This window comes from Corapipo altera, unplaced genomic scaffold, assembly GCF_003945725.1.
Source record: "Corapipo altera isolate COAL_440 unplaced genomic scaffold, ASM394572v1 45, whole genome shotgun sequence".
Taxonomy (NCBI): Eukaryota; Metazoa; Chordata; class Aves; order Passeriformes; family Pipridae; genus Corapipo; species Corapipo altera.
In genome coordinates this window covers 12,201,249-12,272,565 of record NW_020884877.1, presented here as the reverse complement: position 1 = coordinate 12,272,565, position 71,317 = coordinate 12,201,249, and the positions used below count along the sequence as shown (strand labels likewise).

The window sequence follows — 71,317 nt, the reverse complement described above, 5'->3', positions numbered from 1 at the left end:
ACATCTGCCCTTTGTCTTGTAAAAGGTCTGACGCGGACGGAGAGACACGGTGAGGGGCTGAGGACGAGATGTGCATTTATTAACAAAGTCCTAAGGAAGAAAGTCCAAAACAAAGCAGTTTCCGCTGAGAGTTATCACTTCTGTTGCAGGTCCGTGCCCACGGATTATCCAAAGGAACCTGAAGATCCTACTCACACAGTTAAAGTCAAAAATCAAGAAAAAACATAATTGTGGTGAGTTCTCTAAATTTCCTTTTCCATCCATCTCTCGCTTCCCCTATCGCGACAAGCCCGTCGCAGGGAGCACAGCCCGGCCCCGGCCCGCCGAGCCGGGCCCTCGCCCGGCGGCTCCCGGTCTAACCCTCGCCGGCGGCACCCGGGGAGCGCCGCCGCCCCCCACGTCAGATAATGAACAGCCCGTAGAAAGCGGCCCCTGCTCCGCGGGAGCCGAGCCCGGCTGGGGAGCAGCCAAGCCCTGGACTCAGCCGCGGGGAGCGGGTGGCTCCCTGGGGGGGCTCCGTAGCTGATCTAAAGAGGCCCCACGGCGGCCACCGCTCCGTATCTCGTGGGGCTCCTTCGCGCTCCCCAGAGCTCTCAGCGCCCTCAAAGACGAGACATCCCTCGTCTGAGGTTCAAGCGCAGCCCCAGCAGTGGGTGCCCAGCCCGCGGCCGGGTCCGGCGGCGGCTCCAGCGCTTTCCTTATATACAGGGTTGCCCCGGGCCGGCGGCCGGGAAACGTGCCGAGCGGGGGATTCTTTTGCCGGGCTCCCTCCTACGCGCCGGCTGCTTTGCACTTCTGAAAGTGCCGGGGCTTGGGAAGTGTTTTCCTTTTCATTCCTGGCCGGAGCGTTTACTGCCACGGCGCTAGCAGTCATAAATTTTGTTACAAACCGCAATGACAGGTGCATTGATATGCACCCTGAGAGCTCCGGCTGCTTTAATAACCGCTTCGCTGGCCACTCTCACCGCCTCTTATTTATTCGGTATCATATTAGATATTGATCCGAAGCAGAATTAAGTGTAGTGGAAGTTTTAGTAGAGAACTGCTTAATATGAAAGTGTCGGGAGGAAAGCGCCTGGCAGCGCCGGGCCGGTGTCAGTGTGGGCCAGCCGCATTCCACGCACACGCGCGGGTGGAGGCGTGAGCTCCCGGCTGCTCCCCGGGCAGAGCCGTTAGAGGGTCGGTATCCCCCAAAAGCGCTGGAACCAGTGGCAGGACAAAAAGTCTCATCGTCATGTGCAACGCCTAACAGTTCAGATGAGGTTAAATCTTTCTGGAGAGGAGGAAGGGAAATCTGAAACACAGACATGGATACTTTGCGGTTTCCTACCCTCAGTGCCTCCGAGCCCACCTCCCACAGCTCGGCCTCACCATTTGGATGTCACTTTTTTTTTTTTTTTTTCCCCCTTGAGGCTGTTTCTGGCCAAACCACCAAGTGTTGAGCCCCTGCTTTGGTGTTACCTATAAAAACATCACCCCGGGCCTTGCACTCGTAGAAAAATCAAACCCTGGAAAGGTCTCACTCTTTCTCTCCCTCTCTCTCTTTTTAAGATCTAAAGATGAGCCACCAAACAGTTGAGCATTGTCCATGTGATTTATGGCCCATAGCCTCCTTTTTAGGTTCAAGCAGAGTTCACAAGCAGTTGGTATTTCAGAAAAGAAATAAGGCTTTTAACAGCTTAACAGCAATATTCTTTCTTAAGATTCTGCGTATTCTTTTGGGAACTATATTTCACAAGGCACATAAAAGCCTACGTTTAGGCCAGTGTTGTGCTAACAAAACTCCTCAGTCCAGACCGCTCTTGAAAATGTAGATGATAGAAGTGGGAAACGAGTGATAGAGTTATTTGGACAAAAATACTTTCAAGACTCGTCAAGATTATCACAGTGTATTAAAACTCATCTGTATCGCCACCGTTCATTCCTGTAGACTTTTTAAACTGAAATTTTCCAGGAGAGAAATACAGTTCTTTTCCCGTTTCCATCAGCTTCAAGGATCATCCCAAGCTTTTGTTCAGGGAAGAAAAGGACCCCGGCGGTTTGTGACATGGGATAAACCTGCAAGAGGGGCCGCGGATCGCAGCTCGCTGAGGGTATTTTTATTTACAGAGATGTGTTTCCCGGTGAACTTTAGAGAACATATAAGCGGTACTTGGCAGGACCAATTGCTGGGGGAGAAAAAGGAATACTGTGGTAGTATTGTTTAAGTATAGGCTGGAGAACTATAATTATCGGACAGTGTTCAAAATTTTCTAGCTACTCTTCTCTGGTACGTTAATAGGCTTAAATCCTGCAGAAATACAACAAATCTTAAAATACATTGAGTTACACACTTACATTGCCAGGTGAAGCCTGTGCTAACTTACAAAATTACCAAAAATGTCGGAGAAAAGCCCTATACAACAAGAAAAATAGGAAGAGGGAATATTAAAAAGCCGCAACAAAATGCGGAACAGTTTCCATGTTGTACGAAACGCAGAGAAGTTTTGGGAGCAGCAAGGAGGAAGGCAACAGCTCTGCCCCAATATATCTGCCCTAGGGGGACCTTGCGTTTTTGGTGTGAGCAGCCTGATGTGGGAGGGCGCGGAGAGGAACGCCATAAATTTACAGGCTGGAAAAAGAAAAGAATCCCCTAAAAATTATCTCAAATGTCTCAGGTTCTTTCTACTGGGTACAAATAAAAAGGACGAGAAACGCTGGGTGAGGGAATTTAATTAATCACAGAATTAAAATAGGGGAGCTGACCTGAGACTTCCTTTATGGTGCAAAGTGAAGGGAGTGAATGGCGCCGGTTATACTTTAACTCTGGAGGAATCCAGGGGAAGAAGAAGGGCGGGTTTACAAAGGGGACGGGATTTTTCTGCCTCTGCCCGGCCGCAGCCCGGGCTCCATCCATCATGTCAGCCGTGCACGGCCGTGCGCACGCGTGAGGTGCGGGGGGCGCGGGTGCTCCCGGCCGAAATGGGCCGGTGGGTCTCTGGGGACACCACCCAGCACAGCTGCTCACTGAGGGCCCTCGCCTAGAACCGCGGAGGGCGATCCAGCCAAACTCGAGCGGGAACAGTCCAAAGACAAAGCAAAGCAATGAAACATGTCCCAGAATGCCTCAAAAGGTGGCCTGTAGAAGTCCCACCAATGTGTCCCCGTTCCCCCCTGCACCATCGCTCTTGGGTGACTCTTTCACTGCTGTGCCTCGGTCCTTCCCTGGTGTACTCTGCTCTCTGGGGTGCCCCAGTTTGCACGGGCTCCTGCCTGGTGACCCTGCTCCTTCCCTTGTGTCCCCTGCTCTTAATCTGGTGTCTCTTGCTCTTTTCTTGATGTCCCCTGCTCCTTCCTTGATGTCTCCCAGTCCTCCCATGGTGGGGAGGCTGAGGCTGAGGGTGCTGGGCTGAGGGGCTCCCCCCACTGAAAGCCTCTTTTGTGTCCCCGCTGTTTCCCTCCCCAGGTGGCTGCGAGTGGCCTGGGCCGACGACGTGAGGCGCAGGGCGGCGGTCAATGTTATTTGAGCGGGGGCCGCGGGCCTCGGCGATCGCAGAGCAGAGGATGCAGAAAGCCGCCTACTACGACAACGCGGGGCTCTTCGGGGGCTACACCTACAGCAAGGCCGACGCCTACCCCTACGGCGCGGCCCACCAGCCCTACGGCCAGGCCGGCCTGGACAGCGAGTACCCCGGCTCCGCCTGCTCCGTCCAGGGCTCGGCGCCCGGACGCGCCCCGGCCCACAAGGGCAGCGAGCTGAGCGGGAGCTGCATGCGGCCGGGCGGGGGCGGCCCCGGGGGCAGTCAGCCCCCGGGGATGGGCGAGCAGCAACCCCCGGCCCTGCCGCCCTCCTCCCCGCCCAACCCCCCTCCCAGTGTGCCCCCTCCGAAAAAAGCCAAGGGGGGCCCAAACTCCTCGGGCTCGGCCACCGCCACTCTCAGCAAGCAGATATTCCCCTGGATGAAGGAGTCCCGGCAGAACTCCAAGCAGAAAAGCACCTGCGCCCCCCCAGGTAGCCCAACACCCTCGCCCCAGCCCACCGTTTGCCCAGGGGGTCGGGCTGAGCCCCTCGGGCTGAACCCCTCTGGCTGAGGTCCCTGGTCCCGCACCTTGTCCCCTACTCCTCCAGCTACTATCGGCTACACCCCCCGCTCGGGGGTCCCGGCCCTGCCGGGCGCTGTAGGTGGGGCAGGCTAGGGGCTCCCGCCTCGCTCCCCCACCAGCCCAGCGGCGGCAGGCGCAGCCCCGACGGCTCTCGGTAGCACCTGGACGGGGGGCCGCTGGGGGTCTGTGGGGGGAGCTAGCTGCGGGAGGGTGTGTATGTCGGGCAGCGAGGGGTGGGAGGGCACCCCCGGGTTCCCTGTGCCCACTCCCTGGGTGCCGGCAGAGCGAGAGGGGACGGCGGGGCTCCGAGGGACCCCGGGAGGAAGGGGAAGGGGGGGTTTTCTGGGGAGACCAACGTGTCTTTGTGCCTCTTCCCCGCAGGAGAGAGCTGCGAGGACAAGAGCCCCCCCGGGCCGGCCTCCAAGAGGGTGCGCACAGCCTACACCAGCGCGCAGCTGGTGGAGCTGGAGAAGGAGTTTCACTTCAACCGCTACCTGTGCCGACCGCGCCGTGTGGAGATGGCCAACCTGCTCAACCTGACCGAGCGGCAGATCAAGATCTGGTTTCAGAACCGCCGGATGAAGTACAAAAAGGACCAAAAAGCCAAAGGCATCATGCACTCCCCCGTCGGACAGTCCCCGGACCGCAGCCCCCCCCCTGAGCGGCCCAAACCACGTCGGCTACTCCAGCCAGCTCCCCGGCGTCAACAGCCTCAGCTACGACGCGCCCTCGCCCACCTCCTTCGCCAAGTCCCAGCAGAGCATGTACGGGCTGGCCGCCTACACGGCGCCGCTGAGCAGCTGCCTGCCGCAGCAGAAGCGCTACGCGGGCGCGGAGTACGACCCCCACCCCATGCAGAGCGGCGGCGGCGGCTTCGCCAACCCCAGCCTGCAGGGCAGCCCCGTCTACGTGGGGGGCAACTTCGTGGACTCGATGCCAGCCTCAGGCCCCATGTTCAACTTGGGGCACCTGCAGCACCCCTCCTCCGCTAGCGTGGACTACAGCTGCGCCGCACAGATCCCCGGCGGCCACCACCACGGACCTTGCGACCCCCACCCTACCTACACGGACCTCTCCTCTCACCACACCTCTCAGGGACGGATGCAGGAGGCGCCCAAGCTCACGCATCTGTAGCGGGGCGGCGGCCGGCGGGGCCCACTCCCCTCTCCATTACCTCACTTTTCTGACGGGACAGTGTTACTGTGCTCTCGAGTGCCAACAGTATTAGTGGATTTGTCTCCCCTAGCAGCTCCCTTCTTTCTTCCGCACCCCCGAGTAGGTCCGTGAGCAGGAGCCTTTCTCTTAGAGCTGTTTTAAGCATGACAGTGCAATATACTGCCAACCGAGGGACTGATAAGCTGGTAATGATGTACTTGAAGGTAAGTCTTAGAAATGCCGTAGTGTTAGCAGCGCGTCATGCTGAGGTGTTTTAGACCAGTCGTAAGCCGTGGGAACTCGCCCGCGTGTAAGCTTATTTCAGAGAAGTTAATTTATGAATTCCTCCGTAACGTAAGGATCACATTGGACTAAATGATATGTATTTATTATTTTAAGCGAGACATTTTTTGTATCACTGATTATTTATCCTCGTCTTAATGTATTTATGTGGGTATTTGTAGAGTTTCTTCACCAGTACTTCGGGAGAGCGATTCAGGTCCGTGGTGACTTACATTTCACCTATTTAGTATAATCGGTCTGAGCTAGTTGAGAGAGTAGTCTTGAACAGTTGTAACAGTGGCTGGTGTTTGTAGTTTATGTAAGGATTAATTAAGACAGCAAGTCGTAAATCATTAATAGAGTAAAACAAACTGTGGCATCACACAAAGAGCCATTACACTTAAAAAAATATTGAGAGTATTTTTAAAGTATTTATTTCTAACCGGCTGGCCCCACTCGAGCGCCTCGGTGGCTTGGCTGGCAGCTGGCTCGGCCGGGTGAAGCCACCTTTAGTTGGAAGCGCAGCCGCTTTGATGAGGCCATCTACAAAGCGGGGCTATTGGCCATCTTGTTTCAGATCAAATCCTGCATACAAAAACCTCGGTGAGGTTAACATTTATTTATTGGCTGGGTATCTATCGCACGTATTATTATTTCGGTGGGCTCTTTTTTTTTTATTTTTTTATTTTTTTTAAATTACACTCTGGCTATCTGAAATAGAAATTAGAAGCTTAGAGCGCAAAAAAATTAGAAACCCTCTGATAGTGCTAATTTCATTAGGGTCTCCATAGCAATCCGTGCAGCAGCTGCCGCCTCCTTTGTTATTTTTATACTGTTGTCTTTATACTAACCATAAATCAATTTTTAGACATCTTTGGAAGCCCAAGCTTTTCCTCTTGGTTTTGTTTTGGTTTTGTTTTTTTTTTTTTCATAAAAATAAACTTTGAAAGAAAATTGACAATCAGATACACACAGCCGAAGGGAGACGCCGAGACAGGGTCCGGGCAGAGGCCGGGCGGTGCCACCGCGCTCCCCCGGCGCCCGGCGAGGACGGTCTTGCTCCGCCTGACTGCGGCAGAGGGGCACCGCCGAGTCCCTCTGACACGAACAGGACAGTTAACAAGGGGAAGGAAAAAAAAAAGAAGAAGATAAAAAAATAAGAGAAAAAAAAAAGGGAACGATGTTCTGAACCCTCGTGTTTCCTCCTCTCTAGTTACACGGCTGTATTGAACCCCTCGCTGGATTTACAGAGATTATTTCTTTTGTAAACGCTGTTATTAAAGTCTCTTCCTGACAGTACATGTCGCTCCGAGAAAACCATTCTTCTTTCTTTCTAAAAGTGTCGAGTTAAAGATTAATCCAAACTTCTGTATTCCCCACCAAAGTGTCTGATGTGTCACTTTCCAGTTTGACAAACACTGCAGCTCCTATTCCATCCTCTAATGACAGGACCTGGCATTCCTATTGTTCGAAATATTTTACCACCTCCAATCCTGGTCAACACAGACAAGTTTTCATTATTTATTCTTCTTTTCTTTCCCATCCCTTCTTTCTTTCTCACCATCTGGTATTTATGTTCGGCTGAGCAGTAACAATTCAAAATATTACTTAGGGTTTTATTTTCCCCTCTGGGCGATTTTAACAATGCTGTGCTAAATTAAAAAGTGTATCTTTTGTTAAATTTCACTTTTAACCAAGCAAATTCGGATATATGTGTTACAGATCTGTAAACAAAACAGAACAGAATAAACTACATTTTTTTTGAGACATATTTTGACAATTTTAAGCCCTAAAATTGCTTTCTATGGAAGTTTTCACACAAATTGTTTCTTAGAAGCTCCATCCAGGAGTAAACAAAACATAGAAACAACACAAAAAGTAATGCTAAAAACCACTCGTGATTTATACTTCTATAATATTCCATAAATATATATATGTTTGTCTCTCCAAAATTTTCTGTAATCAATGTACCCACAAGTGAAATTGTCCACGTAGTTTTTTTGTGTGTTCTTGAAAACACAATATATTTTGCATCACCTGCTTCTGTCTGCGAAACATCAAGGCACCACTATTTCTGCAGGGTAACCCAGTGTTCTTTTCCCTTTTGCTTCATGCTCCTGTAGGCTGTTCTTCAGTGTCTGCTCTGACTTACACTGTTAGTCCTTCATTAAATCTGCTAAGAAAGAAAAGGCTGTTTATAGATAGCCCTTCCCCAGATCTGAGGAAGAAGGGGGTTTCAGAGGAACCCTAACCACAAACACAGTGTTACTGAGGCACATTGCCCTGAATTATTTTAATATTGAACAGAAAGACGGGGTCTGCAGACTTGGTTTCCAGTGGGGGAGGAGGAGGAGCATGCGTGAGGGGGAATCTTCTTGTAAATAAATTCACTTTCTTCTCCATGACTCTGGCAGAGGCGTCTTGTTTGTAATGCGATAGAAGTCTGTGATGATAACCTAATTATTAGAAGTAATGTTACTTTAGCGAGATCACTGGCATTTTTACAATGTTTGTACAAGCATCAGCAATCCAGAAGAGAAATACACTTTGGCACAAGCCAGACTTTTTCTTGGCCCATCATTTAAAACCCATAAATTATAAACAACCCCCTTTCACACTCAGTAGGAACTTAGCTTCTTTGCAACAGCATCTGATGTGATGAACTCCAGTCACCTATTTAAAACACAACTACTCAGCCACAGCCAGGCCTGGGTCTGATCTTACCCTCGCCTTTCTTTACAAATAGGAGCCACAGCACCCCTTCCTCTCCTTCCCTGCTCCCTCCATCTGCTCCAGACCCATAAAAGGGTCACTGAGTCAGGGCCTTTAAATGCTGGCGGTGCTGCTGCAGTGTTTGGGATAAGGAGCTGCTGACAGCACTGGTTGAGAGATGTCAGGAGTGCACCAAGCTTCAGTGAGGCCATGCAGGTTCTCCTGTTCAGATTAGAGGGTTGGTTTGGTCTTTACAGTAACCCACTGTAATGGGTTTAGTGGGTTCGCAGCAGTTTCCCTGGTGCAAAAAGGAGGTGAGGCTTTGTGTTAGCTCCCTGAAGCCGGTGTGGGGCTGAGCTGCCCTTTTGCACCCTGTTTCTTTTGAGGGGGCCTCATCCATGTCCTACTGCCTCTGGTCTGGTGAGCAGCACCAGGGCAGGGGAACTTAGACAGGCACAGCCAGGGGCTCCCGGGATGCCACAGTCTTGTGTCATTTGTGTGGGGCTGGGAAAACAAAGCCAAATGTCTCCTGCTCCATTAGCAAGTGCTTCACAGTCAACCAATGCAGGCTCCCAGCCCTGGTCTCTGGGAAGGCCAGGGAGGGACTCCAGGGCATCCTACATGGCTGCCACTATGAGACCACACCTTGTTCAAAGGTGAAGAGGAGGCAGCTGGCTGCACACTGAGGAGGCAAGGACAGGCAAGGAGGCAAGGGCTGGCTAAGAAAGAGGGAGCCTACCAGCACCCACTAGAAGTTCTCTGAATTACTTGGGGACCAGCTGGAGCATTGGAGCTGCATGGTAAGAATTCTGAAGGCAGGATCCACCACTGAGTTCTCTGCATCCCTTCAGCCCCATTGGAAGACCAATGAAACAGCCTGCTGGTTGGTCCAGGCATGAAAGGGTCTACTTGACTAGGGAAAAAAACAGGGCAAAGGGTATGGGGCTGCTGGTGTACCACTGGGAAGGTGCCTTGCTCACAGTTGTTGGCTGAGGAGGGAGGGAAGGAGCTGCAGGTTGTAATGCCCTCCTTCTATGTGCCAGCCTACCATGTGTGCCCAGTGGCCACACACAAATGGCAGCCTGGTGAAGGCACAGTGTGCTGCACGCTGGACAGGCCCAGACACCCAGCACTGCCACCGCAGACCTGCCTGGGAACAAAAGCTGGAGCCAGACGGGCAGCACAAAGGGGCTGGTGCTGCTGGGGCAATTAGGGCTGTGGTGGTTGGCTGGGCACCACATGATGACCTCTGCTTTTAAAAAGTGCATGATGGGCTGGATCAGAGCTCCATTGGCTGCAGTCACGTTCCAGGGATTGAGTGGCAAATTAATCCCTGAATGGGCAACATCTCTCTGTTCCCCTGTGAGAAGCAGCAGTGGGTAGCTGTGGTCCTTGCTGGGAGTGAGGCTGGCAGGGGAGTGAGGGGGCTGGCTCTATTAAAAGTCATCAATCACACAAAGAGCACTTTCTACTTGACAGTGGTTCCTCCTACTTCTGCTTGGGCCTGAGCCAGCTGGGACCTGAGCCGAAACCCCCATCCAGCAGAAGCACAACCCTGCCCCAAGGCCTGAGAGCCATGGAGTAACATGGCAGGGCAGGACTGAGCCCCTTCATCAGGGGCCTTTGGTGGTTTGTCTGTGTTAACAGGGCCACTGTTTAAACCCCAGTGTTTACTTCCCTCTCTTCAGGATGCCCACCCATGCCCTAGCTGTCTCCACACCATGGATGTACATCCCCATGTACCACTGAGAACCGGCTTTTCCCGCGCTGGTAGTGTTGTGGCAGCAGAGAGGCAAGGTTATGCTCGAACCCGATCTTCCAGGTCTGGGGGCTGGGGAGGGATATGTTTGATCTCCCGTTTGTTAGTTATTGTGACAAGTGCAGAGGGTGGAGTCTTGCTCCAGAGAGGAAAGGCAACAGGTTCCAATCTCAAAGCAGTGTCTGTGGCTCAGGGCTGCCATTGCCTTCAACACTCATACTACTCAAGCACTTCCTAAGGCATTGCTGGTAAGTGTCTGCAACCACCTAGAGCTTTTTGGCCAGGCTTTTTCCTATATCATGTCTTGGTTTCACAGTGGCTATCTCAGGCTTTGCAGTTGCCCATGTTTCCAGAAACATGGTGACACAGGGAGTCATTTGGACCATTTTTCTCACAGAGTTTTTTGCCCCAGCAGCTTCCCTGTCTAGTGCCATCACTCCACTGCTCACACAGACATCCCTAAACCTCTCAGTCATTCTCAAATTGCCTTTGACAGCATCATGTTCTTCACCCTCTTTTTAACCCACTTTTCTTCTTCCTCTTTCTGACTTCCACAGAGTCCTTCCTCTCTCCCATTAGACTCTTTGTAAAAAAGCAACTGCAGGTGTTGTACTCTGTATCACTGGAACTTAGCTATTTAAGTCTGAACACTGTGAAATTCAGGGGTGTAGAAAAAACCCTCCCTCAAAAGCCAGGACATCAACAAGAGATGTTTTGCCTGTATTTAGCCGCTGATTTCTGCTTTTGTCACCCTTGAAGAATCCTGCAAAAACAAACAGGTAATGAACAAGAAACTTGGTAACAGAATCCAGCTGGGTAAATGGAAAGATCATATGTTGGTGTGAACAGAGACAGCTCTTCTAGCATTTAAAACAGTCTTAGGTGTAACGAAACCAGTTGCATTCCGCAAACAGAAGACTCGAGTAAAGCAGCAGCCCTACTCTGGAGGCAATTCTCTTTCCTTCCCTGTGGGCAGGAGTTTTTACAGCAGGGGAGACTGAAGAGCAGAGATACTCTCCTGCATGGACATTCTTCCTCTGCTGAAGACAGCCTGGTGTTCCCTGGTTTCTGATTTTTCAGAAGATGACAAACTGCTCTGATTGCCATGGGTGTGCTGAGCAAGTTTGCATCATCTCTCAGAATGTATGTTTGCCAACAAGGTGTATTTGATTTAAACGGTTTTCCTATTTCATAGCTCTGAAAATGGAAATTTAGGTGATACTCCATTACTAGTGCAGCAGGGCAGCACAGCCCGTAAGAGTGAACAAATCTGTGCAAGGAGAACACCTAGCTTCAGGGTTTTGGGCTTTCAGTGACTGCTGTGTCTGTAAACTTGAAGTCCAACCTTAAAGCAGTAATCTGTATAGCCAGCCTTTGCACTGTAACAGTTGTTTTATAGTAGATGGGCAATAAGCTGAGGAGATAGAAGACCATGTTGGTGGTCAGAGCCCATATGCAGGGAAACGCTACTGTATCCTTGCAGGCTTGTGTATGCCTGTCCCAGAGATGTAACCTCTCAGGGCCCCTGCAGGAAAAAAACCAAACAGACCTGCTCTGAATCATCAACTAGGTGTAATGGTGGGGCATCTGGGGCTGAGCTGAAGAGCACAAGTCTCTATAGGAAAGAGTTGAGGCTGAGTCAGTGAAATGGTCTCATTATGTCTCCCCATGGTGTCCCTTCCCTGTCATCAGCCCAGCCCTCTGAAATCTGCAGAAAACTCAATGGAATTTTTCCTTCTCTGGGGATTCTGGCTGCCTTTGAGTGGTTGGCACCATGGCACCATGTTTAGTCCTCACAAAATTTGTGGCCTCTTCCTGACCACAACAAATGGCATTTTGGCTGAGAACTTGTAGCTGTTGAGTGGAAGGCACTGGATGATGGATGAAGGCATTTAAATTTCTTGCATTTATTTAGAAATAAAATATTTTTTAAAATAAAGTACAACCCTTGCATTTCCTAGCTGAGACCACATCCACTTCTTAAGAATTAGAAGGTTGCCTGTCTAATCTGAAGCCAAATGATATAGCCCTTCTTCATGTTGTCTGTCCAGTTCCAAGTCCCCGAAGGCCAAGCGTGCTCTGGTCAGCACATCCTTTTCTGTTCTGAACTGCGCTGACACGTGGTTACCAGTTGAGGTGTTGGATGAAACCCATCATTATCCAAATCAAATATAAATGTGGCTCAGACTGGATGATCAAGTGTCACTTGGAGACATTTAGGGAAAGACAATCACTTTTAGAGTCCAGGTTTCACCTCCTCCACCTTGTTCCTGTTTCTTGCCACTCTGTAGGGATGAAAACCAAGAGAGAGAGTTGGAGCGTTTGGCTGGGCAGTGTAACTTGATTCGCTCTCTGCCAGCTGCAAACACTCAGTAAACAATGCCGAATTGTCAAGGGAAAAATGAAAGTCCATTAATGGGGTGAGCCTGGGGATTCACTTCTGGGAGGCTGCAGAGCACTTATCTGATGGAGTGAGACCATTAAGTGCCATGAGGTGCAACAACCCTCCCAAGCGCCTCAGCCTCAGGGTCTGGACAGCCTGGGTGTGCCTCCGCACGCTGCCGCTCCCCGGGGCCGCGTGGGCTCCCGCGGGAGCTTCCAGGAGCCTGGCCGGCAGCAGGGCAAGAGGCAGACCTAGCCGTGGAGGGAAGCCCAGGTTGCAGAAAAGCACCACCTCCAAACTCCCGGCAAACGTTCCAAGTGCGCGGCGACTCCATCGACTCCAGAGAAAGCGGCTTTTCCCGGGGGGATCCCGGGAGTGCTCGGGGGACTGCCCACCTGAGCCTCGCGCCGGCCCTGGGCAGCCAGGCGTGAGCAGGGGAACCGGCGGTGCCCGGGACCCCCGGTGCGGGCTCCCCCCGCCGGGCTCCCATTGGCCGCGGGGCGGGACGTGCCGCCCCGCTCCCGGCCCTATATTAGGGCAATATTGCCCCGGCGGGCAGGTGCGGGGAGCGGCGTTGCCCCGCGGGCCATGGACGTGGGGTACTTTGCCCTCGCCTTTCCGCCGGGGCTGTGCCGCGGGGCCCCATGCCCGCAGCGAGGGGACGACGCCTTCCAGGGGCTGGGCACCACGGCCAGCGCCGCGCCCCCCCTGCGGGCGGCGGGGTACGCGGCCGCCCCCGCTGCGGCACCGGACCCCGGCTGCCGGCCGTCCCGCGGAGCCGGACCGCCGGGATACGCCCCGTCCATCCTTCCCGAGGGCGGCCGCTCGCCGCCGCAGGATCCCGCCCGCTCCTGCTCCTGCCTCGGCGGGGAGCTGCGGGGCATCTCGCCCTGCCCCTGGACCGCCCCCGCGCCCGGCTCCCCGGCCCCCGCGGTGGCCCCGGCGGGGCCCCGCACCTTCGAGTGGATGCGAACGAAGCGGAGCCCGCCCAGGAGAAGTGAGTGGGGCTGCGGCGAGCGGGCGGGGACTGCTCCCATCCCGGCTCCCCTCTACCCCTCTCCCGCCTCGGCCCCGACACTCGCCCCGCTCCTTCCCCCTGCCTGTGCCCCCGCTGAAGCGCGGTGTTTTTCGGCGTTGCAGGCGGCGCGGCGCCGTGCGGGGGGGAACCTCCCGCCTGCCCCGCACGCACCAGCTTCAGCACCCGGCAGCTCACGGAGCTGGAGAAGGAGTTTCACTTCAGCCGGTACCTGTCGCGGGCCCGCCGCATCGAGGTGGCCCGCTCGCTGCGCCTCCGCGACGCCCAGGTGAAGGTCTGGTTCCAGAACCGCCGCATGAAGCAGAAGAAGCGGGAGCGGGAGGCGCGGGCCGTCCCCGCCGCTGCCCCGGGTGGCCCCGCTTGAGGCGCCGCCGCCCCCCACGGAGGGGCCCCTGGGGGCGTCGGGGCTGGGCTGGAACCTGCGGCCGGCGCGGCACACGGTCCTTTCGTGCGGGACCGCGGCGGTGCAGCTCTGCTGCTTTTTTTCTGTTGCAACTTTATGTATAGTTTTATTTACGAGGATTCAGGGAAAGGTGTCTCGGTCCGGGCTGGAGCAGCGGGCGGGCGCCTTGGGGAGATAGAGGGGAAGTTCGCTCCCCCGGGCAAGGCAGCGAGCGGCTCCGCCAGCTCCACTAGGTGCACAGGGAACTGTCCCATGCTCCTGACCCCTTCTTCGTTTTGCATGTAAAAAGAGAGATCCGTAGGCTCAGACAGAGTTGGTGCAGAAGAAGGGAAAAAACCCCTAGAAGTAGAGGGGAGCAGGAAACTTCCTCTCACGGGAGGGGGCAGGGATGGCCACAGCTACCAGTATGAGTCCAAGATCACCTTTCAAAAAAAGTGTCCTTTTCTTCTGCCCTTCACAAAATTGCTGCAAAAAAGAGTTTATGCTATGCTTGTATTTATTCCTCATTCATTCTCGTCCTTTTCCCTGATGTGCCCGATTTAGTAAAAAAATCTGTTTAATAACTGTCGGGGAAAATTTTAAAAGAAAAAAAGTCTTAGGAGGAGCACCTCATGCCATTCGAACTACAGAGGTGCTGGGATTTTCCTTGCAGAGGCTCTGGGAGGCCTGGGACCGGCCAGCAGCCGCTCTGCTGATTCCCAGCACCTCTCACATGTGCTCAGGCAAGAACAAGACAATATAAAGCCTCTTACAATGTCTAGAGCCGGACTCTCAGTTCATCCAGCTTTCTCAGGCTTCATTGTATTTTATGGTTAACAAAATGCACTCTGTTAAATCAGTTTGCAACAAATCTTACCACATACAAAACATCAAGGCCTGTTAAAGTGCAGGAAGATGCTTGGGTTTGACCACAGACTTCTGCCAGCAAAAGACCAAGAGGATTCCTAGGTCTTTTACTTGGATACTTGTTCAAAAAAGATTGGCAATGACTGATTACCTCATCCAAGTGCAAAATTCACCAGTGATCCTCACTTCTCCTGAGTTCATATTTCACAGAGCTAAAATAATAGTATCAAAGTAGACAAAGGAGCCACATTTAGACTTTTTTCCCATCTGTGACTGAGAATGCGTAACAACAATGTGGAGAGTAATGACATCTGGATTTATGTGAGGGCAATTTTATTTATTTGTGGACAAGTCTTTTATTTTGGACAAGTCTCTCTTTCCTCAGGACTTCTGCTGGGTGTTGAATTTGAGGTGAAGAACAAATTATAGCAGCAGGGGAGATGGACCTCAAGGGCACCTGTGAGATACACTGGGTCCCTATCTGGAAGCCAGCACCAGACACCAACAGCTGTTTGTCTTTGTTGGATGCTTGATGGGTAAAAGGAACACAGAGAGAAGATGAAGATGGATGTCTCGAGTCAGAAAGTCTGCAGTGTGGAGAATACTTACTCTGTGTAATGCTTTCTTTTCCCTCAGGTGCCCTTTAGCTTACAGGCTTCCTTACGAAGACTTCTCTTTTGCCAAGGGACTGGAGAGCCACTGCCGATGGCAGCTTCAGCAGAGGTTGGTGGGAGCCCTGGGAAACTGCTCCCAAAAGCTGGGCAGACAAGTTGTGATGATGATGTGGTGGCAGGTCCACAGCTGAGTGGGGTCAGGAGGCCTCCTAGGCAAGGAGATGGGTGCCCCCCCAGTGAACATCTGAGAGAAGGGACTTCCCAAGACAAAAGTGTTTGGGTACACATCATATCCTGACTGTACCGGGAAGGAGCAGTAATGCTAGAGGCTTATGGTTTTGCATGCACACAGGGACGTTTTCTTTCTGTCCATAGTGTTTTGGTTCATGTCCCTTGGGCTGATTCACTTCATGGGATAGCCCTGAAAAATTCTCAGGACTGAAGTACTTGTGTTAAACTAGTTGCAACCAAAATATGTGGTTTGCAGTTCTTCATTGAAGTAATGACACCAAACAAGCATTTATACTGCAGGTCGATCATTCATTAAAACCCAGGAAATAAAATTTCTGCCGCCTTTTTTTTTTATTTTTTTTTGAGATGATGGTGTTTAAAGCAGAATAAAATCTGGTAAAATTCATGAAAATTCAAGTAAATCAAATTTGTTTTGCAAGCTGAATATTAAAAGCAAATAAACTACTAACCAACCCTTTTCAGCTGTTTTTAAGGTACATTTTTACCAACTCTTCTGTTACTGCTCTGGGTTTTTATACTACAAATAAGCATAGACACGTACCCAGAATGACCCATCTTTCTCAGAGCATATGTTTCATATGCAAACTTCAGAAAACAGCTGTATTTTCAGTTGCCTCCAAATTTGTCACATCTGTGGGGTTTTTGGTTTGTCTTCCTTTGATTTTCCTAATGATTTTGACATTTGTGCTAGGCACTTTAGGCTAGAGGAATGGTTCCTACACTGCTGACATGCTCCTGCACTACCAGCATCGAAAGAAAGGTTCTCATTGATTTCAGTGGTGTTAGATCAGGCCATTAGAGCACATTAAGTCTTTCATAATGAATGTTTTCATGACATATATTTTCCTGAATAAATAAATACATGTGCCGGCCTTGTAGCAGTGCACAGTTCTGTATCCATCAAAGTGACATAGACTGAATATATAGAGATTTACTTGCAAATTAAGATGAAACCTTGCAACTCTTTTATGGCAGTCTGAATCAATTTGCTGGTATGAACACAACAATATTCTGTCCTGAGAACTGGTACTTAGTATTAAGTGTAATTTCCGCTCACGTGAAGGGCCAGTGTAATAGGATCTTTCTTCTTCACAAACAGTTTTAGCTGTATGAGGATTAGATATTGCTGCTTTGCACCATTCTGTCAGCAAGAAAGCCAGAGGAAGGAGCTAATGCAAGTCACGTGCCAATTCTTGAATAATTAAATAAAAATGCCTGGGATATATATGGATGCACAAATGAGACAAATAAATGATAGATAAGGTCTAAGATTCACTAGTTTAACATTAATCCCAAGAGTTGTGTCTCATATATGCTCAATTTGATGCCCAGCAGTTGGGAACAGGTTTTAGATTAAGCAGATAGAGGTAAGAGCACAAGCTGCAGTTTTTACTGCAATCAGAACAAAATATTCTAGACTTGCCTCAGTAGATACCTACCACCATATAATTTATCAAAAATTATGCAAATACTATTTCCTGGCCTTGTTTTCCCTCAAACATGATCAGAAGCCACAGAAAGACCGTTCTCTTTCAGTCATATATTAATTTTTGCCTACTGACTATTGCTCAAAGGGCCACAGGCTACAAAGTGATATGAACGAAATAATTTCTTATGTGTTCCCACTTTGCCTGGAACAGAACAAAAATAGATTTAGAAGGCTTCCAAGAGGAAGTTGTAAAATTGCTGTTCCTAAGTGGTATATGTGAATATATAAATTTCATATCTTTTGGATAAGTACACGATAACAGAAAACCACACCTTTTTGAAAACCAAGCTTAGGCAAGAACGCAGGCTCACTTGGGGATCTGGCTTCCCAAGCAGAACTGAATCAGTATGTTACCACTCCAAACACAGCACAGGGAATGCTTTGCTGAGGGTCAAAGCAGTGACTCTGGTTTATGGTATGAGCTGCATATACAGGTTTATTTTGACCATGAAAGAACACAGCAGTAAGCCAGAAAACAAAAATATGCAACCCAATCCCCACATTTTAATCTCCTTTTAAAAGTGTGCCATTTCCTTTATTTATTGGTAAAACCTGGAACTGTGGTTTACACAAAAAATGGTACAAATTACTAGTAGAGGAGAACAGACAACTACTTCTCTTAAAGAAAGTCTTTGCAGTCAAAATCACAAAATGCAAATACCTCCTTGTAGTTCCAAGAACTTGTCTCTAATAGCTAATAAATCATACTTATGATTTGTCCTGCACTAAATTCCAAGGAAATCCGGAGAACACTTGCAAATCCCTGATGACCGAGGGAAAATAGGTATGGAGAGAAACCCCAAATGAGACATGGCTGTTAACCAGCGTATCATTAAGTTGTCTGAGGTTTATAGGAAGCACATTCCATTCTATTTGTGATAATGGCTATATACAGCTATATGTTTGTGTGATTCACTCAATGTCAACCATCGGTTTTTATTACTGTTCTTAATGTCAGTGAAGTAAGGAGTCTTTGGCCAGAGAAAGGCACACTGTTAAAAGAAAGATGAACCAAACAACAAATCATTCTGCTCTCTATCAAAACAACATCTGTTATTCACACCTCTACTCAACCACATCTCTAAAATGCCCTCCAAATAATTCTGGGCAATATATAGGAAAAAGATGCTCCCCAGAGCCAGTGTCTTGCTGTATTTTAGCTTTATCCGGAAATTTTTTTGTTGCTCTTGAGCACCAGCCAAGTGAACAAAATGAACTTCAGCTGTGCAACATGTGACTCTTCCTTGGCTTAAACTTATGCCTGCATAGAGTGTTAAAATCTCAGAGATACAGTCCTGAGACCTATTTGTAAACTGAGAAAGGCTTCCTTTATATTGAAAAAATTTAGATCAGCCCACAAAAGAGCTTTTCATTAACAATTTTGGTATTCTTGTGTTTTTGTTTCCTCAAAAGGCAACAGCCTCTGGTGATTAGCAGATTGAAAGCCAGCATTTTAAGTAAACAAATAAATACAGGAACAAATACAGTCAGTTTCTTTTCTACTAGCCTACCAGACTTCCCACCGCCTGGAAAACAGATCTTATTTACTACGTGTCATCAATAAGCATAGTGTTGCAAGTAATAACTCACAAGAAAGTTTAGTTTATTCTGAAAAATATGGCATTTTTGACCAGGATGGCATATCATGCCTTATGAAAATGTTTAACTCAAGCATTCTGGCCCATGGCCCTAACCTTAGAGAGAAACCCTTTCGCTGACCAGCATGGGTCATACCTAACCTGGGTGCTTGTGCCCTTTCGTAGAGAACAAAGACTTTTGCAATGCATGAATCCATGCTGCTGTGGGTGTGCACAGGATTACACCCATGTGTGAAGTCAGTGGATCAGATCTGCTTCTGTGGGGCAAAAGTAACTGTTCCTTCTACCCATACAGCCTATGAAAAACCGCTGTGTCCCAGTAATAGGATTTTGGTGACATTAGTACAGCAGAAGAATCTGAGAGCCAAGGCTTCCCAACTATTACTCTTCATCTTAACAGCTGTGCTACACTAAATCTACATTCCTAAGGCCTCTTTTTATGTTCCTTTAACAAATAAGCCAGATTAAACACAGTAAAATTTAGAGTGATATTTGAAAACAGATAAAAATATCACTAAATTTTTTAATGACTACTCAGATCAGATTTTGCCCAGTTACTGTTCAGATAATGGAAACAGTTTCTAATCCTGGCAATCTCTAGTATTAGGTCCATATCTTAAGCATAGATATTGGTATAATTATTTCAATATGCACACATTTATGGATTTATAAATTATATAATTTATGTGGGGCGACATTTCCTTCAACATCCAAGTGATCAAATCCAAATGATAATTATCAAACAGTGTTAATAGCCTATAATAAAATAGTTTATCTTTCTCTTTGGAAATTCTGTTGAGTAAAAGTGCAGTAGGTACGAGACCCCATTGTGTTATCAAACCCATTTTCTCATGCTGGAAGAGACTGGACCTCAAAACACAGTTCATGCAAAGGGGTGATCTCTTATAATAGGTCCAAGATTTTGTAAAATTTTGTAATTGTAACCAGCACTGTGACTTTCATTTTAATGTGATCAGCCCAAAAGTTAAAAAAAATGAGGCATGGCTGCTGAGCACTCTTAATGTCACATCTCACATAAGAAATGGACCACCTGGTGGTTCTGGTTGTTTTTCAAATGTAGTATCAAATCAAAGAGATTTCATAATCTGATTTGGGACTTCATGTTGTTGCAGCAAGAGCCGTATAAGAAAATGTCTATCACAACTGTGGTGTAATAATAAATGTGAAAGGAAAAAAAAACAACCAAAGAAAAAAAGCATTACAACCTGTCTACAGGTTGTCATTGTCATCTGTGATGCTGTTGTGTCTGTCACCTGTGATCTAAGGCCTACAACAGAGGTCACCCCCCCTCAGAGGCTGGACTAGGCTGAAATTTAGCTAGCCTGTGCTCTCTGCATACTCATAGAAACAATATGGTTCATATGGCTCGAAGTATTTCTCAACCAGGCATTCCTTTTACATGTCCCAGTGTTCAAAAAACTTCAAAGTGCATCTTATTTGCAAAATGTTCTAGAATCATTGCTGCACTGCTTTTTATTTCTGTCTCTTTGGTCTTTAAACAGACCAAAGGGAACAGTCAGTGCTTTTCTCACATCCTTCTACTGGTGCCAGGAAAAGGATCAATCTGATGGGCCACATCTCCTCACAAGTCTCAGGAGGTACCAGCTCATACCTACAACCAAAAACACCATATGTTTTTAATGTATATATATTCAAGTTATCTCAGTCAGCATATTTTTTTTCCTTACCACGGTTATACCCTGGGGAGAAACTATGTCAAGTATGAACTTCTACAGCTGTAATGAAGATATGGCAAAGCTTTTTTTTGTTCCTTTTATGGAACCAGAAAATTATTTTAGATGGAATATATTCAACTTCTGAAGTTTCTGCTATGTTGTATCTCATGCATCGGTTCTCAGCCTCCCTTAAAAATATAGAATGGAGCTCTTGTATGGCCAGACTACAGTTTATGTCTAAACTGAAAGAGTTGACAGAAAAAAAAAACAAACTAGAGAAATGCTTCTTAGTTGTGAGACACATGGGGGAAATGATTCAGAAAATAAAAAGTCACTTCCATGTAAGCTTTTTAAGAAAAGGTTTCCCATCTAGAGGCAAGAATTTTATACCTAGAGGTAAAAATTTTGTAAAAGGTCATTCAGCTCTGCAGCATTTAGCTGTAAAAATGAAACAGTCAGTGTAAACTTCTCCAAGGTAGCAGTCATGACTTTTGCTGAAGTGAGATGGACAGCAGGAAAAGCCAAGATCTAAGCTCCATCCTGGCTCAGCAGACAGCATTCACACAAGATCAACCAGGTTCATCTCTCTACTCCTGTACGTTGTTCTCCTCCTTAAAGCACTTCCCAGGGGTGTGTAGGTTGAATGAGATGGTTTGTGTCTGATGAATTCACTACCAAATTTCTTCTCAGGTGTTCTAAGAGTTCTACACATATAACTGATGAGGGAGTCTTGCTTTCTCTCCCTTTCTAAGATCTTGTAAACGGGTTTTGGTTTTATCCCAGTGTGGAATAGCAACACATTTTTAATCTCAAAAATCTTTTGGGACAGGGCAACCATTTCCTGTGCAGCTTTACAATTAATCACAGCACATCCTTCTTACAGTGTGTTACAGATAAATAATTCATTACAGCTGCTTCTTCCCTCCATGCAGGGTAGGCAGTTGTGATTATCATTTCTAAGGAAGAAGAGGAAAGTTAATTCTTTCTATGCCGGCCTCCAGAAAAGGATTTAGACCCTCTCACAAGGAGCTTTGATGAATTAATAAACCTCCTCAGTATTTACCACACTTGTCCAGAAACTGAGTTCAATTGGAGCTCCTTAATTTCCTAGATAACATCTTTAGAGTTTGAGAAGACTTGCCTAACCAGTGCCTACAGTCAAACTGTGAACAATTATTCTTATTTTCATTAACAAGATGGATCTGGATTTTGCTGCAGTACGAGCTACACAAATATCAGGACGAACCTTTACAGTCACCACTACTGCAAGTTGGAGTCATGATTGCTGCTCTGACATTCATGCTGTTTTGACAATGAAGTCCTAATCCATGCTTAAAAAAAGATTTGTTAGTGTCTGGTAAACTAGGGATTAAAAAGATATACACAAGTATGGAAACAGCCTATTAACACAGGTTGGATCCAAGAGAACCAAAGATAGAGTTTGGCAGGAAGGGTAGAGGAAGGTGCTGTGGACTGTGCAGTACCACAGGCAGGGAAGCCAGGGCAAAGTCCCATTGACTGTTGTCTTCCTTCTGTCTGCAGGCCCCTCTGATCTCAGATTATGTTTAAAAGCCAAATTCTGATCCCATAAAGCATAAACTATGTGAAACATATTGCTCTAAACCCATCACTTGCATGGAAAAACATGCTCCATGTGCAGCTGACACTGTCAGGGTCCTGGGGCATTGATGGGCCTGACCAGCCCTACCTAGGACCCCCCACCCCACCCTGTCCACCAGCCCAGCAGATTTATTTAAAGGTCAGCCCAGGGTAATTGTCCTTTTTGCCTACCCATAGTTCCTCCTTATTTGGGCTTTGACCTATGAGCTGATGTCCCTATCCCCATGGAGGTACCCGATGCCCTGGACTGAAAGCAGTGGGATGGGCTGTAAAGGCTCTGCCCTGCCCTGCCCTGCCCTGCCTGCAGAGCTCCCCTGTGAAAGCTCAGGTAAAGTTGGGAATATTAAGGTCTGACTTCAAGATCTCAGCTACTTTAGAGCTTGGGAAAGCTTCCTCAGCAGCTGCTGTGAATGACAGGGATATGCAAGAGCCTGGGGGTTTTAACACCTTCAGTGAGTAAAATAGTAAAGTTTGGCTTTCTGCACACCTGCTTTGATGTCTGCTCAGTGCAGCTGCGAGGATGACAGATGTGCTAAAATAGGCCTGGCACCCCTGAAAATCTGACCCTGCTGAATGAAAGAAGGCAGTAAAGGAGGTGAGAAAGGGAAGAGAAAATGATTCATCTAAATGGCTTTCATACAGTTTGTGATTGCCTGTTTGCTTTCAGCAATGCTATCCTTGTACCTCTTAAAACTCTATGAAAACTCTTTCTATCCTCATGTGGATTGTTGGAAATGCATCAGCATTGTTTTATTTGTCAATTAAGTATGCAGTATCTTCTGTAAGTGCAAAGTGGTGAATGTTAATACTCTGATTATTGCATCTTCGTAGCTGTTCCTAGAAATCATACCTTATCTTGTTTACACAACAATTAGATATCTTTGAACCTACCTTGAAAATAAGAGAATACTGTCAGCAGAATGTAATTAACTTTATCAGTGTGAAAATCTATTGTAAGACACCTGAACTGTCACAAAAATAACTTAGTTTCTTACTCCATCATGGACACTACAACAAAACATACATGCCAGCTTCCCTGGGAAGTGCACTGGAGCTGCAGAGATGAGTTTGGCCTCAATTTTGAGTTCAGATTCTCATATAAAATGGGTTTTCCTTAGTAAACTCACAGAACTGTGTGTGTAACCGAAAAACTTGCAACTTGTCTCACATTTGAGTAATTTTGGCACCATTTCTCATACTGAAGAACAGTGGATTGCATGGGCTGATGGGCAAACACTTGCCTTAAAGGTATACCACATGCCCTGTGAGATCCATTTGATCATACTAGTCCAGATTCATCTGCTTCTGTTGTCTGTGTACCTTGCCAGACTGTTTAGTGTACAGAGAACCTCTGGCACAAAGTCATGCTAAAAACACCCTCCTGCTGCTGCCTGGCACTGGATGTGTTGGCAGGGAAGGACTTACTCAAGTCTTCCTTCATTGTAGACATTCCCAGCAGCCATAACTGCTCTTTAAAGACACTGACAGGCAGCATAATGCAGAGCAGCCCACAGGATGCCCTAAGTTACACCAGAGGCACAGCCTGGCTGCGGGCCAGGCGAGGAGAAGGCGTTTCAGTGAGGTTTTTTTTCCCCATCTCTCACTACTGCTTGGCCTATTCTCAAATTCCAGCCGTACCACACAAGCAGTCTTCTGAGGTTTCACCCATCAGCAACATTTCTGCACAGTTCTCTTTGAGACAACCATTGCTAATCAAATCTAGGACTGTCAGTACTCCTCCTGTGTCTTGGAAAGGCCTGGCTTGTTAGACACCCGCTCCATGGAAATGGAGAGCAGTGGTTTGGGCAAAGGTCCCCACTGGTGTGCTAAGAAAATGCTCTGATGAGGTCTGTCGAGCAGCATGTGGCCCCAGTTGGTTGTCTTGGGCTGAAGAAAGGTTACACTGCAACACAGATCAACTCTGCAGTGTCCTCTACCATCTCACCAGTGCTCTGAAGAGGAGTGTTTGCTGTCAGTGTTTGGCACATAATACCATTGTATCCACCTTAAACTGGACTTAGCCCATAATTTGCTTCATGAACTTGAGAACTGTGTGTGACACCTAGCAGAGCTCTCAAATTTGGAGAAACTTATTTAAATGCTCCCATTTTCTGATGATTATGTTTAATCTTATGCATTATCATACATATGGCTAGCTAGACTGTAATTTGAATGGCTAACAATAGTGTTAAAAAGCAAACAGCTTGAAAAAATGCATGAGACCATGAGATGTATTGCCATCCCATAATTCTTCTTGTAAAATATTCCTAAAATTATACCAGCAAAAGAATCATACTGCAGGTATACATATGTGCTATGGATAGCCATATATTTTTAAAAATATTAACATGGAATAAAATACGTTAAAAGCTGTCTAAATAATATTAAGGGAACTAATAAGAATAGGCAGAATATTAATCCTATTCAAATTCCATTCTATTTAAAATGGCATGTTTTCTAGTCCTTTTTAAGCAATGGACAGTTTAACCCTACCATTTAATACCTTACATGGTAAAGGCAGCCCACGTGGAGAGATGGGCTATGAGAAAACTCTACTCCATCTTTTGAGCATGTCTGTGAAAGTACCCCTTATTAAGGGCTGACTTTGTGAAATGCAAAGCCCAAGGGACAGTGTAATTCTGCCTTTTAGTTTCCCTTGAAATCCTATCTGAAAGTGCATCCTTCTCTCCGCACTGAAATCAGAGGGAATAGCACCTCGGGGTCTCCTGGTAAGCCCTTAAGATCTATGAAAGCTGGGGATCTTTCCATGGTATGGAACAAGAATTAGCAGAAAGAAGTTTGCTAATGATGAAGCCAGCTGAAGAAACGATTCCCATGCAGGTCCTGCAGGAAGCCAGGTTCACAGCAGTGATGCATTTCCTCAAAAAGCTGGGGGAGGAGAGAGGCATATGGAATAAAGGTGAAGGTGGTGATGGAGTTGGTTTTATTGCTGCCAGCTGTCATCACTGGAGATCTCTTTGGAGGATTTCCTAAAGGGTACTCTGCTAGAACAGTCCTTTCAATGGGAGCAAGGAGGACTGGGAACGCAAAAACAAAAACCACTGCTCCAATCTCCTGTCCCAGAGACAGATGCCTGAGCATCTGTGTCTTGCCACTTGTTGGAGGCATGGCCTGAGCCACTCAGTTTTTGTCCTGTTTTGGCTAATTGTTTGGATTTGTCAACAGATTTCTTTTGATATGTATTTGTTGATACTTGCTAGATCACTTCCTGATTTTTACACCCTGACTTAGCATAACCCACCTCCATTTCTCGAGATGAGTTCTTTGTATCAAACTGAGCTCTACAGAGAAACCTTATTTTTTAGTTGGGTGCTAATATATTGATTTGGCCTAGCTCATACCTAGTTCAAGCTCAGCCTTTTGCACCATGTCTCATGTTTTTAGCCTTCTAAATACTGCTGGTGATGAAAGGACTCAAATAGCACACACCAGTTTAGTTCAGACTCTTGTAATCTCTTAATACAAAGCCACTCAACTTCTCAGGACTGCTCAGAGTTTCTGTAATTTCGATGCTATTCAACTTGCAACTGTAATTAGAAATGGAGCTTTCATCAGCGTTTTAAAAGCATCAGTTCTCTTCCATATCTGCTTCCAGTCCTCAGTCCATTGTTACAGTGTATTTACTTGCTCTTCTGCTATTGCTGCTCTAATAGCCTGCTTCCACTATTACGTGAAGAATATAATGAGTAATAATAGTAAGTGTCACCAGAGGATTTTCACATACTTTGTAAACATGAATACATTTATATAGCCCATATTTTCTCATACTTCAAATATTTAAGATTTTACCTTACAAAAGCGACGTGTGCCATCTGTCCTTCACAGGAGAGACAGTCTTATTTGATAAAATGAGGTAATTCTTACTAAAATGTGGCTACAGAAAATAGGGATCAAGAGGCACTGTAGAAGGGAACAAGTATTTCACATATCCTTTATCTTCTCTGCAGTCAACATATTGGGTATGTAATTTTATAGCATTTTCCAAAATTTTAGGTAGTCTTAATATTATAGAATTAAGACTAAGGAATTAATGGTTGTTTAAAGGCAAGGTGTACATTTCAAAATGCAGAGTTTGTCTTCCGGAATTACGATTCCCAACCCGGGATGACGAAAAGGCAGCTGTACCCTTCAGTGATAACCTGTCGTCCCCAGGACACCTCGGGACTCATTTCAGAGTTCCGTTCCCGCTCCCCTCGTGACTGCGTGCCCAAGTTGAGGGCGCCGGCTGAGCGGGCATTGCCCCGCGGGGACGGCCCCCGGCTGTGAGTTCCAGGGCGTCTGCTCTCAGACTGGGATCACCGAGGAGCGCGACTGTCGCTCCCGGTGCCGGGCACTGCCGCGGGCCGGGCTCTGCCCCAGCACGGCCCCAGCACAGCCCGGCGGGCGGTGGCGCCGCGGGCCCCGCCCCGGCCCCGGATGCAGTCGCGGCCCCCCCGGCAGCGCGGCGCCCAGTTCCTGTGCGTGTCCTCGGCCCGCCCGCCCGCCCTCCCTGCGCGACATGTCGCTGGTGGCCGAGGCCTTCGTGACTCAGCTGGCCGGTGAGGGGCGGGGGCGGGCGGGACGCCGGGGCCGCGCCGGGACCCGCTCCGTGCCGGGCACCGCGCTCCGGGCCGCGCTCGCGGTGGGGCGGCGGCGCCCAATTCCCGCGGCCTCCGCGCCCGGGGTGACCCCGCGGGACGGGGCCGGGGCACCGCGGGGAGCGGCTGGGGGTGGAGGCTGAAGGCGGGCCGGCGGTGCCGTGCAGAGACCGGCACCTGGGGACGGGCACAGGTCACCCCGCACAGCTCCTCGCTGGACAGGGCTCCCCAGCCCAGGCTGTGCCGGGGAGCATCGTCACTGCGATTTAATAACTTCCCTGTCTGTAAAACTACTTAATTTGCTTAAGTGGTGCAAGAAAAGCACGTCGTGGTTATAATTCTCTCAGCTGGAGTGGAGTCCCGCTGTGCAGGAGAGCTCAGTGCGGCGTCACCCCCTCCCCGAGCCCCGCGTGTGTCCTGTGTCCCCCCTGTAAGCTGGGAAGTGTGACGGGACCTTTGGTACCTGTTGGTGCTGCTGTGACCCGCTAAAGCTGGGCTGTGCAAACTAGGCGTAACCTGTGAGATAAAACACAAGCGTGCCTCACTGGGGAGTTATTTAGTAAAAAATGGTATTAATATGCTCTGAAAGAAAAAAAACCAAAACATGAACCTTGGATAATTCCTGGCTAGGAAATTCAAAATACAGTTAGTATGTTGCATGCTGGAAATAGGTCGTTGGTCATGTTTCTCCTCACTTGTTATTCTCTGGTTTGGATTTTTAGCTGCAACACAGCTCAAAACCAATAAATACTGCAAGGGAACAGCATTTTGATTGATACTGACCAGTTGAGGAGTAAGGTGGGATTTTATCCCAGGAGCTGGGTCTTCTGCCACTTGGTAGAGGCCCAAACATAAGAGTCTGAATTGGATTCTCTACTGTGAATGTACCCTGACATGTAGGTCATGTGAAGGTGCTGGATCTTTAATCTAGGTCTGCAGAGGTACCCACAGACAAGCTTGAAGGTTGTGCTGGCCTCTTGAGTTGTCAGCTGTTAATTCATAAATGTTAGCACAAGCCTTACTTATGTTCTGAGGGGCAGAGCCCTGGATCATCAGGATGTGGAGGATATGGTCACGATCAGCATTGCTTCATGCCATTTACTTGCCTTTAATGATCTCTTTAGTATATTTTATTTATTTTGTCATTAAGGCTAATGATACATGTGAATAGATCTTGTTCTCCTGCCTTCCTCTGCTCTGTGACCTTTATGAATATTCTAGAGTGACAGCTTGCTAATACTTATTTTTTTTCTGGAATTACAAGAATGGGAAACAAAGTTTTGCAGCAATTGGCTCTTTACTTCTGTGCTGAAGTGTTCTTCCATTCCTGGAGAGATTCTTACCTCCCCTTTGGGGTAGTGACATGCTGCTTATAGGAGTCTCAGACTCGTGCGTTAACAATTTTACTGTTAAGGTGATGCTTTGAGGGCATCAGAGCTGCTCAAGTACTTCTGGACCCTCCTACAATTTAGTAAGCTTAAAGCCATAGCACTTCATCTGTTACCTGTCAGTCACAGGTTGAATAATACTAATTTCCTTTTGTAGGTAAAGTAATATTTAAGCTTCTAACATAAAAATACCGGCAGTATATTTGCAGAATAGAAATGGTTGGTGCTTATTTTATTAATCTTGTACTTCTGCAGGATATGCAGCTCCTTACTGTAACTCAAGGTACACTACAAATTGTTGTTGCATACCTGTCCACTGAAACATTCTTTAAAACAAAATTATGGCATTGTCTTTGCTTTCCCAAAAGTGAATCAGTTTCAAAAGCAGTTACCTGCCTTAAAAATAAAAAATACCTTTGCCAGTGGGTTGTGACCCTTCCAGCTTGTCTATATTATGTACCAGGTCTGAAACTAAATAATGGTAAAATCACTTAATTTATTCATATGGAAGATTTTTCAGTTAAAAAAAAGTTATCCAGGATCTTGGCCAATACCCACCACACTTCTAGATTTCTTGAAACATTACACAGACACAGGGAATATTTCATTCTATTACTAAGAAGATATAAATATCCCCTAAATCTAGGAGTATTTGTGGGAAAGAAAAATGCTGTATCTGCAAGGAAAAAATACCACTTAACAATGACACTTATTTTAATAGTGTCCTGCCCCATATCAGTGGTTGTAAATACTGCCTTTCTGTTATGGATGGAAAAATAAGAATGACTGAGAATTTTTTCCGTGTTCATAAAAATGAAATTTCACTGGCTTGTCATTGAGAGTCCTGCTCATGAACATGTCTCTTTGTCATAGCAGTTGCAATGAGCTGCTGCTGCTCTTAACATGTAGCAGCTGTAGTGCATGGGTACTTGCATGCAAGTGTTTGAGACAGTCAGCCCAGCACAGTTTGTTTTCCAGAAATGTTTTAAAAGCTGAGGGGAGGGGTTTAGTAGGGAAGGGGATCATAACTTTCTTTTACACACTGACTTTTTGTGTCTGTATTTGAATATTTTTTTTGAAAGTACTACCCGTCTTCACCTGCGCCTCGTACGTTCACTTTTGATGTGCCAATTCACAGCCTCGGCACAAGCTGAAACATAGAAAACACCATCTGAAAAACTTTTTTCAGTGTGAGGGTGATTTAACATTGTAACAGGTTGCTCAGAGCAGTTGTAGAGTCTCCATCCTTGGAGATTGCTCAATACCTAAGTGGAAATGGGCAACCTGCTGCAGCTTACCCTGGACCTCCCAGAAGTGCCTTCCAGCCTCAGCAGTTCTGTGACCATCAGTTGCTCAGCCGACTTGCACTGCTGTAATAATGCAGCACCCTCTCTGTGCAACACGCTTTCACCTGAACGTGCTGAGCGTGGCCTGCTGCTCTAAGGCATCAGTGATTAAATACAAAGCGATGACTGAATCACTTGGAGTGTAATGCCTACATTAGTGTGGCATTCAGCCATTTGCTTGTTCAGAAATATAGAGGTTGATACTGTGTCTCAACTGGAGAAAATATTAACTGAATAATATGATGAAGAATTTATTTAGAGCAGCTCAGCGTCAGCCACATATTAACAGGATAGGAAATGAGCGTTGAAGAATTAGAGTGCCAGCTTTCAAGTGGTCCACAACATTAATCCTTCTAACTCTAGTAGTTTTGAGAAGCTGACTGCTCAAATCATCTCTAAAAGATTGGTGAAAATATGTTTAATTGATCACTAAATTACTCCATATGCTTTACCTTTTTTTTCCCCCCCAAAAACCACTGGTTTTAGATCAGTGATCAAAAGAGAGAAAATAATATCCTTGTTTGTCCTTTGATCTCTGGAAAATTACTTCTGTTTATTGCCGTTATGTCCAAGGGTCCTAGGCTAGTTTTAATACTAAGGGAAATGAATCCAGTTTGAAAAACAGATGCCCTTCTGCCTTTAGATATTTTACATTCATAGTGAGTCTACCTCCAATGTGACATGCCAGAGCACAAATAAATCTTTGACGTGTATGTTTTATGTATTGAGACAAGCTGCAGTTTGGCTGAGAACAAATATATAGGGAATGAATCCTGACCACCTAAATTGTTGCCACACATAAAGACATAAAATTTAAAATAAAATTTTGTGCATCAAAATGTGCATCGATAAATGATAGCATTTCCTGCATGTCTAAGGTGAAAAAAATAGTTAATCTTACTCAATAATAGGTTGTTGGCAGCACAGATTGTTTAAGCCTGCTGCAGAGGTGCTTCTAGTGAAAAATTTAAGTTTATTTGAAAATACCAAATTTGTTAGGCTGTGTGATTTTATCTTACATCATTTTTTGTGTGTGTGCTTCTCTTTTGGTAGTCAAGCTACAAGGAATCCTTCAACTCTTGTTCAGTTTCAATTACGAAGTCTCTTATGCTGCTCCTGCCAACTTGTGCTCAGACATGTTTCATGACTTGATTTGAACTAATCCTTTGAGTGGATTGCCTATCCAGTCTTTTTTTTAGGTCAGGGAAAACATTACTTTCACAATTATTATAGTACAGTACATATTTCATTTTGAGATATTGCTATTTCCTGTTTTTAAGCAGCAGTATAATTACAGTTTATAATAGAGTATGCTTCTGGAGATGTTTCTGGCTTCATTAAGACTAAGCAGTCTTTTTCTAATCAGCATTTTATTGTTACATGTTTTCTGCTAAAATAATGTCTTCTTTTCTCATACCAGAAATGAGATTGGTCTCAAAATAACAGTAACAAAATTAGTAAAATAAAAGTAACACCTGTATGGTATTGTCCAGTTTGAATTGCACATGAGCTTTCATTGGCTGATGAAACCAGGACAGGAGGTCCGGATGAGAGTGCTGTTCAGGAACTCAGCTCAAAGAGGTCATAGAGGAATGACTTTGTAGAGGAATTAGATTTTTCTGCTCTTTCTCACTCCTTTTTTGTCTTTGGTCCTTGGATGTTCTGTTCTGTGATGGTCCTCAAGCACTAGCATGGTCTGTTTCTGTAGGTTTGGACCATGTGAGTCACTTTTTTTTCAAAACGAGAATGAATGAAAGAGCTTGGTTGCTGTCCTTTGCTCTAGTTGAACAGGAGTTACATGTTGCTGTGTTGCTGGGCGTTTTCAGCTGTCTCTTTTAAAAGTGAGAAACTGCAGCTGCATGCAAGCCACGGGGAGGACAGAGAGAAAGTACACACCAGGTTCTTAATTTTATTATTATTAATTAATTTTTGTTATTACTATTATTATTACCTTTAAATCCTGGTCTTTAGTTATTAGGAAGATCACAGAGATGTTGTGTGAACATGGATGTTTTAATGCAAACTGGAAGAAGTTCTATGTAGTAATAAAACCTGTGAAATGATGCTGCAAAGAATGCAGGAAAAGTCTCGTTGGGGACGGGGGGAGCCTAGCCAAAAAAATTGAAATGTACATACTGAATTGGAATGTAAAAATTCTGAGAGACGGGAATTTTTAACAGTTCTGCCTTCTAGCTGTGGTGTAATGACATTGAAACCTATGCAGTGCTTGCATTCCTAGCAAAAACTTTCAAAGTCCAGCTGCATGTGTATTTCTTTTTGCATTTGAATGCCATGTTGGACAAACTTTGGATGCACTGGAGTGTTCTCACTGAAAGCCTTGGAAAAGGAATGAGGAAGACTGTGAGGATATGATTAAGGGAACAGAATAAATGTTTTCAGGTTTTGAAGTAGGGAGTCTGCAGTGTTTCCCAGAGGTGAGGGGTGCTGGTTTGGGCCAACTTAAAGACTGCAAGCCCTAAAGCAGCCTCTTCCCCCTTCCCTGTGGCAGTGCTTGGCTGGCTGACTGCACCAGTGCTAATTGTTTGCATTTCTACCCTGCAGAGCTCTCCTGCCTAGAGATCTCAGCTCTTCTTACACCTTTGCAAGACTGGTGCTGGTTTGTTTAGGGCTGTGGGCAAGATAGAAAAGAGAGAGCGAAGGGGAGCCTTAGTGAAAGGCCAGAGGGGCTGGGGCTGGGTGAGCAGGAACTGTGTGTGTGGGAAGGAGCTTTTGGAGCAGGTATGGGATACTGGGGTCCTGTCTGGTGGGATAGATGTGTTGGATCTCTATTGTGGATGAGAAAGCAGGGAGCTCCTTACAGCACTTTGCAGAAGTGGTGGTCAGACTGCCAGCAAACATCCTTGGGGAAGGAGGAGTTCAGACTACCACAGAGAAGAGGGAATATCAATCTATGAGAGCTTTCAAAGGACTGATTTAAAATATACAAATATAGATATCATGGCTAAGAAATGTCCCAATCCGGTAAGGCACTTAAGACATTAATGAATTACCTCCACTGTCTTGTTCTTCACAGCTCCTGTGTGTGAAGTTTGACTTCTTGGGTCAGGGGCAAAGGACTGGAGTAGCACAAAGCAAAGGGATTGATTTAGAGATCTATAAAAAGCTAATATTAAGAATTACAGAGCTTCTTTGAGGTGGAGCATTTATGCTGAATATCAGAAATAAGTAAAATAGCTCCAACTTGTCAGGACTTTATAAATAAGTCTTTTGAGATCATTTAGCTGGCATGCTCTCTAATTTTCCTGAAGATGTTCCAGATGTTGATTTAGGAACAGCCTTTGGATTTGATTTTGTAAAGATTTTTTGGCCTCCTCTCCTGACAGGATCTCCCTCCTGTGGCCTGCCCTAGCGGCGAGAGTGCTGAGCACCCTAGAGGATTGAACCATGGACTGAACACTTTTGAAAGTCAACTCAAAGACAGTAACAGAATTGGACTATTGCTTAAATACATGCAATTAATAGCCTTCTTGGAGGGTGAAGAAGCAGATTGTGTCATGCTGTATGGCTGCTGTGGTAATGTCACATGCTGTGTGACTCTCACAGTGGTGCAGCTACAGGAAGCTCAAATTTGAGAATTGCAACTGAGATTGAGTCTTTACATTGACTGTCTGTTCAGTCAACAGTTACTGAAAGTCATGGTTTATCTGAATTGTAACATCTCTGCGAAGGAGACCAAGGACAGATTTAAGCAAATGATGTAATTATTTGATACATAATTTAATGTATAGTGTTTAACTAGTGTGAAAGTTGCTTTTCATTTGACAAGGCACTGTGAAACACATTTTGGTCCTCTGTCAGCAGAGCCAGGGGATTGCTGATGCTTAATTTTTTCTTGGCCCTTGTTAGTTTGCAGGATCAGGCCAATATATGACATTGTCAGTGTGGGTGGGTTGAACTGGTGGGTCTTAAGGAAGCTAATTCACAACTTTCTCCTACTTCCTTTATTGATCACTGTTAATGTATGAGATGTATACTTTTAACTGCTTTGGTTCCAAAGTGGCTGCAGCTTCACTGTATTAGTCAAAATGTGCCCCTCCATTTACTTCCTGAAATAAAGATATAGAAACACACCAGTTCCTGGCATTTTCTTTTTAAACAATGTTTAGCTACTTTAAATTATGAGTGATTTGTATTAGAAGAGAATGAAGTGGTCAACTGCTTCTTTTTTGATGCATTTTAACATCAAGTGGCTCCTTCCTTCTGCAGTCTGGGGACAGCTTTCCATATGCTGTTCTTTGGGTTACTGTATCTAGAGCATATTGAGCAGCAGGTCCCCCTCATATCAGCAGTCCTAGGAAAGCAAAAAGGGTAACTATTTTCCTGCTGATTATTAAGATGTTTGCTTCATAATGTTTGAAGACTTGTAAGTAATGTTGTTGGATGTGGATGTTGCCCAGATGTAAGATGAAATTTCTTTTTAGTGTTTACACTTGTGAGAAAACAGTGTTGAGAATCCTCATTATATTTTAATCAAATTTGTACCTAGGGAAAGGCTGAAGGAATTTATGTGAAAATAATGCATAAGTTAATCTCTCCAGCTGTAATACTGCAATACAGAGATTCAAATTAATGCCAACTATTTTTGCTTGCTAAAATAGCCTCTTGGCTATTTTAGCAGGCCTTTAATGCTATGTGAACCAAACTGGTAAATACAGATATTTTAGCTTTCCTCTGTTTCTTATAAGTTTAATATCAAAGTGTTTAAGAAGAGTGTAACAAAAAGGAAATTGATCCATGCAAATGTGGTGATTTTAGAGAAGTAGTCGTTATTTTATAGGATCCATAAAACCTCATAACATTTTGTGCAATTGCTCTGTCTGAGAAGGTCAGATGTTCCCAGGCCAGGTCTTAGCCTCACCTACACAACAGCACACAGTGAACTGCATGGAAGAGATTGTTAGTCTACTGAGTTACAGAGCAGAAAGAAGATATCAAAGGATAAATTGGTGGCATACCGAGAATTTGGTAAATTTTAGTTTATATGATATTTGGGAAAAAAAATTGTCTTGATTTACTTCTCACTGTATAATTTCAGTACTTGTTAAATAATCGACAAGATAGTAACGTTTGGTATTAATTCTTTAGCCTTGATTCTTATTAGGCATAGGCTACTTTTATAACAGAAAATTATTTCTATCTGCACTGCCTTCCAAAAATGTTGTTGTCCCACCAGAATTCTACGGTATTGCTAAGAGCTGAAAACAGCCTAATTTCAAGTTGAGTGTTTTTCTACAGAAACTTCTTAACTTTTTGATAACTTCATTTCCCATGCAGAGGCAGCATGTGTGATGCCTGGATCCAGAGGTCTCTGAATTTTGTCTGTGGCTGATAGTCAAGAATGCCCCAGTCTGACAACAAGCTAAATGAATGGCAGACTGGCAGGGCAGATGAAAGCTCATACCCTACTGCTGAAAATGGCTATTCACACTAGACCGCTGAAATGGCTAAATTGGTGTTTAGCATATTCTACAATTTAAAATGCAAAGTGTTTTGTGGCTTCCCATTTTCACATTCAGAGTCTTATTTTTTTTAAGTAACAGGATTAAAGGCATAACTGTAAACCATTTATTTCATTATGTCTCTTTCATCATTGTGAAGCTGCTTGGGGAAGGTGGATGAAAATGTCTTTTTCCCCCATCCATCCAGGCAGCGCTGACACAGGATGAATGGTTTCCCAGTAATTCAGAGTGTAGGAGTTGAAACCAAGTTTTATACACTCATAAATAGACCCTGAACAGCTCAGGCAAGGAATTGGTGGGACTGAGGCACTGTAGAGTGTCTTGGGAATGCGGTGCTTCCTCTTGCTTGGGGGAATGTTGTTGCAGCCTCTCATTCTTTGAATTAAAATTCACCACTGTGCAAGTATAGTATGTCCTATTTTGAGAGCTTCAGTTGGAGCTGAGATGTGTGTAGACCTTAGGTGAGCTGCTGGTCCCCTATTCATAGTGGGGTCCAGTGCTCTAAAGTATCTCTTCGTACAGCATACATACATTCTTTTCTCTTACTGTCCCAAAAGTATTTGGGTGGATAAAGTCTTACTGTTGAAATGTCAGTCTGAAACATCTGGAAACATTGAAATCAAATTGCTATTTGAATATCTGTCTCTGGCCTTAATGTTGCTCAAGTAAAACATTTCACCACAGAATCTGAAAAATGCACCTAATTCAACACACTTTTAGTGTCAAAGAATTTGATGAGACTGTCATGACTCATTCTGTGTTTTGAAAGTTTTTTTGTAAGAACAGAAATTATGTATTTTCTGTCATTCTCTGACATGACAGCTGAGGAGTTAGGAATCTGTTTTAATAGTTACAAACCTGAGTAATTAAAACTCCACTGGGAACATGCAACACACCAGTTCACAGAATTTTTTTCTAAAAGTCTAATTTGATACCTAAGAACCCTGTTATCACCTTGACATCTGATTTCCTATGCTAAAGTGTTAGTAATTAAAACAGTTTGACTAACAAACACATTGAGCTTAGTGAAATTTTCATGCATTTTTAATCATCCACAAAACCAAAGAAGATTTGGTGTAGGTGTTCTGCTTGCTTTTTGCCTTTTCCAGTTGTTGGGGTGCTGTATCTGCTGAATTCTCAGCACCTAGGATAACAAGGCTTATGCAGTGTCTATCTCCTTTTAATTTTCACTTCTCTGTAACTTTTGAACTCAAGCTCTTTTCAGCCAAAGTTAACAGGGGCACTGATCCCAGAGGTGGTTGTTTCCTGTAACTGATCTTATTGTTTTTATCGACAAGCAGTGTGGTAGAGGAAAAGTAGGGAAAGACAGTAATATGAGGTTTGCTTGTCCTGAACAGCAGACAATCCACATGAAAGACTAAATATTTGAATTTGTTAACCATGGGAAAAGTTTCAGTAGGGTGGGAAAATGGGAAAACAATTTTTACTGAAGACTACAAGCTTGGGAGACAGACCCATTGAAAACCACACAATAGTAATTCCTCTGATTATGGAGGCAGAAGGAAGAACCAAATAGTTCCTTATTCTTAAGAAATGTAGAGAAGCTATTCCTGTAAGGCATGCTTCCAGGCAGTTATTTCATCCTGTGAGCAACTAATGATAAAAATGTCTGTTGCGTAGGATCTAACACATAAACGTGGTTCTGTGTTGAAAGCTTCTGAAGCTGAATTGACATCACATTTGTTAATTTTCTCTTTATATACCAAGTGCCACGGTAGCCGTGGTTAGCAGGAAAATGAACATCTACAGACCAGAAGATTATAGTTGCCGAAGGATAAACTGGATTTGACTTCATTAGTGCACAAATGATAAGTTTGTGAGGAGTTATTATAGCATTAATCAACTTGATGGATTGGAAATATGACAGAACTGAAGCAGCGTGTAATATTAGTGCCTATTATTCTACAAATTATGTCTTCACCTACATTCATAAGGCAAGAGTCATTGCCGTACATTAAAGATGTTACACACTTTCTCCTCTTTTGGAGGCATGTGACAGCCCTTCAACAATTCCTCCTCTCTTCCCCAGCAGGGCTCTGGTCTCCCTTAGCTGCATGTTTTCACCTTACAGCTAGTTAAAGGTGGCATGGGAGCTGATAGTTGAAATTTAACTTGTACCTTATGAGCCTGGACCTCTCATGATGCAGTGTGGATTTAAACTTCTTGCTCCATCAGAAAAAAATTATTTCATATTCTTAAACATCTTGGAAGAAGGAGAATGAGTAGAAATTGGAAGGTATTGAAGTGAATGAATATTTAATTATTTGATTTCCAGAGGATTGCACAGAGTTTGTGTTTGTATCCCTGGTATCACTGAAGATGATGCAATTCTGAATGCATACTGCAGATTTTTTTTTCTAGGATATGAGTGAATCTTAATGTGAAACTGATTGTTTTAAAATCCAGTCTGTGTAGTGATAGTGAAATCAGCTATCTTTGATCTGTTCTGCGTACAAAGAACTGAAGGCTTTGGTTCAAGGCTTGTGAGCATGTGTCTACCTCATCCAAACCTGGTCAGAATTGTGATGACCTCCCTGTGAAGACTGCAGGGGGTATTATTCATTCATTTTCTTAGAACTGCTGAAATTTGGAGTTTGTACTGATAATGAAGGCTGAGATTTTTGTGTGGCTGTTTGTCCTTATTTCATTTACTTGTCAAAAGCCATGTTAGTACACAACTAAACTGTGAATGAGTTTAAACTAGTCTTATCCTTTCCTTCCCCCAAGTTGGATGTGTGCTTCTGTGTACTAAGGGAGTTAGATAAGGATTTCATATAATGACTAATGAAATTAGGGTCAGCAGATACAGTTCATGGAAATGTGTCAGTGATAGTAGCTTGGGGAAGTAAGATTCAAGCTGATAAGGGCAAACAAGTTACAAACAGCATTCTTCTTGTGTTTCAATTTATAGCATGGATATGGCATGCCTTATCAGCAGTTTAGTTTTGGATTCTGTGTGCCAAAAAGCTGTTGTGTCTGTGTGTATATCTCTCTGTATATTTCCATGGCTGCATATAGCTTAGTGCCAAAATCAGACTGGACTTAGTATCAGAATTTCTTGAAATATACCTAGCTCTTTTGTTGGAAAATGAAGAGTCTGCTTAATTTTCATGGTCCTGAAATATTTCAGCCATGTGCTTGTTTAAAAAATAGGCCAGTTCCAGTTTGGGCTGGAATCCAAGAGTTAGTTAAAAATCTGACATTTGAGTCAGAAGAGAATCAGGCAAAAGATTTCAGTAGGAATGGGCCTGTGGAGTTGAAGCTCTCTGTGCCATTTTGGGCATGTAAAAGGGAAATTTTCACTGTTTGACTGGAGCATTTACAAGATTAACGTACCTTCATGACTTAGTTACTTCTGTAAGTATCTCAGAGTCCAGCACTGATAAGTTTGCTAAAATATAGTAATAACATTCTTAATTTCCTCATTCCGTTTGCTCCTGCAAGACTTCAGTGGACTTGAAGAAATGTATGTTAGATAAATTATTTTAAACGGTTAAGGTCGTAGTACGGCAGACACTATCTTAGTCTCTTTTTATTTAAAGATGTAAATGTACTTCCACCTCAAGAATTTTTACTCCAGGGCAAAACTGTAATGGAGGGGCGTAAAACCAATAGCTGCTACAATAAAACATAAAACATTTTTTCATGACACTTAAATGTGATTAGTTGCTTTCTCATGCCCATACAAGTATAGCTCTGATAGGCTCTGTGCCTTAATGTTAGAGGCAGTGACCTTCACAAAACTGTGTACAGTGTTTTAAGCTTTATATTCTGTGTGACTTCCATAAAAGTTAATACTTCATGAATATCCAAAAGGAATGATAGTTAAAAATTTTTTTCTTTGAGTTCTAAAGGCAGAAGTGCAAAGAATTACCTTACTGAAGCCAGTGACTTGCTTAAACCACACATAGCTATTTATAGACATTATGGCGTTAAAAAAATAATTTACATGATTAGAGCATTAATTTTGCTTCCAAATAACTATTTTGGGTAGAATACAAGGTTTGAACTGATATTTAAAAATAGATTTTTAATCAGACATTAACAAGAAATGTAATGGAGACAAAACAATGATGAACTCTTACCTTAATGCTACTATTAACAGTAAATTGGTACTGATTATTATTTTTGCCTTCCCATATACTCAAGTGATGTATGATTGATTACACACAACAGTTCTCAACTGGAAGATGTGATTGTCTTTTATTTCCTTGCCTCATTTTTTTTTTTAACAACTGCTCAACTGTTTTGAGCAACTGATGATGCAGTTTTTTGAATGCATATTGATATTCCCATATTAGGGTTGACCTGTACATAACTCAAAGTGATAGGTAGCCCCAGTCGCCCTGGTGGGTACATTTCTGAGATGCCCATGCAGTTGGATTAGTGGGTATTATGTTGTGTGAGGACATAACTTCAAAAGGCAGAAAGCTTTTCCGTTTCCCCAAAGTGTTCTTGACACTTGGTTTGGAGGTTTGTGTGTCTTGTTCTATTCTCTACAGAATTCTTTGTTTAGTGTCTTAATAAATAGTTGCTCTTGGGAGTGGCCAGAATTAGGATGGGAATGTGGACAAGGATGTCCTTACAGTGGAGGGAAGCTGCTTGAGAATTACAAGGCCATTCTGTAATGTAGCTTGAACTTCAGCTCTTCTTGTAACATTACATTTTGGGACTTTCTGCTCTGTGATGTCCCTCTGTGAGCAGGAGAGAGAAGTATGGGAGAAGAGAGTGACAGTGGAACATTTTTAGGGCATGTTTAAATCTTACATCAGCATCTTTGCAGTTTAAGTTCCTGCTCTAGGTAACATTCGTGTTCAGTTAGCATTTGCAAGCACATTGTTGTTTGTCTTGAGTAATTAATGTCTCCTCTTTCCACAGCCGCAGAGCCTTGGCCTGAAAATGCTGCGTTGTATCAGCAACTGAAGGGTGGGTACACTGGTTTTGGCAATTAATAATGACTTTATTTTTAGAGAACACATTAAATATGCACTAAGATAATTAACTGCAAGGAAGCACAGAAACTGTTAAGAGTCCTTTGTGTTGTTTGTCTGGTCAGAGGTTTTAGCTATGTTTGCATCTGCCAATATAAACCAGCTATTCATGGCCTATAAGGTCCTTGGTTTATTATTGACTCATTATATTGGCTGCTGTAGGCAGTGTAAAATGATGTGGTTGCAGGCACAGTTGGCAGATTTACTGCACCAATAGCTGAGGCAGCAGATTTTTGAAGTCTTGTGGTAAAGTGGGCTCTCAGTAAAAAGGAACTGTTAAAATGTATAGGCTAGGATGGTTCAGGCTCCCTTTAGCAGCTCTTCATATATCATCAGATCACATTATGGCCCCCATTTGGGGCTCAGCAGCCTGCTACAGTTGTCAGAAGACTGCAAAGTAATGAAGACTAATAGGTAGCAGCCCTAGTCTTCTAAGCATGGAATTTTTATTGCAGTGAACTTGTCATCTTTCTTTTGTGTGACAGACCTAGACACAGTGTGCAATATTAACTGCAAGCTGCTTTTATAGGTTTCTGAATACTTTTACTTTTTAACCAGAGGAGGTATGAAGATGTGGTTTTATTTAACTTTGATTAGAAGAAGAGTAATTGGCATAAAAGTCAAGCATTTGGATTTTTAGTTGTGAGCGTTTTTTATTGTATATTGTTGGTAATATATGATAAATGCAATTGCATTTGCAGGAGAAAAAATCCTGGTTTTTTTTTGGTCTTTTTAATATTCGTATCACAGATTTTTTAGTCCAACTGCATAATAATTGTATATGTGCTCCTTGTTTTATGTGTCAGAAATGCAACCCAGAGTGGTTTACAGTTACAGGTCAGTAGCTAAATGTGCACTGTTTTTTTGTAATTGTGTGTTGGTTTTTTTCTTTCAACAGATGAACAAATTTTGCTTTCTGATAATGCATCTTCCCTTGCTGTTCAGGTAAAATGTCATATTTTCTAAACTAAAGATATTAATTCCATTTTATTTTTTGAAATATTATGTAGCTAAAGTAGCTGTATTTAGCTAAATGGTTAATTAAAGAATTATTTCTGCCAAAATCAGTGACTTATTTCCTGCATCTGATTTGCTTTACGTTGTCACTGGAGTACCAGAGCCTAAAGGACTTGAGGACTTTGAAAGTCCTGTATAGAGTGCTGCTACTTGTACTTCTATTTATATTGGTCTATGTTTGTACAGTATCTGTTTGTCTGCTTACTGTGGGAACTGTGCATGATTCATACCTTTTGTCGCTTTTTATGCATGTTTGTCTTGTAACATTTTGCATGATGCTTATTTAATTCTCAAAGCTAATACTGCCCCAAACTCAAGGCATATTTGCTTCATGCTGTGGCCATCACATCTCTGTATGTCTCGATAGGTTTTTTGAATTTCATCATGTATACAGACTTGAGATCCAATGTGGTTTTTAGAAATAGTCCATATAATTGACAAACTTGCACCTCTAATTGACTGAATGGCACCTCTGTGGCTGTGAAATCTGTGTAATCTCCATTAACCTGTGAGGTTCAGTAACCCCAAATGTCAAGGGGATGTTTTCGCCGTTAGTAGAGAAGGCCTGGCTGTCAGCAGTGGTGGAGAGCAGGATGTCCGTAAGGTTCTTGTTCTTCAAAGCAACTTTGCTGCGGCTTTGCTTAGCAAGGAGTTGCACTGTTCTAATGCTTCTTGCTTTTTGTGTGTGATCCAGTACAGAGAAGCTCCAGCGAGCAGTCTTTGACTGCTACCTGAAAACAATCACGTTTCATTTAGCCAAAGCGGGACACTTGGAGACTGTAATTAACATAAAAGGTTAGGATCATTTGGTCATGGTAACTACTTCCAGGGTCTCTTAACTTTTTCCTTCCAGGCTGGCAATCAAGGAAATACCTCTAAGAGTAAATTCTATCACAGCAAGAAGATAGCTTTATCCTTTGCTGGAAAGAGGAGTTATCTTTGATACACCTAATAAATGGGACAGTGTTTATTTGTTTGGGCAGTATGTTTTATATTGTGCCTCACAGTAATGCCAGTAAGTTTTTTTTGTTGCTCACTTGATCTCAGTGTTCCTTTTTACTCCAGCAACTGTATTTTTTGTGGTTCTTATGAATTTTCTTACTGTCTAACAATGCATGTATGTGTGGCTTGTATTTAAAACACAAACCCCCAACTCACCAGCAAAAAATTTCCTTTTCTAATGCATCATTTTGCTATACTGTTTCCAGTCCATTGTTATCCTACACATGTCACTTAGATGATAAATTAACTATAATATATTAAAAAAGCTTGTTTTTCTTCAATATTCTCTAGCTGGACAGCTGATAGTAGCCATGACTATAAATATGACTCTGGTAGATATCTGATCTTTAACTTTATAGAATAATTTTGTATTGGGGAATCATATAAATTTTTAAGAATTTGTGTAATATGGTTGTGACTGTGCAAGAATAACTGTCCCTGGTGTTTCTCATCTTTTTTTAAATGATACTAGGATATGCAGTTATGTATTGTAGCTTAATGATCAGAAAGGTTTAAATATATTGGTGTCTTTTGCATAAGGAAATTGATGACTTCCTGTCTTTCAGAATTTTATTTTGATGAGGGCCTATTATCTTTTTACTGGATATCTTTTTGCTGGAGTTTTGGGGTTTTTTTTGGGGGGTAGGGGAGTGGGAGTTGAAATGTGTGTCTTTTTCTGAAGAAAAATTTGGAATGAGGGATAGGAACTGGTACCTGAGACTTTTTTTCCCACTATTGCCATTCATTTTCCCCCTGTTACTGATTTGGGGCACATGAATATCACCAGAGCAGATATGAAAGATAAAAAGCTTGTTTGTGGCTTGTTGAACTTCCACGTGGTGAAAACATATCAGAAGTTTGAGTCTCTCTGGTTGAAAGAGTGTGTGGAGTCAGCCACCATCAAATCTTTCAGAAACATGGTTCACAACCAGACTCTGAATGTGCTGCAGCCAGTCTTTCAGATATTTCTTAAAATCTTCTTTTAGCACCTCTTCATAGTGCTGCTCTGGGATAGGACTCAGAGGGACATACATGCAGATATCTCTATATAAAATAACGAATACAACCCAATGCCATAGTAAGTAACTAGTCAGAGTAAAACTTGACTGTTTGGAAGTTGCCAACCCTGCAATACAGATGGCACTTCATGTATCTCTTGTCAACAGAGCAGATCAAGTAGACAGCAGAGCAAGCTGCTCTCAGTGTATGTGTCATTAGTGAGTAGTGAGGGTCGTGGGTTGAATACAGGAAGTTGATTGAGTCTTGCTGTTCTAATAATGATTGGACTTACGACTTCTCATTGTGCAGTAAAATCTGGACTCCTAATGTCAGATAGGAGAGAGGAGAACAGTCTTCTGGGAATTGCTAAGTAAAGGTGGTGGTGCCTTCAATAGTTAAAAAAACCCTAAACACAAAAACCCCTGTCATCTTATGGAACTTCTGTGTTGATTCTGGATTTTATTTTTTGTTTGTTTGCTTTTTAATTCCTGTTCTTCACATTGTTGATTTTGGAAACAGACTAATTTAGCAATTTCTTTGTCTTTTACTGGGTTCAGATTCTTTATATTTGCTGAAAGTGCAACATAATTTCAAGTGAACTAGTGCATTATCTCTGGTACATCTTGATGTTTGCACTCCTTGTTTGTTAACTTGAAGTAGTGTATTATACAGTCCTGTTGAAAGTGAAGTCCACTAGTTCTTAGGCTACAAAATCTTGATATTGAATACAATTTTATTTTCACTGCAAATGAATTAAAATCAAGGGAAAATACTAATCAGTAATGATTATTCAGCTATTGGAAAGAGAATATTTGTACACAGAATGAAGGCTCTGTTCTTGTGAGACATTCAGCACTCTTCCCATCAAAGTTAATGAAAACACATACACCTCCTGGGTAACATGACTCATGGTTAAAACCATTCTCTGTGTATTTATTGTACAGCTTCTGTTATACAGCATTCCTACTGACCAGGCTTCTCATAGTGAAAAAAGCCACCAAAACTAGCGCATGAATACACAATTATATTTCAATAACAAAACAACTCCACAACTTCAAGGAGGGAAAAATGGAGTTTTAGATGTATTAAAACTGACCATATTTCAGTCTGAAGCAGAGGGCCTGTCTGGGCTCCGTCTCCTTATTGATGCCTGGTGCAGGTAAAGCCATGTTGTTTAGTGCCTGGGTGGAAGTAGTGTGGCTGAGTAGGAGGGAGAGGGTTAATACAGCTACACTGTGCCAGGCCTTGCCTCAAATGGCAGCTCAGAGCATCTCTTTGAACTGTTCCAACTTGTCTGGAGGAGGAATGTGGATGTTGAGACTGCCTCCTTTATTACAGGTTCTTCTGAAATCTTTGTGCAGGTAGTCTCATAGCCTTGTTCAAAAGGCTGTCTAAAACGTTCAGGATTCTGGAAATTCTCATAGATGTCCTGAAGTTATAGAGCCTGCAGCTCATTACGTTAAGATATGTATTAATGGCTTGTGCAATTGATGTCCTTGTAAGTGGTCTTAATATATTCCAGGGAAGTGCTTCTAGAATTGTCTGTTCTTAGTCCTGAATGACAGAAGGATGTTTGGGCAATTTAAAATTGTGTTACACAGACCAATTGCTTATTTACTTCAACAAGTAATCAAATAAATGTGTAAATCACACATGATTAATTGCCCTTGACAGATTTGTGATTTTTTTTTTCTGTGTGTGTGCATGAATTGTGGTTTGGTTTTTCTCTAGACAAAACATTAGCAGAAATTTGAACTTGTTGCTGAGGCTTAAACAAAGGCTTGGTACTGAAATGAAAATCTGCCAATCCCTTTTTTATAAAGAGCATAAAACCTGGAATTCTTCATGGTGAGAAATGCAGTATCAACATAATCAATCTAGCAGCATTGTGTTGTTGCTGAAAACATGCTGAAACCCCAATATATGCAGGTACTGTTTGTGAGTGAAACATCTTTCATATAGTTCTAAGATGAAATTACCTTTGAATGAATAGAATCTTCATTTATCTTCAAAACCTCTGTGCTACCAGTGAATCCACTCTTTCCACATTCTACAACAAGAATTACATTATGCCATTAGAGCAGTGCCATGCTGCAGTGTAAAATAGATTGTTTTGGAGAATGAACGTGGCTTTGCTATAAATTACGTTCACAGGTACAGAGGAATTTGTTATTTTGTTTAAAATAGTCACAAATATAATTAAGCTCTTAATTTATGTTAAACTACACATGTGGCCATTACCATAACTGTATTAGGAATTTAATCTGTCACTCAAGGAATGATACTGAACAGTTTTCATTTATAACCTTAGACACACTATTTCAGTTACAGGGTCTGCAGCTGTTTGATATGAAAACTGAATTATTCTGTAGATTTGTTCATGGTTTTTAATTTTAAAATGTGTTCCTACAATAAAGTAGAGAATAACTCTTTAGTTGTCATCACATAATGTCCTTTGTATGCTCATGAAATAATGTAAAAATGAAAACATAAAATGCCTTTCACTCTTTCTTCATAACATTATTGTGTGAGTGCCTTTAGAAGTGCTGCTGAATAAGATGCTCTCTTATTCATCTTGTTCTTTATTAAATGTTTAGCCATTCGAATGGTTTGTTCTTTATTAAAAAGTAATCATGAATATATCTTCTTCAAATGAAGCCTGGACTGTGCCATCTGAAAATAGCGTTCCTCATGTGGGGGCATAAGTTGTGAACTATTTGAGTCTTGGCATAAGTAATTTCATTCTTGCCTCTGATCTCAGAAACTGCAATCTGGATATGATTTACGTCAAGTTGTAACTCATTTTTAATGAGTATATGTGTTTGCTTGTATGTGTTTTCTGAGAGGGAACTGGAGGGGAAGAGGAGAGCGTTGTGATGGAGCTCTGCCAGGGTGATTCACTGCCTGATGTGTGTTTTATGTCCAGCTGACGGTGTCCAAACAGCCCTTCCTTTGCTGGGCAGGGCAAAGAGGAAGGGAGAGCAAGAGTGAAAATCACAGCTAAAACAATTAACTGTAGGAATAAATACAAAACTCCTCCCTCCCTTCTCTTACTCCTTGCCCCTGTTTTTCGTGCACAGTCACTTTCCATCCTTGTCATCCTAGGAAGGCACAATGGCATTGTGCCTTCTTACATTGTTTCAAGGGCGGCAGCAGCAGCAGCGGAGATGAGAATGTCAATTGTGTGAGAAGAGGAGGAAGGGGAGGGTGGAGTGAGTTGTCCCGTGTCTGGCTGTGGTTTCTGGGCTCTGGGCTCTTTTGAACTGTGCCAAATCAGCACAAAGGTGATTGCTCTGATTATTTTTTTTAGATAACTGAAATCCAACATACTACCTACGTTTTGAATCTTAAATTGGGTGGGCTATAAGAAAAAACAAGCCTTACATTGATTGTGTCCTTTAAGCAATGCTATTGTAAATGTACTCCTTAATTCTGGCAGGAGGTGTCACCTGCCATGATTGAAATGAATGATAGGCATAATACTGTTGATTAATTTTGTAACAAGTGTGACCACAAAGCTTCCTATTGGCCCTTTTACAAATGGCTACTGATCCTTTGCTCTCACAGCAAAAACAGGAACTTGCTTGTTTCACCTGCCTTTGAAAACAGTGGCCCATTCTGCTCTCTGTGAGTAGAAGACAGTGCAATACAAACCACCAGACTCTGTGGATCAGTGTGCACTAGGGCAGGAAAGGCACTTGAGAGGCTTATACATACTTTTCTTCAGTTTGTTGTCCCACAACTCTTTCTTCCCTAGTCTATAACACTATATATTGGGAGAGCGGGGAAGGGCAGGCATAATTCATCTGGTGGCATCTTTTTTCCTCCCTCTTCTCCCTCTCTCATGGATGTGCAGCAACCAACCCTCCACCTTTCTGTCTACAGCAAGGTCTCCCATTAGAAACAAGGTGCACAGGGGCAGTAGCAATTCTGTAGACTCGATGGCTTCAGTCTGGAAGAAGAGAGGTGTCATTGCCAAAAATACATTTCTCCCTTCCCATTCCAGGGAGCAGAGTAGATGACGCTACAGGTAGAGGGGCTGGAAGAGTGTGAGAGAGGAGGCTGCTAGCCCACAGGAAAGAGAGGCAGAGGCGTGTGTGGGAGAGAAGCCGACAGACCATATTAAGCCAAATCTTTATTTTTTAATGCCTTTATCTGTTTTTCACATTAACCTCATCCAAAGAAAGGACACACTTTGTTCCGGAAATAATTTAAAGTGTTTGTGGCAGAGATATTAACCGTGAGTTACTAAACTGGACAGTTTTCCAGGCATCTGCTTCAGCCATTGGCCAGTGTCAATACTGCACAAGAAATCTAACCCCAGTTTTTAAAATTATCAAAATGCAGATAATCAGTGGAATATATGGATAAAAAAGACACTCCTGCTGATGCCAGGGAAATAAACTCAGTTCTTCCCAATCTGAGATTTCATCGTTCTTGTTTTATGCTGCATTAAATAGTATGGACCATGAAATTATTCATTCCTTTTAAAAACCTGAGCATTTTAGTTTGATGTCCTTCAGTTGTAGTGAATTTTGTATATTTATACTTGAAGGAAGTTTCCTTTATTTGTGTAAAGTCTGTTGGACAAGCATCTCTTGATCTTCTCTAACAGGGGCCAGGGTAAATAAGAGTGTTAATCCCTTCTGTTTGTGAATTGATCGAATTAGTTAACTCTTCGGATAGGTGTTAAGCATAAAACCCACCAAGTTTATTCATTCCAGGAAGAATTCAGTTCTCTTTTCCTGCTGAGAGTTTGTTTGGAATAGCTTAAAGTATTTATGAACTTTTTCAGTGAACGTCTTCAGAATTACTTTGGACTAGAAAACTTTAGATGACGTAACGTATACTTTTTCAGAAGAATTGCAGCTGCTGTAGTATTATTGTATGAGAATCCTAGGTGCTGGAGGAGATCCAGGTTGTGGCCTGTAATAGTCACCGCCTTCATTCTTTGGTAGTACATTTTTTTTTTTCCAGAGGAGAAAAGAGCAGGAAATTTAATGCTGTTTTTTGAAATTTCAGGCATCTTTACAAGGTATAACAGGCTGTGCTCAGTTATGTATCTTGTTTCTAGTTTTGCTGTTACTGTCTTGCTTACCATTTTTAGGTGAATTTTCAAAAGGGTGTGATTAACTAGCTTGTGTATCACTTGAAATTCAGTTGGCCCCTTTCAGTCCTTTTTTTAATTCTTCACCCAAATTTATGATGTTAACAATAATCTCTGATGTACTAGAATAAGCCTGGGCCCTTGATCTTTCAGATTGCTCAGCTTTTGATGCCGTGTCTTTGAAGGGGTGTTGATGTCTCCGTAAATCTCAGCAGAACTGCACTGGGGTGGTTTTAGCCTTCAATCTCTTGTCCTTGACTCCAAAAGGACTCAGAGGAGCTGAGCACACTCCCATTTCCTAATGGTTTCTCTCACAAGAAAAGCAGGGGTTTACTTGGCTTCTCAAAATATGTGTGTGAGGTACCCAAAGGGAAATGAGATTATTTCATCCCTGAGCTGAAACAATCAGTGTTCCACAGCATCTTTTATCAGAGTAGGAAGCCATGGCAGTCTGATACCATCTGCACACCAAATGTGCTGGTTCTTGACATGCTACATGAGTGGACAAAAAGGGAACAAATCCTCCCTTGATCAGTAGGCTGAAGCATTAAATGAGATAAAGATTCAAAAAAATTGCTGCTTTGTCCTATGTTGTCTCTGTAGGATTTCTTTGATCTGTGCTAATTTCAAATATTTTGGTAAGAGTTCATGCCACTTACTAACATCAGTTATTGTCTAAAATCTAGTTTATCTAGTTGAATGCACCAGAAGAAAAGTTAGAGGTTTTCTGCCAGTGGATATTTATAAGAATGCATTGGTCATGATCCTTGTCCATGTTTTTTTCTAAAAGAAACTCATTTCCATAAATATGGAATGCATTCACTGTGCTTGAAAAGCCAAAAACACCTGTGTTTTTAATGCTAATAATTTCCAAAGCCTGTCAGTTACATCAGTGAAAGAATGTGAGTACTCTCATAGCAATGCAAATTGCAAGGCTTATTTCTTAGGCTAAGTCCTCACAGTTTGGGTTTGTACTGTCTCCTTTTATCGGTTCATGAGTGTTTTATGAGTGTTTTTGTCAAATTGAAGGGTATCAGTGAATCCTTAGTTTAAGATGAATCAAGAAGTAGATACTGGCCTACTTCTCTAGGTAATGATTAGTTAAGCAGTATAGATCCAATAAGGATTAAACTTGTCTTATATTGTGGATCTTTCATTTTCCTGCAGAACAGTATGTAAGGAGCACTTAAAATTGAACAGGTTATGCTTTGGATACAAGTTACAGGTCAACATACTGGTCTTTTAATTCCCTGGGCTTTTATATTTTTAAAACTGTTATAGTTGGTTGGGGTTTTTTTAATTGTTTTTTTGAGGTTTATTGTATTTTACATTTAGGTTATATTATTAATATTATATATTTTATACTTAGGTTTATTTCACCACTCATCTTAAAAGTTGATCCTACATGTAGACAAAGAGTGAAGTGGAATAGGTCTTGGCACAGGGATGCTGAAGGGGGGTTGCTGGAACGGCTTTGTAAGGCTGCTGAAGGGGCAGCTCCAGTAGCCAGTGGTCAGTGTTCAGAACCTTTCAGGGGACTGCTGGGGTGAATGCAGAACCAGATGGGCTTGCACCATTTTAATATTAAATCATTCTTCAGTTTCTCTGTCTCAGTCCTGGTCTCCCATTTATGAAGCATTCATCAGAACTGAAGATGACTATTCTGAGGAAGTTTTCTCAGGTTTTTGATTTGGTGTTTCCTTTAGGGTCTTTAATTTTTTAAATTTTTTTTTTAACCTTACTGAGGGTAGACTGACTCATTTCTAACGTTACTAGAATCTATGCTTTATTATGCAGAGTAGCAAACATTTTTATATAATTAATACTTATTTCCACATTAGAGCTCAAATTTAGTTCAATCTCCCCTTTCCTCTTTTCTTTACAAAATACAAAATGGCACATGGATCCAGTGTGTTTGCATTTTTGAGATGCCAAAATGTCAGTGCATTCTGAATCCCCTTTGCACTAGGCCAGAGACTGAGGTGGAATTTCCCTGCCAGGTGTAAATAAGGGTTGATATTCCTTGCTCTGTGGATGTTTATTGAGGAGAAGGAGAGAAAGAAAGGTCAGATTTGATGGAAACTTGTTAGACCTCTTTACACTGAAGAGATTTTATAGTTTAGCTTCTGTGCTGAGGACTATTTTTCAGTTGCAAACCATTTTTGGTAGGAACTTTGTACTATGTAGGAGCCTATGTACAATGCAAGGTACCGTTGGCAGTATTTTGCTGAAGCAACTCATGTAACTGAAGTGTTCTGTGCCAGCATGTCTAATTTTTGATATGCTGATACAAAAAAGTAAAAATAGTTTTCTGATTCATCTCCTTTTGCTTAAATATGTCTCTGAACTTACAAGCTTTTCAACTTCACATATTGCCCTAGTTCCAGTGCAGCCCAGACTTCTTTTTCTTCTGAACTTGCAGTCTGAATAGTACATGTGATATGGTTTGAAGCTGGCTCCCTGCCAAGTCTCCAAACCTTACCACCAGAAGTCCCCCCCCCCCCAAAACCTCAGGGAGAAGAGGGAGAAAAACAACCAACTAAGAAATAACCCGAAACGAGAGAGACAGCTAAAGTGATATATATAAATATATTTACACTTATATATATATATCTTTTAAAATATATACAATTTTCACAAGGGAAGGGAAAGGGAAAGGGGAAGGGAACAAAACCAAAATTATATATATATATATATATATATATATATATATATATATATATCCCAAATCAGTAGCCCGAGATCTAGTAACTAGAGAGTTAGCAAAGGAAATATATCACCACTCTCCTTGGGACAACTGAGAGTAGCTCCGGGACGATCGCCGGCAACCTCCGCCTCCCAAGGTCGACAAGGCCTTACCAGGCCTCGCTCCCCAACACGGCAGACTCAACAGCAGGGAACCTGCACCTCCAAGCCGCCGGAAGGAAAGAGAGAGCAAAAGCCTCTCCTCCTTTCTTCTTATAATCTGGCTTACGTAAAAATCGTAGGGAATACTGGGTAAATCTGGCCCCTTCCTTGGTTACAAACTGGTCACCAAGGAAGGCCTAGCCCAAACCACCACAACATGGCAGTTGCAACATTCCTCTCTGTAGAATTGCAGTTAATTTAGTGCCTTAGTGTGAAAGAAATTAATTTGGTAAGCCTAGACCAAATGAAACCTCACATTTTTTGAGATTAAATTCAACAGCTAAGGATTAAGTAGTATGGCAGAAGTTCACTCCTCCCACCCAAAGATGAAATTCTTTGGAGCTGTTGTTTGGTGCCATCTGTTCCACTGCAGCACAGTACTGTTGTTAGCTACTGGTAGAGCTTTCAGAAGAATGAAGTCTGTGTACTAGTGGAGTTAGTGTATGTTTTTCGTGTCCATCAGTGGCATAGGAGCATGTACGTAATCTAAACCAAAGTCTGCATTCTTATCTCTGAAGAAGTTGCATATGAAGCCCCAGTTTGGGCAGAAGACATGATGCAAATAACAACAGCTGGAGCAGCCTGGACATTGCTAGGTCCTGCAGAGCCACAGGCAAAGGAAGAGATCTAGGACTCTGACAGACCAGTGCCTTAAATTACTTAAATTACTGAAGAATTAGTCCTTTGGGTATCCTTAATGTTTGTACGGAGTTTGGGGTGCCAAGGTAGCAAGATCCTCAATTTTTGATGGCCTCCAGTGAGTGCACAGACTTGGTCAGTGAAGTGTTGTCAAATGTGGCCAATTTACTGCTAAATAGTGGAGGACCTGCAGTATTTGGCTTACGCTGACCATGACTACTACCCTCTCTTTATATATCTGTCTATCTCTCTGTCTGTATGTGTACATACAGTATTTGGCTCCCAAGCAGGGCTTTAAGTTAGGCTGAGGAAATCAAAAGATGTAGAAATCCTCACAGTTCTGAGGCGGGCTCTTACCAGCTGTGATCAATGTCTTGTGTAGCAGTTCGTGACCACAGTTTTTGTCTTTGAATTGAGATTTGGATTTGAGTTAGGTCATGTAAACCTGCGAGAACCAAATATCATAATGGACTATGCAGCTCTTTGATTTGATTGGAAAAGGACCAAAGCTTTTGGCTATTTTTCCCTGGACTGGGTTAGGGTTTTGAGAAATAATGGCCTTGAAGAACACAGGAGAGAGAAGAGGTGCTGTTTGGGTTATTTTTCTTTGCTTAATGGATATGACAGAAGCCACAAACACAGGGCTGATGCCAGTGTTAGTTCATCCCTTTTGGTATCATTTAGTGCAGAAATGAGCAATCTCAAGATTCAGGTTTAGGTTACTTTCATGTCTTGTGTTTAGAGTCTGAGCAGCTAAAGCTGTGAGAATGCAGTTTACTGCCAGATCCTGCAATCTGAAGAGGAGGGAGGAGGCTCATGTACGAAGTGCTGTGTTACAGCAGCATTTTTCTTCATAGTGGAAGCCTTCTTGCTGTGGGCCTTTTTTACCTCAAGCCATGGTGGATAAATAGGTATAATTTTGGAATCTGGAATTGTGACCTACCTAATTGTGGAGACAAAATGAATGATAGGAGTTACTGAGTTGTGAGAGTCTCTAGAGATTAAGATTCCTTATTTGCCATGTTCTGTCCAAATGGCAAATACTTTTCTTGATATTTTGGTATTTCAACAGAAATACACTATGGATTCTGTGGTGATGGCAGGTGCTGACAGAAATTGTTATCCTACTGAGAGTGCTTTGAATCTAAGAGTACAGATAGAAAGAAATGGTAAATTGATCACTTATGCTCTCCATGAATCCCATAAATTATATTTAAAAAATTCTTCATCCCAAAGCGGACTCGTGTGCTGACAGTATCATAGAGCAAAATTTGTGGCAGCTATTGTGATTATAATATGGGAAGGTGCCATATGTGTTTGCCATGTTATACAACATGAACTTGATTAGCCAGCTTTAGCCAGAAATGAGTACTATGATTTTCAGGAGGGGCAAAATGTCGCTTCATTTTGTACAGCCACGACACTAATTGTGTCTGTCAGATACTGACTGCTTCTTTGCTCATCTTGAAAAAACAGTAAAAATAGATGAAACTGCATTAGAAGAATTCCAGTCGATGACTGAATCATAAACTGTTGTCTAAGGAAGTTAAAAAAATCTTGTTTTTCTTTACTTGCCCTTCTTTCTTCCTAAAAGCAGTATGTAAGGAGCTATACTTATAAGTGTGTGCTAGGAACTAGCTAAAACAGTCAAAGGTATTGAAAATACCACATTTGTTTGTCACTGGTATATTAATGCTTTTTAAATGCGACTCTTTGTTTCCAGGCCTTTTTGCAAATGTGCAATCTGCCAATCCGGGTGGTTTGCAGGGCAAATGCCGAATACATGTCCCCATCTGGTAAGTGTGGCCTTCATTTAGATTACTATGTTATACCTCCATTTTGATACCATGGCAACTATGCCTTGTCTTGCTGATAACAGTCGGTCAGTGCTACCGTGTGTGGGTTGCCTTTCCCTCTCCTCCAGTGCCGTTTCTCCTCTGCAAACAATCAAAGCAGTGAAATGCAAAGTGATGTAGGCACAATGTGTAACCGTGCCTGTGACTGCAGTACCCGTATAAAGCTTTCAGAGTGTTCAAGGGCCTGGTGGAAATCTTCTCTCAAATGTCCTGAAGTAGAAAGACATACGTGTCTAAAAGGGGCTTTGTTCTGCATGCAGGGAATATTTCAGGGAATGCTATTATATTTGCCTATTGCTGGAGTGAGACAACACTGGAGAAAGGTTCTCTTTTGTTACCCTGTCTGGGAGATGATTGCCAGGATGTCGATACAGGAGACCAAAGGGTGCATTGTCACTGTTACAGGTGACAGGTAATTTTAAATCTTCCTCAGATCCATGAGACTGTCTGGAAAAAATCCAAACCGACCACCAAAAAATTAAGTATTAGAAGGGTACAGAGCCTACCTTTTGCTGGAGGTGGCTAGTTGCCTAAAAATGTCCAGAGGCCAGCTTCAGAAGATTGCCTAAAAATCAGAGGGAATTACAGAATGCAGGGTGCAGAAGTTTGTCAATCCTCCCACCTAGATTTTTCTTTTGTGAGGAGGTACATATTTACTGATTCTCTGTCTCTGGCTGATGACTGCCATGTGGAAGCACCTGTCAGTATGTGTCTGCCACCTCTATGGGTTCTGATGCTGCTACTGATATTTTTGGTTAAATCAGTGAAATGTGGCTATTTTAAATGTAGGTAGAATTACATGTACTTTTTGCCCTTGCTCCTGGAATCCTTACTATTTTTATTTCCTTGCCTTGTTTCCTTTCTTTATATTGGTTTAATGATAATTCAGGGAAGGTTTTTATTTGTTCCCTTCTCTCTCCCCCCTACCCTCTGTCTCGCAGCAGCAAAAATCTGCATCTCATCATTTTGGGGGGAAGGTTATTTATCTCATAGTCATTGTAATGACAAAACCCATTCTGAGGGACTCAAAAGTATGATACTGAACGATTGTCTTGATACGTGAAGTACAGTCTGACTGAAACCACTGAAGTCTGCAGCACAGAGGTCTGTGTTTCCTTCTGCACATGGAATGTGTGGATGCAGATGAGGCCTTTGTTGGTATGATGCACTTCATTTATTACCCTTAGGCTTATTGAACCAGTCAGGAGTGAAGCTTGTGATAAAAACCATGACTGAATCTGATGGTAGTTGAGCTGGGCTGGACAGTAGGTTGTGTTTCAGTGAAAAGAGTGAATGTATTGCCAGTAACATATTTGCAGCCAAGCAGATACTGATCCTGCTCTTTGAGCTGTCTGTTGAGAGTGGAGTCTGCCCATGATGAGAGGCAGGAAGGTAAAAAGGATGCTGTGCCCTCTGCACTGGGCAGGCTCATTTACTGCCTTTGGGTGGGAGGACATTTACAAAACAGCCAGCATTTATGTCCATTTATGGATTATTTTAATCATGTAAATAATCCTAAAAGATTTAGTCTTAAATATAAGATTAGTATCTGTCAATTGCGTTTGAAGATTTGCAGGAAAAGCAGCCTGGTTAGGGTGGATTGGAGCAGGAGCTCTCAGCTGGGAAAAAGGGGCATAGGGCAACATCTGTAATGCTTCATGGCTTGCTGTGAGTGCAGGGCTTCCTCTTGTATCTTGCCTGCCTTAGAGCTTTGGCTTAGTTCTCTGTGTAAGAAAAGTTACCAAGCAGAGAAGATGATAAGCTGGACCCTCAAGGCTCAGCTTCATAGACTGAATACTAGCCTTAAGCTAGTATTAAGCTTTAACCCCATTTTGCTTCCATGATTTTGGAGAAGCTCCTTCTGTCTCTCTTCCTCACAAGACCGTGAACTGAGAGTCTCATAGCAAGAACCTCTTCCTGATCCCAGGACCATGGGGGCTTGCAAATGCCAGCTTACAACAGAGAGTGAAAGCAGGGGCAGCCAACAGGAACTGGATAGCACAGTTGTTGGAAATCTGAAGGACTGGAGGAGGGGGAAGAGTCAAGACCTTGCCTTGCTGAGTGTGTATTCACTGTTCCCTCTGCTTACTTTCCTGGGCACAGTTCCACATCTCCATCATCCTTTCAGCAGACCTTTCCCCACCAATGCCTTAGAAGGGACAGTGGGAATACATTGTGTCGTAAAACTTTTACTCAAGGACTCTGTCTGCTTTCCTGGGATTTCCCAGCTGTACTTCAGAGGAACTTTGAATTAAGTCTTTCCATTATTAAAATATGAGTCAATAGATCTCACTCAATAACTTTGAAATACACAATTGCAAGTATCACATGTAGAAAAGTTTCAGGAGGAGGAAGATCCGGAGGAAGGTGTTTGTTATTACAAACATTCTATGTGTGTTATGTATGTTAGCTTTACCTGTGCTCATTTGGAAAAAAACCCCAACAATCCAGCCACTGATGTTCAGGTATACCTGCAGTATTTAATTGCTTTGAAAATTGTTAATGGTGTTTTACAGGTTAAAATAGCTCTTACTACAGTACATTTCTCCTTTTACAGGCAAAGTACCCTTTATTCACGTGGGAAATCAAGTAGTGTCTGAACTTGGGCCCATAGTCCAGTTTGTAAAAGCAAAGGTAATAGTATGTTTTTTTCACAAATTGGTGAATACCATGTTAATCTTGCTTAACATTGTGCTGATTTAGTGTGCTCTTCTGGAATGTTACTGAATTTGTTAAGACAGTATAGGTTTTAAAAGAAAGATATCATCGAATAGGAGTTTGTGAGGTGAAAATGTTTTTCTTTGTCATTTATGCAAATCCTGGAAGTAAATTCTATGCAGAATAGCTGCATACCAGTACCAGTTTCTGAGACTGTTTTTCTGCATGCCTCATCTCTGTGTCTCAGAGCTCTTAAACCCAGAACTGACTGGTCTAGATCCTGAAGTGTGAAATAGTGTTCAAATTTGCCTTTGTTTCCCCACCCCCCCAACCGTCCCCTCTATTTTAAAAATTACCGTGTTTTCACTGAGTGGTTGATGAAGTTGTATTACAGATGTAAATTTGTGTTTACTTCTTGTCACAGAGATACACTAACCAGGAAGCTGTGTGCTCAACGTGTTCATCTGTGACTGATAATAGTCTGAATTTCTTGTAGATTAGCTTAGATCTTTTATAGATTATATTAGTTACATTATGATGATTTGTTTTTAATTCTACAGGATATACTGTATGTAAAAATTTCATATGTAATTTGTTAACAACTGTGTCAGAGTTATCTATGTCTATATAATCTATGTATCTATGTCTGTGTCTGTGTAAGAGATCAGGGTCTGAGCCAAAGCTCATTGACTTTAAAGATTCTTGGGTCATATGTTGTTGAATATTCCAATATCCTTTCTTACATGTGTGTCTTTTTTCCCCATTAGGGCCATTCTCTCAGTGATGGGTTGGATGAAGTCCAAAAAGCTGAGATGAAAGCCTACATGGAACTGGTCAATAATATGCTCTTGACAGCAGAGGTAAAACAAACCCTAGTAACTCCACACACTTACATAAGCAACTATAGGCAAGAAAGCTTTAGGATTTTTCCCTGTAGTGGAAATACTGCTGTTCTTAGATTAGGTTGTCAACTTTGGAGGTGAAAGGAGAGAGGAATAAATTCTCTGTATGCTGTGGATTGCCTGCTGAAGTGTTCCTGTAGACACAAGTCACGTGTACAATTTCCCTCACCTAACTGGGGTCACCACAGCTGTAGAAGTAACTGACTGGAAAATGCCAGTGGTTCCTGGGATCCTACTCCAACCCACAGCTGGACAGGCACCCTGCTATCACCTCCCATGGTGTGCATGCTCACATGTGTAGTGGGAGGCGTGGATTTTCTGCAGTTTGTGTCCCTGGTGAGTTAAGGTGACGCAGTCCCAGCGTGGGAGCAGTGTTGGAAACGCTGGCAGGATACAGATGGCTGAGGAGCTGAGGGCCGGTGACCTTCGTGCTGAGTCGTGGGCAGTGGGAGTGGACCTTTGATCTCAGCTTAGTGCTGGTGCTGGTGAAGTAAGGACTAGCAACTGGGCCTTTGCCTTCCAGTTTTAATTTCTTTTATACATTCAGAGGTCTAACAGAAGAAATGAAATGGAAATTTAATCTAATATAGAAAAGAAAATTCTACTACTGAAGAATGATTGTCTCTGTATTCTCCTTTATTAGGAAGTTTTAGTAAGTGTTCTTTCTCTTCCTAGCTCTATCTCCAGTGGTGTGATGATGTTACAGTAGAGGAGGTGAGTGGTTCCGCAGCATTTATCTTAATTAAAATTTAATGAGAAAACACTTTTGCTCACAACTGCAAGTCCCTGCTCATAAATGAAACATGGAGGTTTATACCATTAATGGTACAATCTTTTCACTTTAATTTCGCTTGCATATACATTTTAGGGAAGCTGTGTCATTACTGAAAGTAGCTGACTGCAGAATAGATATGGGTTTTGTATATGTTTCTGAAATAATAGCTTTAAATAGTTATGCTGCATAGTACAGATTCTGTGCAAATAATTCTGGCATAGACACAACTCCCTTTCTCTTTTACAGCTCCCTTTCTGCTAGAACTGTGTAAATATTAGCTGTTTTGTCAAGAGGCATCTGTATTTTCTTACATTGTGACACAGTACCTTTCTGTCTTTAAACAAAGATTACTCACCCAAGGTATGGCTCCCCTTACCCGTGGCCTCTTAACCGCATTCTGTCCTATCAGAAGCAGTGGGAGGTGAAGCGAAAGATGAAAGCCATCGGATGGGCTGGAAAGACACTTGAACAGGTCAGTATGAAAGGGGAAGCTTATTTCTTTACCCTGCCTTCTTTTTGCTTTTTTTTTTTTTAAGCCTTTGGAAAGTAGCATGTTCCTGAAACAGATGTATTAAAATGTATATTCTGTATATACTTAAATAATATACTTAAAATATTATCTGGAGTCAGGTATTTGCCTTCAGTAGCAATAAATCTTAAATTATGTGCAATCCAGTGGGATGGGAGGAAGGATATTTTACCATGAGTGTACATCTTTGTTGGTGTTAGTTTAGGCTGTAGTCCTGAAAATAGGTTGTAAGTCCTGTCTGCCGCTTCCTGTATGATGTTAAGAGGCACGCTTTGCAGGATTGCAGCAAGTTTTGAGGTATGAGTTAGTACCTTTCATTAAGTTTAGTTATAAATGTTATGGGAAGCACTTAATCAGAATTGCCTTACATCAAATGTTAGATTAAGTAACGCTTAGCTACCTGCCTACTGTGTCCTTTTGACTGACTTTAACAGCTTTTGATATTTCAACACGGTACATTCATTGTTCCCACTGTCAGTGCAAATAGAGGAAGGAGGTTATTTTTTGCAGTGCTGAGATTTCCTGACAATATGGATCTTTCTTTCTTGTGTGTTTTGATAGGTGCTTGAAGATGTAGATCAGTGCTGTCAGGCTCTCTCCCAGAGATTAGGAACACAACCATATTTCTTCAATAAGCAGTAAGTTATTCTTTATTGAAATACTGCATCCAGGAATGTGAGATATAGGTATATACCAATGTACATACATACATACATATGTGTATATATATATATATATATATATAAAACTCCTGTTTTATTTTAATGCTGTGTGATTAATTGCAAAAATAAAAATATGTGACTGGAATCTAAACATGAAATTTCATAAATAAGTATTTAAAGGTTTTAAAAGGAAAGTTTCTGTAAGTTTGTTGTTTTTTTTTCCCCATTTATGATTTAGTTTTTACTCCTGCTTGTCTTCTCTGCATAATTCTACCACAACTTATGTAGGCTACAAATGTACACCTTTATGCAGTCAATTTCTTATTAAAAATGATACATTTAAAGCTTTACTTTTATTTCTTGGGTAGCATTCTCTACTAGAGGAATGAACGTATGTTGTGCTGTGCTGATCTGGACAACTTGTCTTGTTCTTAACACCAGAGGCAGTTCTGAATGAGCTGAATTAGCATGAGCATGCCTGTTCTGAGAACTGGGGGAGAAGCTAGCTGGTCCACAAAGGACCAGATGCAAAGTGAAAAACCAAGATTCACATTGCCAGGAGAGAAAAAAGAAGTGACCTGACCTCCATGGGATGTCCTCTGCTCTCATCACTTTTCAATTTTTTACATTTTTGAAATGTTATGGACTTAAATAACATCACATTAGCTCCCTCTTTTCTCATGTCCGTGGATCAGTCTAGAAATGCACAGATCTGGATTTCACTTTACTACATTTGGACAGGGAGATGTCTTCAAATGGCAGGATATGGTCTTGGATACTTTTCTGCATTTGTCTTTGCCCCTTGATCTTTTCCAAGTTGAGACTAGGTAGGTAGTGTTATTCAGAGGATACAGAAATATGCATTATAGAAGACAAGCTTAAATTGCATCTTCTCATATGATTATTAAACATAGTATCTCCTAAACTTTCCTTCTGTATTTCTAAAGAATTGTAACTTGGGGATTTTGTGTTTGTTTTTAACCAGGCTTTCTTGGTACAGTTTCAACCTTTAAGCTTTTTAGCTTTCTGAAATATTACCAAAAAAGTATGTGGTTTTAGTCCAATATTTTTCAGTCTGTGGCTTCTGGGAGTCTGTGGGAGGTAAATAAGAAAAGCAACCTGTTGCTGACAGATTTAAGTTTGTCATACAAGGATCCACATCTCCACTGGAGAGTGCTTAGTGATGCACAAATAAAAAGGCAAAAAAATTATCAGTTAGGAAAGCCTCATGCTGCTTGCCTTTAACACTTGTAAAGAGGGACTCTGAAGTTATTAATATGTTGGAAAAAAACCTATTTGCACATGGGCTACTTGTATACAAAGGTCCAAGGTAAAAATTGAGAAGTCTTGCACCTAAAATAAAGTAGGACCAAAAACATTCCCAAAATATTTGTTTTCTTCTGTGTAGTTCCCTTTCACAAGAGATGTTTCCAGTTGCTGCCACCGTGGAACTCCTTTTCTTGTTTGTTGAATAGTTCCCAACTGTTGAAAAGCACAAAAAAAAAGAAATAGGGGTCTTATGCTACCACACCCCCCCTCTTTTTTTAATCTTGTGAGATAATAGTTGGGTTTTTTTAATATACATCTGCAGAAGAAAAAGCAAAAACCCCAAAAGACCTGATAAGCATTTGTCCTTGTTACTAAACTAAAAGGTGGAGCATTGTTTGATACTGAATCAGTAACTCTGCCCAATCTGTGTTATTTTCACACTTCCAAGCTCCCAAAAGCAAAGAAAATGCCATACTGAGAACAGTTAGTGTTTTGATATACTGTATACACAGTTTCCATGCAGTTGGTAAGTTCAGTATTGCCTAATTTCATCTGAGTCCTTAAATTGTGTACCTATCTAAAGGTTATTCAGAACAGCAGGGTTTTTCTTGATCAGGACTTGCCTTCCAAAGTACCAGTTCTTTTTTTCTGTTTGATTTTACAGACCAACTGAATTAGATGCTCTGGTATTTGGACATCTGTTCACAATCCTTACTACTCAACTAATCACAGATGAACTCTCTGAAAAAGTGAAGAACTACAGTAATCTCACAGCCTTTTGTCGGCGAATAGAGCAGCAGTACTTTGAGGGTCATGATAAAGACAGCTCCACAATTGCAGCCCGCTCTGCTAAGAGGTCCTTGCTGAGATAAGCATGGTGGTTGGGGTGGATCATGTTGCAGTTTTGAGTTTTGTTCAGTAAATTGATTTTGAGAATGGAAATGTGAGTTAAGCTTTTTGAAGCTGCCAAATCATTCTGGAGTAAGAAAAAGTGTTAAATGCAGTTTTTGTGTTGTAGAATATACTGTGCATATTTCACCTGAAACATCTGTGTGAGCACTTGTGTTTTACTAGCCTGTATGCCACTGACTGTAAAGTGACCTTGGAAAAATATTGTATCTGTTTTAAGAAAAAATAAAACAAAGTTTCTCTCCTATCTTTATAAATGCCTTTCTTACGAAATTTAATGTCTGTGTAGTTAATGAGTGGGATCCTGGTGGGAGGACACCTGGAAGACAGCTGTATGGCAAACTAGTTAGAATTACTAGTTAAAATGAAAGGACTCATTAGAGATCTTAAAGTTTGTCTACCTCAGCCAAAATTTATTCAGAGATTGGGTGAAAAAAAAATGTCTTGGAGTTCTGCAGCACACAAGTATGAGACCTTATTCAGTCAGTTCTTACTTTGTGTCAAAGTAGCTTCTGGCTGTCATTTCTTCCTCTTGTGTGTGTCTCGCCTCTGTTTTTATTTCTTGTTCACCTTTGGTTTTTTGATTATGATTATTTTTTCTTCCTATGATCTCCCATTTTTAGTCCTCTTGCTGTTTATTTAAGAAATTAATTTGCTAGGTAAGTGTCTGTCTCACTCTTTCCACTTCCAGTATGTTAATATTGCTTCTGAGCTTTGACATACTAGACGTGGTTTTTGTAGGAAAGGGACTTGCTATGAGCTTGCATGCCTTGGTCCTTCTGCCTCCATGTTATCCTATGGTACACGTAGGCACAATGATACAAAAGTAAACAAATATCATTGTACTCCAAAAACCCTGGCAACACGACGGAACTTTTCAAGGGAGAGTTCTTGTGTGTAGGCAAGCACTCAATCTCACCAGTGTTCCTTCAAGCACATTAAATGGTGCTGCTGTGTTCTGCTTTGTCAGTTGTACTTGATGCTTTTCCAAAAGCTCCAACTACCCCAGGAATGTCCTGGTGGCAGAAAGAGTCCCTGTGCACTCAGGAAGTCATGGGCACAGCTGGGAACCAGCTCAGACTGTTTGGCTAGTTGGAATCATTGTGTTTTCTTAAAATGAAATATGTTCTTTCAGCTATATGCCTTGGTGTCAAAATACTTAATGGCTTGAACTGGTTATGCAATGGTCATGAGATTTTGGCTGCCATTTCCTTCTCTCTTAAGAACTGAGCAGAAAGCAGCTGCGTACCTTGAACTGGCTGAGTGTCCCTTGACTTTGAGGTTCCTGAACCACTACTGCTTATTCATTCCTAGTGTGGGGGAGCACTCTTTCCAGCACAACTGGAAAATGGAGTTGAATTCTTACTGCTGTTTTTTGATACAAGAGTTTTAAGCCCTACTGGATTCAAATCCACTAAGTATCAATGTGTAAGGGGGTCCTGGCCTTTCATCAAACCACTCTTGCCTGGAGAGGAAAATTGCCCTTGTCCTGATTTCAGTCTTAAAATTTCACATGTGTATGTTGAATATCTTTTCAAACTAAAACCCATCAACTCTTGACTGCTTAGTGACCTTTTCCACTGTCAAAGTGGTTGGTAGCTGAGAACTGAGATATTTCTTTCAAACCCGCTTTTCTGCATTAATTCAACTTCTGGGAAAACTGGAAAAGAATTTTTTTTTTTTGTGTATGTGTTTTTTTTGGGTGTGTGGGTTTTTTTTGTTTTGTTTTGTTTTTTTAGTTTGGAAAGAATATTATGATACATGCTACTTTGAGAGAAAAACACTCTAGTAGTATCTAAAGCTAGCAGTGCCATGGTGATGCAGAAATCCTGCGTGAAAACTGAAGTATCTTAATCCAGAGAATTAAACTCCTCCTTTACCTCTTGCTAATTGCAGAGCACCATTCATGAGGGAAGATTTTAACCTAGCTTCTGTGGTTTTAGCAGTTCTGGTACCAGTAGACTGAACTACAGCAGTAATTTACTTAATGGATTTCTAAACCCACCTATTAACTTCTAGGCAGTCTGAAAAAGTGCAAGTGGGCATGTATTCCTCCTCTTTCAAGGTTGCAGTGGCCATTAACCACCTTTTAACCAAATTTCTGCAATTGTTTTGAAACAGCATTGAATGAAACTGTGTTTTTGTATTCTGACAAGGTTGTGGTGAGGTAGAGCAAGCACTGGAAATACAACACCTTGAATGCTGAACAGCGAGTTACTGCAAAGTTCGTGTGGTAGCATATAGCAAGGTTTATACCTTCAGAGCACTGAAAAAACCCTCACAGAGAGAGCCATATGCATTAACCTGCTTTGAATGTCTCATCTAGAAAATAAATGCTGTGGAAGTGGTTGGGCAAAAGATACTGATCTCTTGCAAACAAAGTGTTTAAATCCACTGAGCTTCTCAGACTACACTTAAGGATACAGAGGCAGGCAAATCACATGGAGTTTTCAATATTGAAGTGAGAGGACAAGCAGAGACTGAGCTCTCAAGTTACACTGAAGTTTCTGAAAGTTTAACCACCTTCCTTGTGTGTGACTTGGATAACTTAATTATTAAAATTTAAATGAAAAGAAGCATTCCTTACTTCCCTGACTGAAGAGAATTCTTTCTACATGGCATGTTTGCTACAGGGCTGGTTTGTAGTTCAGGCTGCACCTCATTCTAGGCGATATCTAAACTTACAAGGAAAATCTTGGCTTTGCTACCAGTGTTGAAAATAGCTATTAAAATCCTAGCCAAATGACATACTTTGTACTTCATAAGTACAAGAAACCATTACGCTTTTTTAAATGACATTGGTGGCATTATTAGTGCTACAGAGCAGACTGGGCTGAGCTCAAAGGACCAAAGCTTGGAAGCCATGCTTTAACTTTGGGAAGCTGCAGTCCTACAAAGGACACTCGTACTGGTTGCTACTGAAATACTGTGCACAGTTTAGGAAAAAGAATGAAAAATTGTAACAAGACCAGCAATAAAACCATTAAGGGTGGAAAAAAAACAAACCCAAACCCAATAATGTTTATAGCAAGGGAGTTGAGCAAGACAACTGGTCTGTCTTCTCCAAGGCTAAGTAGTGAGGGCTTTCTCTTGGTCTGAGTGGCCCTCTAGTAGACAAGGCTGCGCGTGTGCAGTCTGTGAAAATTTTTCTCTTGGTTTGTATGTTTTTCTAGATCTCCCACAACTGAAGCTCAGCTGCTGCACTGGAGACAGGAAGCAGGCTGGGAAGGTCTGTGGGTTGTTTCATGTAGCAGGACAATGTGGATGGTGATTTTCTTTCCTACCTTTTTCAGGCGCAAAAATACAAAGCTCCTAGAGGCCATTCTGAGTGAAGAAAGCAGTGGAGAAAGCCGGAACGTCTCAAATTTCCCCAAATTAAGACAAAAGTTGGGTTTCTAACAGAAAGAATATCAGGACCAACTGCACCATGGATTAACATATATCTGAATGTGCCCCAGCAGAAACTGCAGGACTTAATCAAAACAGTACACAAAGTCACAAAAGCACTCAGAACTACAAGTGAATAGACATTACTGAGTCTGAGCAATGTACAAATCACTTACCCGTTGTGGTTTGCTTCTTGCAGTCTTTTCGTTCCATGATTTAATAACTTCATACGGACATGCTGAAGTTGAGCTAAATGCCCATGTTGGAAAGTAACAGGTACTTTCTTTGCTTGATGGAGCTAAAACAATTGGAAAAGTCCCAGTGAAAACAGGACTGCTCCTCCATTCCTAAAATGCTGCTTTGGGATTGTGGAACGGACTGATCTTGCTCAGCACAGACTCTCCTCATCACAGGTAACTGGTTATGCCCTTGCTGGATTTGGTGTCTGCTCCTATCAGAAATGTGTGGTGCCAATTCCAGATGTTGTGGAGGTCTTGTTTTCCTGACCAGCACAGCATTGTACCTGTGGCTAAATTGTGGATCCCGTGTGCCCTGTGCCACTGCAAGTATAGCACAGAAAATGGAGTGACCACTCTGCTCCACCACAGACTGTGGCAAACCAGCTTGTGATTTGAAAGTGGCCAGAATCCCAACCACAGGATAATTTATAATATTGGATCATTGTTTCCAGATGACAGTCCTTCCAGATCTACTGGTTTTCCTCTTCCTTTCTGAAGAAAATTCTCCTTGACTTGGGAGTCTCTGGTGCTACATTCTATGATGTGATGAGATTTCAAGACAAACATGTGAAGGGGCTTTGGTGGGAGCAGCTTTTGCTAGGATCTATCACTTTTCACATATCAATTGTAAAAATTCTAGTATTGAGTGGTGTTAATGAGATATTAATCTGCTGTTTTTGCTGACTTTTATTTTATTTCCCCTCCTCCTCCTCAAGAAAAGAAAAATAACCTGGCAATCTCCTACCTCTCAAATGTACTTAAAGCTCAGTGTTGTGGAAAGAAAGAGGCTATCATAGCCATACACGTGGAGAATGCTGCTGTGCTGCACTTAATGATGCCTCTTAGGATCAGCTATGCTGCTAGAAAACACTTCATTTCCTGTGGCTTTCTTTCTTTATAAGCAGAGTGCAGCTCCAATGGCTCTCACAACAATTAGCACCCACTTGTTCTGCAGGTTTGAAGTTTTTGCATTAGTCAGGTTGAGAAATTCATGGTATTAATCATGACTGAAGTTGTTATTTATCACCTGCTGGGTGAGAAATAATAATTTTGGCACTACTGGGGCAGCAGGCCAGAAGTACCAAATTAAGTAAAACATCTAAACACCAGCAAGGATCATTTCTCTGATTAATGAATTGTTACAAAGAAAAAATGCTACTTGTTATCTGATCTTAGGAGAAAAGTAGGAGTAGGAAGTAAAAAGCATTAGCAAAGTCAGAATGCAGTTTACAAGTTTCCTGGCTGATCTCTCTTCTGTCATTTGCTGACTGCTAACACATGCTCATCTACTCCACAGGTTTGCGATACTTGGCTCACATCCCCAGTACCAACTTCGTAAAAAGTAGCATTTGGCAGCGAGCTCAAGGCCCATTATGTAACTGCCTCAAAAGAAATGAAATGAATTTAAGCTTCTAGGGCTTGTCTAGACTGGAAGGTTTTGCCATAGGAACAGTTACCAGCCTGGCAAAATACCATTGTGTGAATGCAATAACAGAGGTTCAGGAAAGAAAATCAGTGACATCAAATAGAATGAAGTTTACACCCAGGTAACTGTATCCATACTGGGGCCATTAGTCACATATGGGATTAAAAGGGCCTACAAATGACAGCTGCCTGATCAGAAGTATTTCACATGTAAATACAAAAAGCTTGAGAGACCCCTTTTGGCTCCAGCTGATTCATTATCTGGAAAGAAAGTGCAGGCTTTTTCCATAGGGTACATCAACCATTCCCATCTATTGCTGCAGACCTCAAATTTGCTACTACTTGAGAAAAAGAACTTCCCGCTGTTGACACAGATGGACTGCTATCCATGTCACACATGACACCTGTGTGGCAGGATGTAACTCCTGTGGCAGCTGAAGTAACTCCTGTCTACAAGCCAATGTGCCCAGAAGCTGACTTGAAACAATGAGCTGACATCAGAGGTCAAGATGAACTCACCCCTCTCCTGTTTGGATTTATGTTGACAGGAACCCAGTTTGTCAATAAAGATGTTTTTGTAAGAAAACTTCATGTTACATAAATGCTTTCTAATCTAGACTTTTTTTTTATACCTAAAATTTTATTCTGCATTTAAGAAGAAAATAAGAGACCTTGAGAATGTATGGCATGATGGTCACCTTCCCTACAAGCACTGCTCAAATCATCGATCTTCCAGGGTTTGTGTTCTCAGTTCAGAGACAGATTTGAAACAAGAATGAAAAGGATGATAGTTCATAGAAACTATAAGCAGCAGCTTATAAGGGCTTGTTGCAAATAAAAGACCATCTTCCAAGGCTAAGCAGGAAGCCACCAGAAGGTATCTGAATGAACCTTGTTGCAGGTGCCATGGGGAAGAACCAGTGCAGCTTAGCCATGACAAATTCTGTAGAGCTACATAGACCAGTTATCACCTAGCTGTTCTCGTCAAACTGTGGCATGACCCAGCCCCCAGAGTATCTACCTCTTCCAAGTTTGTCTTCTCTCAGCATGAATTTACATTTTCTATCGCTTCTTCCTGCCAAAAATTTGTCAACAGCAAGTCCACATCCCTAGTCATACATTTCAGGTTGTCCATCTCATAATCTCATGGGTGGTGACATCTCTCTTTACTTTTAGCTACAAAGTACAATTTTGGCTAGGTTTACTTGACTCTGAAGATATCTATTTCTGGTCACACCATTCTCTCACTGCTGAGATCAACAGTTTTGTCATCAATGCACAGGATTATTGCCTGAGATTATCTTGTGAAAATTATCCTTCATCTCTCAGACGTTACCACTTGGACTCTTAGATTAAGGGCTGGCCACTTTCTTTTCTTGTCAAGATAATGAAAACTTGTCTTTAAGTCCACTGCTGTTTCTAACTTAATTCCTGTAAATTCCTCCCTAAAATTCCTCTACAGTTTTTACCAGCTCCTTCCCTCAGAAGTGCATAGCACCTTGATATATGATGCCTCCTAGCTAAGAAGTGTATAGCTGAGATTACTGACTATCACCACGATCTCTTTTGTTTTCAGCTTTAAGTCTGTGTTGTGGCATGTTTAAGGAACCAGTCGATGAAGATCAGTTAGTTTGGGGGCATTATGGGAAGGGTTTGTTTTTATCTACTCAAAATAAACTTCTTTCCAGCACATTTTGTCATAGGTTATAACATGTTGTAAAAGACAGGTAGATTTCTCCATATGTGTGTAAAGACCACAGACCTGACCACGACTTGTATATTACATGCAAATGTGAGTGCAAAGTCTTGCTGTTATGCCAAAGCACACTTGAGGCAAAGCCTAAAAACACTGCTGTGGAAAAGGCTGCCTTTCATCTGATGGAAATGCTTTTGACACACACAGGACAGCTCCTGCAGACCAGTTTCTATGGAGGCGCTTTCATTTGGTTCAGTGCATCTCCCTGGGGTCTATCCTGCTGCCCCTTCTCCCTGATATCCTTTCGTGATTTCCCTGCCTTCAGGATCATTCTGCACTGAAAAAAGGAAGGGGCCCACTCTGGGAAAGGTTTTCACACCTGTGGACTTTATTCCTCTCTCTGCTTCAAAAGAGATTCCTTGTGCCAGTAAACTCACTTGAGTGTGACTAGAGAAACAAGTGTGCTTTCTAGGATTTGTTTAGGAAAAGAGAGTCATCCTGCAAGCTTTAGGCTAAGATGCCTGAAATTTGCTTTTCTAACTCAGTAATCACAAACAATTCCAATAACAAGGTAATTGGTGTTAACTGGAGTTTTTTTGAAGTTTGACAAAAGTCAGCATTAGAAAAATGGAAAGTAAGATTAAAATCCATATAGGTAATACAGTTCTGTCCAACTTTTTGGCATTTTTGTATTATAATACTAAAAAGATATCAATGTAGTCTTAAACTGTGATTTACTGAGAAGCAGGATGAGAAAAGCTTGAAAGGGCAAGGAGCAGATTCTTCACTCCTGAGGGGCTTAAGAGGGCAAAATGCTTAAATGAGGCTTCCAAAAAAGGAAAAACTAGTAGCAGTAAGAAAATAAAGTTCCCTTTCAGTCCTTAACTCAGCTGAGTGAGTTTGTCAGTGTATTGTCCTCCTAACCGCAGTGATTTGGAGCCATCTCTTGCACTGAAGCCAACAGAAGTTGTTTGATGCATCTTATTTGAAATGTCACTGATCTGCAATCAAACGAGTGATTTCTAGCCAAAGATTATGAAATACTTGGCAAACTTAACCAAGTGGATGAGTCAGACAGAAAAACCTGCCTGACAGAAGAGTAAGTCAAGCCACAGCAGTTGCAAGTAATTTGTCCCAAATGTGAGCAGGGCAAAGTCTAGAGCGGGAGGCTGGTTTCCCAGCTCCACGCTCCAACCACCACATTGCATTCTTTGCTGCTTTTTTAACCACAACGGCCTCTGAAAATCACCCTTCAAAGGCATTTCTTGGTAGTAATAAATGAACCATCAAAACCTAAACAAAGAACTCGGCAGTTGAGACGATGCAACTTAACAAATAGAAGTGACTAGGATTGCCTTGTCCTCTGCTTATTTCCCAAAGAATAAAGCTCAGGTCATTTATAAAGCCCTCTCCCTTCCCCTCTCTTTTACAGCCCCTTGGGAGACGCCCAGGAGACAGCACAACTTTCCTCTGCTTCCCCATCTTTAAAATATATTCATTCCAGTTTTCAAATTGGTATTTTGTAGTCCTAAATCTCTACCCACACTAATTTCTCCAGGTCAGAATCTGACCCTGATTTGAACAAAATCTGGAGTCAAATATTCACACCAGAATGCTTTTGCCTTGCTGCATGTCAGATGCCATCTCCCTGCAAATGTTTCACACACCTTGGAGTGCAGCTTGTGGAACTGATGAGGTGAAGAGCACTGCAGAGCAGCTCTGTGCTGGTAATCACAGGACTGAAGAAACACATACATCATCTGCCACATAGGTTGGCATTTCAAGTAAAAAACCTTCACAATGTGTAAGATATTGGACAAATGATGGCCATATGCATGTTTGTCTCTGTGCAGATGTCTTTGCATTCTCAGCTAGGAAAGAGCTGAGGTAGGCTTTTTTTTGTCGACAGTTTAATATTAGTGACACAGTTTATGTCCTCTGCAAAAACAATAATGGAGGATAAGGTGACATAAATTATTTGCAAATCGTTTGACATATGCAGGGCATTGTCCTTGCAATAATCACCATCAGTCTGTCAGTTTAAGATATGAACCGTGCCACTGCCATTTTATATCATTGTGTTAAGCTTTCACATGTTGTAATTTTACAGATTTGTTCTTTGGAGAGAACACTGCAACAAATCAAATTGTATTATGTTTAGTTATATGCTGTGTGCAGCACCTCCCTGCAATTAGGAGCGGGGGGAGATGAGGAGAAACAAACAGTCCTAGATAAGAGGCAGCTCCTCAAAAGTTAGGATATTTCCTAGATACCATTACTCAACTTTCATGGTCATTATTCAAGGCAAGAGGAATTATTTAAATTCATGCTAACATCAGTTCCTGGCTGCATGAACAAAGTGAGCACTGGAAAGCACCATACTGACAGATTAATTTAAAACACCCTTGTCTATTTTGTTTCTCTGTAACAGTCAGGCACAACATTTGATTCTTATGAATAATGTGGGCTTTTCTAAAGTAAATAAAATGATTTAAACTCACAAAAGATCCCCTCAAGACCCAGTAGGTACCTGTAGTATTAACTGTGCTTTCCACAGATGCATAGAATGGTTCTGGAATAGCAATGAACTCGGCATTGTCTCTTTTATTCCAGACAAATTCATTTCTGTGGTATAGTTTAAACAAACACCTGAAGTTGACCACTTATTTTTCATCTTTTGTTTTTTAAATTTGAACTGCAGATTACTGTGGGAGTTTGCAAGTGTATTCTAAATGTATTCAGTGCCAGACACCTTCTATTAACCATTTGAGGAATGTATTAATCTGTAAGTGTGCTTAATTGGTAAAGGAGTCAGTAGGAAATATTGTAATATACATTCTGGGGTGTCACATTTCAGTGACTTTTTACTATATTTTGAATAGAGAAGTGTGATTTGTTTTCTCCTGGGAAAATTCCCCACATTCAGTTGTCAGCAGAACAGAATCTTTCTGCTTCCAGTGAGCCCTTAAACCAGAAAGATTTATTGCACTTACATCCTTGAAAGAACATATCTTTTTCTTTGAAGGCAGCCATTATCACCATCCCATTTTATATCTTTTCTGATAAGTGCAGGCAGTAAAGCAGATAAACTCCTTGCATACCAATTAAAGACACATGCACACTAAGACACTGTATACTATCAGAGATGCTCAGAGTAATATTCTTCCTAACACAGTAGATATATCTAAGGAGTTTGACTTTTATTATTCTCAGCTTTACACCTCTGACATTTCTAAAACCATGGAGGAAATTAATGAATTCTCACTCAAGACTCCATTGTCTAATCTTGCCCCAGTGCTCATGAATTATGGAAAATGACAGATCAGCTGATGACGTACAACAAGCTATTTTAAAACTACCCTTTTTAACATAACCTGGACCATGAAAGACTCACCACTGAATTTCATGCAGTCACCTGACAATATTGGTCTCAGTTGATATCTTAAATAAGCACCTCACTTCCTTGCATCCAAGATGATGTGATCATTTTCGTGCACAAAATGTATGAAAACCAGACCCCTGAATCTCAGAGAGCCTCTTTTTTTTTTTTTTTTTTTTTAACCCTTGGATAGGATGTTGAACCTGC

General features: G+C 42.5%; 3 protein-coding genes across 3 annotated transcripts in view; all 3 read left to right on the top strand.

Moving 5' to 3' along the window:
• Window positions 1-6,519, top strand: part of HOXD3 (homeobox D3) — a 7,174-nt gene extending 655 nt beyond the window's left edge. Inside the window, 4 exon segments of the mRNA XM_027637123.1 lie at window positions 150-233; window positions 3,446-3,991; window positions 4,465-4,733; window positions 4,735-6,519. Of these exon segments, the coding sequence (XP_027492924.1) occupies window positions 3,496-3,991; window positions 4,465-4,733; window positions 4,735-5,217 (1,248 nt within the window). The 5' untranslated portion in view covers window positions 150-233; window positions 3,446-3,495 and the 3' untranslated portion in view covers window positions 5,218-6,519.
• Window positions 6,520-12,962: 6,443 nt separating this feature from the next.
• HOXD1 (homeobox D1) lies at window positions 12,963-13,774 on the top strand. Its single transcript, XM_027636524.1, has 2 exons — window positions 12,963-13,371; window positions 13,515-13,774. Exons 1-2 carry the CDS (start codon window positions 12,963-12,965, stop codon window positions 13,772-13,774), a joined length of 669 nt encoding a protein of 222 aa, XP_027492325.1.
• A 12,605-nt stretch (window positions 13,775-26,379) lies between these two features.
• On the top strand, window positions 26,380-61,203 carry MTX2 (metaxin 2). Its single transcript, XM_027637340.1, has 10 exons — window positions 26,380-26,488; window positions 39,641-39,688; window positions 40,652-40,698; window positions 53,148-53,220; window positions 55,838-55,914; window positions 56,706-56,798; window positions 57,516-57,554; window positions 57,962-58,087; window positions 58,706-58,782; window positions 60,740-61,203. Exons 1-10 carry the CDS (start codon window positions 26,449-26,451, stop codon window positions 60,945-60,947), a joined length of 828 nt encoding a protein of 275 aa, XP_027493141.1. The 5' UTR covers window positions 26,380-26,448; the 3' UTR covers window positions 60,948-61,203.
• Window positions 61,204-71,317: the final 10,114 nt, after the last annotated feature.

Bases quoted from the DNA above. Each gene is read 5' to 3' on its own strand.
- HOXD1 (XM_027636524.1), top strand. From the start codon at position 12,963: ATGGACGTGGGGTACTTTGCCCTCGCCTTTCCGCCGGGGCTGTGCCGC. The intron at 13,372-13,514 runs GTGAGTGGGGCT...TCGGCGTTGCAG, and splicing joins GCGGAGCCCGCCCAGGAGAA to GCGGCGCGGCGCCGTGCGGG.
- MTX2 (XM_027637340.1), top strand. From the start codon at position 26,449: ATGTCGCTGGTGGCCGAGGCCTTCGTGACTCAGCTGGCCG. The intron at 39,689-40,651 runs GTGGGTACACTG...TTCTTTCAACAG, and splicing joins GTTGTATCAGCAACTGAAGG to ATGAACAAATTTTGCTTTCT. The intron at 40,699-53,147 runs GTAAAATGTCAT...CTTTGTTTCCAG, and splicing joins CATCTTCCCTTGCTGTTCAG to GCCTTTTTGCAAATGTGCAA.